The sequence below is a fragment of the Homalodisca vitripennis genome, unplaced genomic scaffold (assembly GCF_021130785.1).
Source record: "Homalodisca vitripennis isolate AUS2020 unplaced genomic scaffold, UT_GWSS_2.1 ScUCBcl_3825;HRSCAF=9595, whole genome shotgun sequence".
Classification (NCBI taxonomy): domain Eukaryota; kingdom Metazoa; phylum Arthropoda; class Insecta; order Hemiptera; family Cicadellidae; genus Homalodisca; species Homalodisca vitripennis.
Genome location: NW_025779956.1, coordinates 168 through 72,256, shown reverse-complemented (window position 1 = coordinate 72,256; position 72,089 = coordinate 168). Strand labels below are relative to the sequence as shown.

The following is a 72,089-nucleotide window of genomic DNA, read 5'->3' as shown; positions in this document are numbered from 1 at the left end:
AAATCTCAACACAAAATGATAGCCAATCTGTAATAGTATTTCTAAACATACTAATACTGTCTCAACTACATTAATTTATTCATTTATCAATGGTACAATTATTTTGCAACGATATATAACAAACAATAAACATATTAAACACAACAAGAATAATATGAAACACAATAAGCTCAAGTAGAAGGCATTACAACAATTTTAACAACAAAAAATTAGTCAAAATGAGGGAGGAGTCTTCATTTACGTATTCAAAAACTGGAGAACACTCCTCTTAAAAGTGATGAAACTCATTTCTTTAAAGAAGGCCAATTTAGGAGAAAGTTCATTGCCAATGGGGGTTACTGGTTTTAAATATATTTATTAAACCAAATTTAGAGTTTTAAAAAGTCTTCTCAAGTGTGCTTTTTGTTAATTGTGTTTCTTTTGACTTTTCTTGCAATAAAACAAATAATTTCTACCTTTAATTTTAATTTTCATCTCATACTACAAACTGTATACTTTGGATTTAAAGGAGCAAGATCATTAAGATCATTTTATCTTGTATCAATGTCATTATTCACTATGCAAATGATTTTACTTTGTTTGAATTAAAAACTTAATTTTAAACAATATTTCTATTCTGTTAAATAAAAGGAGCAGGCAATAATTAATTATGAATATCTACAAGTCAAATGTTTTGATATTCAATAGGCCTAGTTTAGATATTTCTCATCGATATTCGATTGTCATGGTGTCCGCCTAATATACTGCAGCCGATATTAAAAATATCACCTAGGCTAAATGTAGAATTTATTACTGACTGTATTTGTATATTTAGAGCCCTAATATAGTCTAGGTGTAGTAACAAATTGGACTAATATGGTCTAATCTAATTTGAAAAGGCTAGGCAAAAATCTTAAAATATTTATTTCAAAAGTAAGTAGTATGATTTTTTTATGTGTAAAATTGTTTACAACCACATAAGTTATAGGGTAATTAGGCAAAGTTTATATTCCTGACCTACCACAATAACTAAGTTTAAATTAACAGTTAGGCTAAGTTGAAAAAATGAAGTTACTAGAATATGGCCTCAGTTTAAACATGAATAAATAATCTAATTATGGAACAGACTTTAGTAAATGATCAACTAGCTAACTTATGTAATTTATATTATGATAGCACAATTATTTCAATCTATATTTATTATTATTATACCCAATCCTATGAATAATATTGTCAAATACTATAAAATAAACTCAAATAGGCTATGGTACTTATTATTAGTACAATAATTATAACAATTATAACAATTTACTAATATTTTAGGCCACATACCTTCATAACAAGTTCAAAAGGGTACTTGTAGACCCTCACAGGAGACTGATAGTTTTGCACCATTTTAAATGCAGAATACTAACACTTTGTAATCATTCGACTTAATTAGTAGTTTATAAGCATGATTTCTCCTTATCAAAAACTATAAACAAAAAGAATATTAACGAAAACGTTTTATACAAGTTTTAATACAAAGCGACGCTCTGCAGATCACTGACACGAACACCCCACACAGCCACAGGAGCGAAAGCGACAACACAAGTATGACTCGATTGAACAAGAATGACAGACGCGAATAACCGAGAAAACAGACTATACAACTGACTTTGACAGTAAAAACTCAGCTGATGCACATCTCTGCAGACTATGTTGTTCGTTAATCTACACTTTAACTAATTTTGATGCTCAGTGTCCCAAAGAGAAAAACTTTGGCTCAAATCTTGTTCATCTTCAATATGTACACCTATGTATTTATATTTTCTGCTTGTATATCAATTGTGCAACATTGTAAAAGGTTTGTCTTGCTAATAAATGCTTCATTTTGAGCTACGACAAAAATTGTACGAATGATTTTGCAACAATGTCCATCCAGTCTTTAGGATGATTCTTTCGGTGATTTAAAAGTGTTGTTTTAATAGTTTTACGAATGCCCAGACAGCAAATACTTGTGATCTTTACCAAAGAGTATGATCGTTATTACGTATAACCATAACTTTTTAGTAGGATGATATTCGTTATTTCCCCAGCATTATAACTGATCACAGTTTTAAGATCGGCAGAAACTAGTAATTTAAATGTTTTTCTTTACAGCCTCTGGTAGAGTGGTCTTCATGCATATGTGTATATACGCCGAGGACATTTTCTTAATATTGTGAAGGCAAAAGTTGTAAACCTTGAAAGCTCACATGAAAACAAAATGTATTCACTTTTCTTCAATTTGACGTTTAAATCGTTTAGTTATCTTAAATAGTTATTTTAAGTAACGGACGTTCGAAATTCTTTTTTGGAGATCCAGTATATGTTGGAGATGTTGGCTAGAAGTTTTTATTTAGAACACACTGTTTGGTTTGCAATACTTTTGTATGTATTTTTAATGTATGTATTTATTACACAAAGAAAATGCCTTTAATAGTTGGTTGTGTAGGCTACGTTTTACAGTCATTGTATATTTATTTGTTGGAGGCTGAAGAGCTCGCTTCACATTGTAAGCAAAGCATTAGATTGTGGTAGTTTTCAGTGGATAACGAGGCGAGTATTGTATGCTAGCTTTATCAAAAACATCTGTGAAGGACATGTCAATGTTTATGTTATTTTGTGCCCCATGTTCATGGTTCAGCAGCACGGATTAACATTCTGGTCATTCTTGACATTTTCAATTTATGATGCTTTCAAAAGTAGACTTACATCACTGTTGCCTCCATCTTCATTGTCTTGGCTCATCTCTTCTGTTGAAATAAATAAATGTTAATAGAAAACAAAAGCTTGAAATAAATATAAACGGAGCAAAAGTACTCTTACATAACTTTTAGCCGGTGTTAAAAAGTGCATAATTTTCCAAGCGTAGTTATCTCTCTCTTCGTTACTATAAGGAAACATTGTATATTCTATTAATGATTAATAATGAAAATGTCATTATTTCCAAATAAGAGTTGGTTGCAATTGTTTGTAACATTGCCATGGCAACTTAGTAAACAGTCATGACTCTCAGCTGGTTTTGTTATGTTGTGATAATTGGAATTGTATCAAAGTACAAATTTCTTGTAATGGGTCGTTTTTTAGCAAATTCCTTGTTTCATAAATTTTAGTATGAACATGATTTATCAGAAAGATAAAATATAAGTAATGTTTACAATATTATCACATAAATAAGAACTGTACTCTTTTTGGCTCTGATTTATTTAATTTAAAATGCCATTTCTGAAGCCTTATAAAGAGCCCAGGTCTCGAATCCTTGAAAGAACTACAAGGAAGAATGGGTTGCGACATGCTATCTTTAATATAAAAGGAGATAAATATATTGGCGAGTGGAAAAATAATGTACGACACGGTAAGCTTAGATTATCTTAAGTAATTAATTAAATAAATTAAATTTTGGACAGTTTAACCTTGGGTCCTGGAGGTTTCTATAGACAGACTCATAATGGTACTTTGGGATTATACCGACCACACCAGTATGAAGAACACAAAAATATAAATTTATAGAAACAAACATGACAGAACGAAAAACAACTGTTTAATTATAAAATTACAAACTTACAAGTGTTTCCAGGTATTGTGATCGGTATCGTTGTCGCTGTTATCTTATCTTTCTCGAGAATCCCGATTACGGCCGCGCGGCATCACATGATTTGCACGGTACATAATTGCCTTTCCATTACAATTCAATTTATATTTCTGATCAGCCCCTCTAGAATTTGATATTTTACTGATAGGTACTATCTCGAGGGATGTTTTTCTTTCGTCGACATCAGCGCGGGCTTCGGCAGCACCTTCGGCCGGAGGCACTCGCATTTTGGGTGGCGGAGTGTGATCAAGAATAAAAACAAGTTTTAAGTGTTTTTTCAATAAAGAGTTTAGTAATATTTGTTTTTGTTGAATTTTTGTGTGTTTAGAGAAATGTAGAGGTGAAACACGGAAGTACAACAAAGCGACGAACCAGCTGAACGGGCGGCGAGACTCTGCAATCACGTTATCTACTAGACCGCTCGACTTTGACCTCTGTCTGAGGATGGGGAGGGGTTTGCGATAAGACAATTCCTGTTTTATATTGACGAAATATTGTTCTACGCTAATCTAGTAATCAGTAGAAGCAAAATGTCAAATAACGATTCATGTCTGGGTGTGGTCGGTATAATCCCAAAGTACCCTCATAATAATGCAGTATTCAGTTACTTTTCAAAACTTCCCTGACCCCTGATAGAACATCATAAGCAAAGCCTGTGTTGTTGTTACTGATAAGAGACTCCTTTGACCCTATTTTTGAGCATGTAACCAGTAATTAGTCAATTTGTGTCACAAAACCCCTTTTAAAAATAATTTAGATTTGTTTTTACAATGATTGGCAGGTTTTCTCGGAGTATTAAAAACTACGTGAGTGAGGCATGACCGATGATTTATGAATTTAGCATGTTTTATATAAGGTCTCATTTTTCTGTATTAGTATTTTGCATCTTGGGCTTCAATACTGTTTTTTAACTCTTCATGGTTTGAGAGTCCTTCATTGGGGTGTCATTGTAAAACTCGTCACCGAAGTCTGCGCTGACGGCCGGAGTATTTTCCGATCGGTACTTTCCCGTCCTCAGATCACGTGCCCGATCGTCCAACGTGATCTGACGTCGGAAAATTTGGACGATTTAATTTTTTAAATTAAAAATCATTTTACTTCCAGAAGCTATAACTGATGTATGTACTGTAAAAGTTTCACATTTTTTCTTTCACTAGTTTTATTTGGTCCTGAAGGCAATATTACCTAAATTTCTTACTGTAAGTGCCTGTAATTGCACACGGAACTATCAACATTTGTTTTATTTTTTCTATATTCAGGGAATTTGTCTAGAGGGCTATAAATTTAACTTCCATTGTTGATGATTTTCTTATGTCTAATTGTATCAAAACCCCAGCAAGTTTATTCTCACAATGTTGCTGACAATTTTGCCTTATTGAAAGGATTAGAGAGTTTCAGACACTTACCATAGTTATATGTTACAAAAATTGAACATGTTTTGAGGACTAGAATCCATCCTCTTTTTCAGTTGTAAAATCACTTTACAGATCAAGTAAAGCATGTCAAAAAAATGAAACAATATCAAAATGGCAATGAACTCATCAAATTCAACAAGTATGTACATGAAAGGAGTGCTCAAAAGAAACGCAAACCATATCACTGCACAATACAGGTGAAGTGCAGAACATGCACACATCAGAGATAGTGAGGGGTGGGAGATACTCAATGACACCACATCGTCTAAAACAAAACAAAAGATAATGGTTGTGAGGGGAAAGGGCAAATTCCATTGACCTCATGGTTGTAGTTCTTGATCTCTTAGTCATAATGTGTATTTAAATTTTGTTGGCTGTGGTATAGATTATTACAATTTTGTTTATAATTCCTAATCAGTTCTTTTTTTTATTATCGGTAACAAAAGTAGACTAACTTTAGTAGAGTAACTGAGGGTGAATCACCAGTATTATGTATGAGGTACAAGTTAGTTGTTTGTAAAATTCACTTTGTGATGCATTATATGTTGGCTCCATCCTACTTTATGTGATGATTTTCTGACTGAACTAAAAACAATAGTTTTATGAGTCATGTAAACAATTTTTGAGTTTTTGGGGTTTAAGGTTATATTTTTAGACCAATGTTGGAATTTTCTTGAATGATTACAGGTATTGGGGATTGAAGTGTATGCATTATACTGAAGAATGTAAAGAAAGGCAAACAAGTTAAAATAATATTATAGTTATAGTAAATTACCACCCACATGAGTCATTACTAGTAATCTCAAATATACCATTGACTCCTTGTGTGATTATTTAAATATAAACTTTTAATCTGGGTTCTTATTAAATTAGAACAACTTACTTGTTATTCAATATATATTAACAAACATACATATTGAATACAACAAACATACATGAAAAAAATACATTATACATGTATAAAGATTCTATATAAATCAATTGTCTCCCCTAAATTAGTCAAAAGTTTTAAATTCTAATGTTCTGATTGTTTATATTTATTTTTTATATAAATTACAGATACAATTGACAAGTTAGAAATACAATAAAGTAATTAAATTGTATTACAGTGTAGTCTATGAATTAGTAGACATGGTTTTAAAACATGCAATATTTTGTATTTACAGCCTATATAATTAATAATATAATTAATATATATTAGTATATAATTAATTTTATAATATATAATAATATTATAATATATAATATTATATATAATAATATAATATGTAATAATTAATAATATTTTAGTACAGTAGATGGGTTATTTTCAATTTATGAAAAACTTATTTATTTTGTGCTAAATGTATTTATTATTAATTATATTTATTTATTATTTATTAAAATGTATTATTATTTCAAAATACAAAATGATCTATTTGTATTTCCTCTCTTTAACAAAATTCATTTTGCTTACAGCCATGTTCAATATAACATATAAAAAAGTCATTTTCCTTATTTTTTCCCACAACATTGAATATAACAACAAACTTAAATTTTGAATAAGGATGTATCCATTTTAAAATTAGAGATAATGGTAATTCTAAGCAATATATGGGTCAACCTCGATTTTTCTCATATTACAATATAATGTTCCAATAGTCAATTAGAAAAGGAAATGAGTATAATTTCTTGCCGGAAAGCAGTTATAGGGAGCAGGCAACCGCCAGACGGTCATATATTGCTTAGAGTTACCTATTAGTGATCAGGGGCACTGACGTGATCTGGGCTTCAAATTTGGAACTACTCGAGTTAATTTTTTTTTCTAAAAGAGCAAGCAGCGCGAAGCGCTGCGCAGCGGGCAGGCATCGTGCGTGATCCTTTTTTTTTATTAAAAATTTCTGATAAATTGTTATTACATATTACAATATAATGTAGGTAATGTATGTAAAACAATTTTAAACACATAATTACATGCTGGAAAGCAAAGTAAACCAATATAATCCGCCCAATACAAAATCTCCGTAAAAATCTGGTAAAGGAATCTGTGTCATTCCTTTGGTCTGAATCAATTCAGTATATACGAAGATCACGCACGATGCTTGCCCGCTGCGCAGCGCTTCGCGCTGCTTGCTCTTTTAGAAAAAAGAATTAACTAGAGTAGTTCCAAATTTGAAGCCCAGATCACGTCAGTGCCCCTGATCACTAATAGGTAATTCTCGCGGTTGCCTGCTCCCTATAACTGCTTTCCAGCAAGAAATTCTAGTCATTTCCTTTTCTAATAGACTATTGGAACATTATATTGTAATATGAGTTGCCTGCTCCCTATAACTGCTTTCCGGCAAGAAATTCTAGTCATTTCCTTTTCTAATTGACTATTGGAACATTATATTGTAATATGAGAAAAATCGAGGTTGACCCATATATTGCTTAGAATTACCGAGATAATATGCAAACTTGTATGATATCCTTAAAAAATTTACGTGTTATGTAAAGATCAATATTTGAAATTAAAATACACTTGTCTTTGTCTTAAGCAATTATAAATATTTATTTCAATCTCAAAACTCTTCAAGGCCTATTTTGAAATTCAGAATGACAATAATGTCAATGACTTTCAAGAGGAAGTAAATAACAAAAATTATTTAAAATTGAATTATATTCTGTTAATTTAAGAAATTCAAGTAATTTTCAAAACTGCACCAGGGTTTTGTTGAAAAATGTCACAGCCACACTGTTTACTTTACCAGAAAGATAATCACAAAATGCATCATACTTAAGATGTTGTTTTAGGTAAAGGGTCGTACCTGTCGAAAAAGAAGAGGCTTTATGAAGGAGATTGGGTAAATGGACTGAAGCATGGTTATGGAGTCCTCTCTCAAGTACTGGAAGACGGCAATTTTGTTTTGCTGTATGAAGGTGACTGGGTGAAAGGAAAGCCAGAGGTGGGTAAATACCCATGTTAACTGTGAAACTGAAAATGAAAGAGGTGCATACGAGAATAAAAGGGGGTTTTTATTTCATTTTCATTAAATAAGGGTGAGAACACATGAAATCAAGGCAAATACTTAAAACCTATTGTACAAGGGTCTTTCCGTTATTAAAGAGACAAATTGGTCCAGAGAAAAACTGTAATTTTAGAAAACAACACTTTTTCTACTAACCTTTCAACATAATTCTCTTTGAAAATTTATCCACTTGTTCCAACAGGCCATACACTTTTTTATTCCGGTTGCAAAAAACTCTTTATCTTGATGTTGGAACCCACACACCTTTTCATGTCCTCGTTGTCCTGGAACCTCTTACCACATAATACCTCTTTCAGTGCGCCAAACAAATGGAAATCACTAGGATCTAAATCAGGAATATAAGGGCAATGAGGTAGTACTTCCCAGCCCACTCTGTTGATTGTTTCTCGGGTTAGTTAAGCAGTATGAGGACATACACTGTTTTGCTGGACAATCACACCTCTAATCTGAGATCCAAGACGTTTCTCTCTCATTGCTGGCTTCACCATGTTTAAAAGCAAATTTAAGTACTACTGGCTGTTCATTGTACACTGCTCTTTGAGATAATCACAAAAACTAGATCTTCAGCATCCCAAACACCGTCAACATGACTTTTGTTGGTGATTCTGTCTTGTAATAGTGAACCCAAGTTTCATCACAAGTAAAAAGTTTGTTGAGGAAGTGCTCACCTTCTCTTGCATAATGTTCCTTTAGCTCTGTGCACACTCCCAACCTTGTTTCCTTGTGTAGCTGCATCACCTCCTTTGTGACCTATCCTGCAATACTTCAGCTTGTTACAGATAATGTTACGAGCTGTACCAGTTCTAACTTATCATTTTCACAGTAACATGACAGTCCTTACGAAAAATATGATCATTGGACTTTTAAGTGAGAGAATTGAAATTGCAACCGGTTGGCAGAACGGTGTTCATCAGTTACTGAGTCGCAACCAGTTTTGAACTGCTCTAACAACTTCTAACAATATGCGCAATTCATACAACCTTCACCAATAACTTTAGACATTCTACACTATATATTCACTGGTCTATTACCTTCAGCAAGTAAAAAACTAATAACAAAAAGTTGTTCAACTAATGTGGAATTTTCAAGTGGACTCACCATTTTTTTTATCTCATTCAAGCCTCAGCGTCAGCTATGCTGGCTTCGAAGTGCACTGGTTTTTATTTTTATTGTCAAAGTACATGATTGGACCTTCCCAGAATTTGAACCCACGTGATCTCTCGGTTAGAGAGCCAAGACTAACCATTAGTCTATGGAAGAGGACGGACTCACCATCTTGAAATGTAATTTGAGGTTGTAAACAGAACAATGTTGATAAATCAGCTGATCAGGGATTATTTCAGTTCAGTGATGCCAAAGTAAAGCCATAAAAGTACCAAACCCTACCAACAGTTATTCCCCCAGACCAACTTGTCTTATTGATTATTGAATGACTTGTACATACATGTAAAAATGTTTCTTTTAACCTCTGTCTCTTATATGTTAAGTGCACAGTTACATAACTAGGACTTGGCTTTGGAGCAGATGAATCTGATTGAAGAGCTCACATGGGGGGGAGGAAGTAAATTCTGGGTTGGAATAAATATGATTAAATCTAAATTTAAATAAATTAGATAGGCCTAATTCTCAGTAAAACATGAACTGCTGTATTTCAAACAATTTAATAGCTTCTTTAGCATTATTTATATTTTTAGGTTTCTTGGGGGAGAGGTTTCTTTCTCCCTCAACCCCTCCCCTAATAGTTACATCACTGTAGTGCAGCAAGACAGATAGCTTAACAATAAGAATTATAATAGGATATTAAATAAAAAATATTAATTTCAGATTAGAAGAGTAAATATTATGATTTTATTTATTTTTAATTGAAAATATTTTCTAACAATTTTATCTTTGTATTAAAATCCAACAAGAATTATACAGGGCCAAGTATTATAAAACAAAATAATACTATAACTTTTTATTTTTAAAACTAGTCTGCTTTTTATTTTAAATGTTATTAAATATACTTAAAATTAAATGAAGTTTCTCTTAAAATAACACTAATTCACTATTAATTTGAAAGAAATTAGTTTTAATATTTTAAAAAACTCAATCAAAAACACACTAAAACATGAAAGTTCAAACTAAAAATTGTACTTTTTCTTATTTTAAATTAAATAAGGTTTATAAATGCACTTCCTTTCTCTTAATACTCTATTTTTTAACTTCAAATGAATTCTATCAAACTAATTCATTTATTGATAAAGTAGTTTTGCAATGCTGCAAACTAATGATCTAAATTTAATTTTAAACCCACTGAAAAATCCAAGATGTCTGCTAGTAACATTTCCACCTGTATTCTTTGTTGATATCATCAACAGATCACTCCCTCAAGAATTCTTTCCTAACAGGGGGATGAAAAAGAAATGAAAAACTACATGGCAATCTCTGTATTACACATTTGCAGTTTGTAAAACTAGCTGAAAAAGTCATCAATGTGAAACTTATCAGTTATTACTTTGGACACTGAACTACTTTTTCATCGTGGTCTTTTCCTGTTTGACAAATGAGTTTATTACTCATAGAGTTAGTAGATACGCCTATACCAGCATGTGGGGTGCAAAAACTTTGAGTTGCAGAGGATCATATATTTTCCCAAATAGTGAAAACTTTACTTTAGCAAGGATTTACTTCAAAATATTAAACTTTTGAAAACTTCATTATGATTTCTTTGTTAGAAGTTCAAAAGGATTTAAAATAATATTGTTATCAAGAATTTTGAATTATCGAGGTTGTATTACCGTATGTACGAACATAACTTTTAACTCTTCTGTTTGAGGTTTGCATACATTAACTAAAAAGTACATTGATTTTTTTTTGTCCAGAGTTTTAGAGAACGTCATAGGTATTTGTTTGTTATTTACTTCTTGAAAAACTTAAACTCTGAAAACCCCATCCAACAATATCTTATGTAGTTGATAGTTAAAATGCAAGTAGGTTGATACAAAGTAATATTGGAAGTTAAACATATTTTTATTTGTTTTGACAGTCATTGAATATCTGCGTTGAATAAAACAGGATCAAACCTACATTTGATGACGATGAAGGAAAAGATCTACTTCCCAATAACTATACAATTTTCAAGTTGTGATCCATCATGTATAAAGCTGTTTCTTAGTTTATTATTCACAAGTCAGTGATTGAAATGTATGACTATGTACGAAAGGGTGTCGGCAGGAAGCACTATCCCAGAGAAGAATATTATGAAGGTGAAGTGAAGGCAGGAAAACGTCATGGGCACGGACGTATGTGGTATGCTGATGGATCCTTCTACGATGGCTTCTGGGTTGATGACATGAAGGATGGCCTTGGACTCTACGTCGCATGTGAGTTTTTAATCCGGAATAAATCAATAAATACTAATAAAATCTGAGCTACAATAAAATCTTGTGTACAATTAATTAATTGTAAATAATATTTAATTTGTTGAACTAATTAAAGAACCATTAATATAACCCTATAGATTCTAATCCCAATCCTGTGGCATATGAGATATAAATTACATTCTGAACATGTACAAACTATTTGTATTGTTAAATTTATGGAGTTTTAAACATTTTAGTTGTTTATACTGTGATATCTTGCAGCCAATGGGAACAGGTATGAGGGATACTGGCGAGCAGATCGAAAAACACGGCTACGGTGAATACTACCACCTAGACAGTGGGCAAATGCAGTTTGGCTTGTGGAACCAGGGAATCGCTGTTTGCACAAACATGAGGGACATCATGTTCCGGCAAGCGAGCCAGCAGCCTACACCTTACCCTATACCAGAGGTCAGTGCCTATTAGGTGTATTGTGAGATTGAGTGCGGTACAGGGCAGTGACCCAGCCTTACTTAAGCATGCATATATATCTTCTTGTTAACAGTGATTGGTAACACATTGAACCTTGTCATAGCATTTATGTGGAGATGATATAGGTTGACACAGAAAATTGATTCAGGTAATGATTTACCAGATCATTCACCACAGAGGCTCTGCTATATCAGTTGGCCCAGATAACCAAATCAAGCAACGTCAAGCGTGGCTGCTGCTTGGATGGGTAACCGCTAAACGATCCTGTCCTTGTAAGCATCCGCCTGCCCAGCCATTGGTGGTGGTTCGGAAGTCATCTTTAAGCCGTTGATCCCCAGGTTGTGTTAGAGAGGGCTTCTTAGCCTTAACTTCGCCTGGTAAAATAAGACATCTTTACTTTACTTGGCCCTTTTATAGATGAAAGAAATAACAATTTGTAAGTTCCTACGAAAGAAAGTTGGATCTCTCCATAATTCATACATTCCTAGTCTCCTTCGTACCTCCGCAGCTCTTGGGTATCCCTTCTTGTGAACTTCCACAAGAGAGATCATCAAAGTGCGCATCCAGATAAGATGAATGAATAAATTTCTACTTGTGAAGATCCAAAGTGAATATGGACTTTGGGAGATGACAAAGGTGAATCTAATGGCAGTTTCTAAATAAGTAGCTTGTTGACAATGTCCCTGGTAATTTTCTTGATGCAATCAAAATTATCCAACGTATGACATGGTGTAAAGGCAGCAGCTGCTCAAGATCAGGAAGCAGCTCAACATGTCTCTTCCTTGCCATCTGGTGGCAATTCTCAGTCCATCCCTCACACAACTTTACTGCTCCTCAGATATCCTGCACTTATAATAATCTTCACAAATCCCATCTGAGTGGAGTGTCATGTACAAGGGCCCAAGATTGAGTGAGTCATTTTTTTGGTTTCACTGATCTCTTATCTCAAAGTGGGATCTTCAAATAACTCTAGAGGAACATGTGGTGGCAGCAAAGCGGCTTGCCTTTAATTAGTCTTAACTGCAGTTTTTTTGTCCTAGCTAGCAAAGTGAAGAACACCAAGATAATCATAGTTCCTGCATTTATTTTAGGGGAAGGCGCAATTATTCTCCACATATCTTTAGGGAATAACTGTGGCATTACTTCAGGATAGACTTGAAGGTCTAGTTGGGAAAGATAGTTGCTACAGGATTTCAACGCTAGAGTGTTGTATGCTGGACTATGGGTTCCCACTCATCTCACCACTTTCAATGCTTTTCAGTCTGCAAAATTTATATAACTCGTCGTTAAAGGCTATTTAATAACTTTAAGACGTTACTATAGCCTTCTCTTTTTTCAGATGTATTACAAACAAACCCAAGACAGCTTCATTCGTCAGCTGTTCATATTAGTATGACATTTTCATATTAGTCTGAATTTTTTTAGAAGAGGATTAATCGTATTATGGTAAAAACATGGGATTTGAAGCTGAATTTCATAAAATTTGACCAATAGACATATAATTCAGGTTCCATATCAACTGTATTTTGAACAAGGAAAGACATAATATTTTGTAAAACGAATGCATTATGGAGTTATTAGTAAATATACAGGCTACTCCCAATTAAATTACAATATAGATAACAATTAATGTAAATTGCCACTATATTTAGAAAGCTGGTTAAAAAAAGTTAGCTATTTTCCAGTTGAAAAATAGTGTTTTTTTACTTTTATAAATGAATTAAAACTTAGTTTTAAGACAACATCAATGGGAAATATGATGAGTTATTATTAGTAGTGATTTTTATAATAGTTTTGAACTCTTGTTTTGTGATCTAGTTTTTTTGTAGGAAGTTAAAAACTATTATCACACTCATACCACCTACTCAAAATTTAATTAGTTTAGAATTAAATGTTAATTTTGGTAAACTTTTAATTTTTTTAAAACTATTGTTCACATGTGTTAGTATGGAGCAATAGGATGTTTGCTTATGAAGCTATGTAACAACTGCACAGGTTGAATTATTGGACCCCGAGCTTGTGTATGAGACGGAGTACAATCGTATAGCGACAGAGCAAGTTGAGCCAGAACCTGAGGTCGTTGAGGTCTTCAGTGTTTCACCTGGTCCCTCACTTTCTCCGTGGTTCTACGTCGAGTAAGTGCTTATTCGTATTAATTCATTATAACTGGTGCCACAAAAAACATTTAAATTTGGGGCTTTATTAGAATATTGGAAGACTAGTGCATTACAAAACAAAATATGAGTGCTAAAAGTTTTTGAAATGAGCAGTGGCATAACTAAGAAAGGGTATGAGGAGGATAAAGCCCGCAAAAATTTAAAAAATTAACATAACAGCAATCCATCTTGTCCAAAATATAACAGATGTTTTACTTTGAATTAGGCCCATCAAATTTGTTTGAATAAAGCTTTTTTGTAAAGATTTATTCTGTATCCCCCAGTGCTCTTCAATTAAGTTCAGCCCCCTCCCCCCAAAGCCAAGTACTAGTTACACTACTGGAAATTAGTGACTCGACTATTGAATTTCAAGGTTTATAGGTTTATCAACAATATGCAGAGACACATCAATATATCTAACCTTGTTTGTGTTGTAATTTTCATATGTATGTAAAGTTGAAATGTTAAATCTTTCAGCTAAAATAGTTACAGAAAAAATTATAAATTATAAAAAACCCAAGAGGGGCTTCTGGAAATCGTGTCGTTGCCCATCCGTTCATCTGTTTAAGAAGATTCAAGATTCTTTATTTGTCTTTAAACTTTTTTATAAACGCAATTGTCATTGTCAAAATGCAGTCAAATTAGGAGAGTTATTGTTCCTTTCACCCAAGACCATTGTATTTGCTCGGGGTAGGATATTTAAGAAACAGGTGAACAAGACATGGGTTTGCTAGATTAAAATATGGTAAGGTAGGTTCTCACAAATTAGTTATAATCAGATAAGTTTTAGTTATTTTTAACTGAAAACGTGAATGCGAGCGGCAAATCGTGTAAACAAAAAGATTTAGTTTGATTGTTAATTGGACTTTTGTCTTGATAAAAATAATTAATAAAATAAGTTTTTCTTTTTGTTCTAGTTGCTGTGACAGAGTATTTCCACCACGATATTAGGTTGTTTTCACCATATGTATATTCAGTACATTTAGATTACATTACAACACTGTTCTTTAGTATATTTGTACCTTAACTAGTTTATGAGTGATGGAAGTCTATTTTTAAAATAACTAATACAATTCGTATAAGATGTTATTGTTACTGTTGTTAAATATTTATTTTATTTGGGTAAATATAGGTGTTACTTTTTTATATAGTACCAAGTGAAAATCTAATCTTAGAATTATATTGTTGTTGTTATTAACACTTTGATGTGGTTTAACATAGTATTGAGACAATGACACGTGACGAACTTGTCAAACACCTTCACGTTTATATAACGTGTCGTCAGTTCGTTGTGTACAAGTGGCAAAAGCATAAACGATTTGGCTAAGCTATGTAGTCTGGAAAAGAAAACACACTGCTATGCTTTTTGCATTCCAGTTGTTTTGTTGCTGAAAACAGATTATTCAACAGGCAGCTATGAGCATTATTAGTAAACAGTCTTTAACATGTCATATCTGTTGATATAGCCCCCATTACAAATTCACTTCAGATGAAGCGGTTACTTCACTGTTCTCTGATTTTAATTACAGTGTCTGTTGGGCTAAAATCTGTGATGGCAGTTGAACTGACTATACCTTGAGGTACCAATATCCCATTCCAACATGAACACAAATTTAATAACCACACTATACTTATCAGCAAGAAAAAAATGAGTACGAATGTCAGATCTAAGTTGTAGAAGTCGTAGCATGTGGTCTTCAGATCCCAAAAGTCTTTGCACAAGTTCCTGGATCTTGGACAGGAACTTCTCTAAATATCATTTTGGCTACCCTGGAGAGTTCTTACAGGCTGTGGTTGAGTAGTTACTTGATGAGGAGAAGGAGCCATGGCTATAAGTTCTGGGCCAGATGAAATGGATTCCATTTGTCTGTCTGTCTATGTACATGGTGTCTAAAAAATAAACTAGTCTTAAGACTTAAAATTTTATATGAAGCTTCATTTATATACAGACAACACTGAGTTTGTGATGATGGTGCATGTTGAACTATGGAATTTTGCTGAGCATCATTGAAGCCTATCACTCAGTAAGCTGACAAAATTTTCTTTTTTTTCTGCTCGTCTATCTGTCCACAGGACATCTCGAGAATGAAACAGGCTATAGACACAAATATTCTTGTTTATCCCAGTAGAAAGAATAATGATTTTATCTTGCTCAGTTAGCAATTTTAATAAGTCAAAATGTTGAGTGATTTATTTTGAGATTCAGTGTGCACTTTAATTACGAGGGTTGTCCACAAAGTAACCTCCGTTTTGAAATAAAAAATAAACTAGTTGAGATACAAAAATTGTATTATATAAATGTAAAAACTGCAGCTTTTCTCTACTTTTCTACATATTCAGCATACAAATTCAAGCACTTATCATATCTTTTAACAGTTTTTTTAAATTCCATCTTTAAAAAAATCTGCCGCCTGAGAACGTAGCCAACATGTTACAGCGTTTTGAAGCTCTTCATCACTCGCAAACCTCTGAGATGCAAGCCACCGCTTCATGTACGGGAAAAAGAAAAGATGGAAATCACTGGGAGCCAAATCCGGGCTGGAAGGGGGTGGTGGTCAAAAACGTCCCATTTGAACTTTTTCAAAAGTTCTGTAGTTCTTTGAGCTGTATGAGGGCGGGTGTGTTGTCATGGACAAACACAACACCAGATGTCAGAAGACCACGACGCTTGTTTTGAATCGCTCGTCGTAGCCGTTTTAAGGTTTCACAGTAAGCTGCAGCTGTAATGGTCGTACCACGCTCCATAAATTCAAACGAGCAAGATGCCCTTAGCATCCCAAAAAACTGTAGCCATCAATTTTCTCGCTGAAAAAGATTGGCGAGCTTTCTTCGGCTTGCTAGGCGAAAGCGGTATGACCCCATTGCATTGACGGACTACACTTTCGCTCATAATGTTTGGGCCACACACCGCACTCAATTCACGATGAATTTCAGCTGCTGTGTAACTTTTCGACCACAGAAATCTTATTACACCACGCACTTCACACTTGGCGGGTTTTTCTATCACGGCGCTCATGTTTTTACGTTGTACCAAAAGAACGCGCGATCGCACGATGCTCTCCCTTGCACAGCTAGAAGCGTACTGAACGGCTGCGCACACCGATGTGAGAATGGCGGCGCTACCCCCACTACTTATCGCGCCAGGCCCAAACGGCGGTTACTTTATGGACGACCCTCGTATATAGCTATGAAGTTTTGACATTTCACAAAACTATTCAGTTTTTGTTTAACTTCTACATTATTTTTGCAGATTTATTAATAAAATTTTTCTACTATGCTGATTCTCAGAACCACATCAAAGGGTTAATAGAAATGTTGTAATATTTAAGCAGGTAAAAATGTGTGGTGAGCGAATTGTAAAACACTTTTGATGGCTCAAATTATTCTTTTAAAGGTGGAAGACCAGCCATTTTATACCACAGTGGGTACCAAGTTTCTCAAGTTTGGCGCATATAAATATTCGCCAAACTCGAAACTTCAACAGTACATGTAAAAAACAGTATTCAATCTTCAAAGAGTGACAATATAACATACTAATTAGTACAGATGTTGTTTTAAAAATGTTGTTACGTATAATACATTTTTCATCAATATAAAACCGTTTTTCCTTATCTTTATTAATGCTTCACTGTTAAAAATAGATCTGATAACTGTAAGGAAACGCAAGTATTTATCTATAATACAATGTTAATGTTTGCTAAGGTACATCTATTAAATATTTATTCAGTTAAATTTTGCTGTTTTATTTCTATTCCCTGTACTATTCTCGCAAATACAATTATCTTCGCCATAATTCCAATCATACAAGTCTTGTCAGTAAACATAAGTTTTTATACCCAATGTTTACTCAGATGGTAAGTTTTGCAGTTGTGAGCCATTACTCAGTCTAATTTCAATCTTATCAAGTTACTCAAAATAAAGATACGTGGTCTGATCAAAAATATGATGAATATATTTTAATTTCAAAAAGTAATAAAACTTACATTGAATTTGATTTAATCTCCTTCAAAGTACTGCCCTTGACTGGCAATGCAGTTATTCCAACGTTTAATCCATGACTGGAAACATTTCTGGAAGGCTTCTTCGAAAGGACTTTTAGCTGCTCAGTGCATGTTTTAAAGTTAAAATGTTGTTTTTCCCTCAATTTATGAATTTTTTATATTTTTGAATTCACCAATGTTTTCTTAAAAATAACATTTTTTAATGTTGAGTTGTAAGTGAAAAAAAGCATTCTTAAAAATATGGTTTTTATGTTACATTTTCTCAATTCATTATTACAACATTAGAGTTGTTTTTTAACTAAGCTTTATGGATCTGGAACATTTTGTTTTATTGTGATCCATACACATTTTAATGTGGTTTGCTAAGCAAACTAGTATTACAAGATGCACGTCTTATAAAAATGTTCTCTTGCCCGCGATGTAATAAAAAATGCAACGACCTTAGTCTCAGATGTTTGGAGTATTGGACTTCCCTATAATATTTCATCATGACTTACTTCAATAATACTAGGGATATTTTCCGTTTATGTTAAAATTTCATGTGATACGCTTTTTAGTGGTAATGTAGAATATTACCTAGAATAATGAGGCAGGATAGAGTAGATGGAGATTTCTATGACGCAATGATGACAACAACGCAAAATGTAATTATTATACAAATACTTGGTTTATATTTACTTCAGATGTACCAATAGTTTGTTGTTCACAAAAAACAACCTAGTTTAGAGTTATTTGTCCTTATAATTTTATTTTAAATATGTCATGTACTAATACCATGCCATAATACGTATTAATAATTAGTTTTAATACTCCAATAACCACTGTGGTGACTGCAGCATCGGACATTCTTTCGTTGATCTTAAGTTGAGAAGTAAGCTTCTACTTTTGAACTGTCTTGAGAAAGTAATATTCTACTGAAAATATTTTCAATCCCTTTGGTCTTGAGTGGTTGGTTAGACTTTCACCCTTTTCATATAAGTGAACTATAGAATCCTTGTTGACGATGGAGCTTGTATTGTATTGGCTATTATTAACTTAATCACTAAGAACACACCAACCAATACTTGAAACATTTTTGTGAGGCCTTTCGATAGCAAGGCTATCTTTGTCAGACACATCACAAAAATGACACATCAAAGTCAGACTTTTGTGATGTGTCTGACGAAGATAGCCTTGCTATTGAAAGGTCTCATAAAAATAAAAGTTTTAAGTATTGGTTTGTGGGTTCTTAGTGATTAAGTTATAGAATCATTTGTTTTAACTTACCAAAACAGGTAAAAATATCTTCTTTATTCAGTTATGTGTTCTTTTTGTTCAAGAAGACTGTGAGACTTTCTTAATATGGGGAGCAGAATAGGCAGTTGGCCTTATTTTTCTGAAAGCTGACAAAATAGAAAACTTGACTAAAGGCCGTTTTCACACCGCGGTCCACACTATGTCACGTTACGTCACAAGACAGATGTCACGTGACAGACGTACAGTTCACACCGCCACCGACGACGTCTGTCAGATACTGGGACATTGTTTCTGCTCTCAGTCAGTCGTTTTAGTTGAAGCAGGTAACATGGAAAGTGGTTCGTGGTGCGATAGCGCGTTTACAAAAAATGTGCCTTGGTTGGATGACGGCGATAGTAGTTCTAGTAGTGAAGAGGAACTCATGCTGTTGTATTCGGTTACAAACCGAACGCATTGGGTGCACCCTATCAACCAAAGACGGGAACAGTGCGGCGAGTATCATCATCTGATGAAGGATTTGGAGCTACATGATGACAGATTCACAAAATACTTTCGGCTATCTAAACCTGAGTATGAAGAGATATTAACATTGATATGTAACGATATTAGTAAAAAAGATACCAACTACAGGAGATGTATTTCCAGCAGAGAAAGATTGGCGATATGCCTAAGGTAAGTTTACTAATGCTCTATACAATTTACTTGTTTTGAAATCTTATTGTAGATGGTTTATAATTTTGGTGAAACTTATTTTAAATATATAAACAAATATTTATTACTTTTTGAAAATTATTTAGCACCCATTTTATTATATTTCAAATTATTAACATTTAGGAATCTCTACTTTAATTACGCATATTACAACTAATTTTAACTTAATAATCGAGAAGGAATCGGACAATGAAAACTATTTATTATATTCAACTGAAATCTCTTAAATGTAGTTAAAGAGTACAACATTTTTTCAGATTCTTGTCTACAGGAGATACATTTACAACAATCAGCTTCAGCTACAGAATTGGAGTTAGTACCGTGTCAAAAAATAGTTGAAGAGGTGTGTGTGTGATGCTTTATGGAAGAACCTGCAACCCCTATACATGCCAACTCCAGACGAGAACATGTGGCGAAACATTGAAGAGGGCTTCCGTTCCAGATGGGATTTTCCCCATTGCATAGGAACCATTGATGGCAAACACGTACAAATACAAGCTCCCCCGAACTCTGGATCAAACTTTTTTAATTACAAAAAAAATACTACTCTACTGTTTCTTTTGGGACTGGTTGATTCAGAATACAAATTCATCGCTATAGATTGTGGTGCTTATGGAAAAGAATCTGACAGTAGTATTTTTTGTTGAGAGTGAATTAGGGAAAAGACTAAGCAAACTATGCTATGGCAGTACCTCCTGATGAACCATTATTTGAGGAAAATTTTCAAATAATCCTTATGTGATTGTGGGTGACGAAGGTTTTTCCTCTTAAACGTTTCTTGCTTCGTCCATTCCATTCCCAAAGGACCGGACATCTTAACGACGAAAAGAAGAGAATTTTCAACTATAGACTTTGTAGATGTAGAAGAGTAGTTGAAAATGCTTTTTGGCATTCCTTGCACAAAGATGGCGTTATCTACTTCAGACCCTTAAACTGTAAGCTGCACTTAGTAAACAAGATAGTCAAAGCAACAGCCGTCCTCCACAATTATCTTTTGCTCCAAAGGGATCATTTTCTCCAGTAATGACGCCTGAGGAAATTTTAGTAGCTTATGACAAAGCATGGAAACCTATTCCTCGTTATGGTGCTCAGGCATCTAAAGAAGCTACCGAGATAAGAGATCACTTTGCTAAATACTTCATGTCCCGAAGAAGGAAGTGTCCCCATGGCAGTGGAACCACATTTAATGACAACCAAATCAACAATTAATTGTTCTAACAATTTGTATATATTCTGCTCTTGTGTATGATTAATATTTAAAAAAAATATGTTTGCTTACAGTTTGTGGCATGTAAGTAGAAATGATTATTCTACTGTTTGTATATGAACATTATTTAATATGTAATTTTCTGTTGAATCACTTTCGTATAAACATAATTCCAATTTTTATTTAACATGCATGTGTTTTTTCTTTTTGTAAGTCGTGTTTTTTTATCCTTACGAGATTTTGTACCAAATTTAATTTGGGATGTTCCATTAAAGAGTATAAATAATAAAAATGTATGCTAAATATTAAAACCAGTGAAATAGATATTACCACTAAAACATTTATGTTGCTCAATATTATTAAACTATACTCAATTATGAAGGGTTATTTTGAAAGTTTTTAAGCTTGAAACAAGTACAAATTAAGAACTAAGTTACTTACTATTTTGTTCCAAATTGCTCTGCTATTTCACCCCATGCTGTGTCCTTTAAATTACTGTCTCTATACTCCTCCAAATCTGTATTCCACAGCAGTGGATGCGTTCTGACGGCTTCAATTAACTGTTTCCATAGTTAAAATAACAAAAAATAGCAATCCAACTTCCTGTAATGTGGGACACTGAGCGACAGGTCTGGTCCATGAGCGCGGCGGGGCAGAGAACCAGTGCGCATGCGCGAGGCCACAGACGTCAACAGATGTTTTAAAAAGATCGCTCTCGGAGTGATTCCGCAGATTCGTCTGTCCGACGTCTGTGGTGTCTGTGAGGTTCTGCGAGGTCAGTGTGAATTACACCATTTTACAACAATGGAAACAGATCTTTTGAAAAATCTGTCACGTGGACGTAACGTGACATAGTGTGACCGCGGTGTGAAACGGCCTTAATACAGAACAAAAATGTTTGGAAAAGACACTTGTACCCTTGGATACAGATTATGCAAAATATTTTTTTATTTCTCTTTATTAGTTTCCATGGATATTCTGATTGTAGACATAATAAATACAGTTAATTCTAGGAATAAAACTTAGAGATGAATGGCTGATAGTCTTATCATAATTTTTATTAATAATAAAAAATATAATACTATTGATCAACGTAATTCTGTATGCACTTGAAGTCTATTTATATTGCTACATTTTTTATATATTTTTTAAACTTGAACATTTATTGGTTTTACTTGTCCCAGGGATAATTGACAAACATGGCTGCAGGCTAGGTAAACCATCACACCGACCTGGACGAAGCTTTAAAAGTCAGCCAGGATTAGAATGGCATTTAAGTAACATTTAATGATCGTGTGAAGATTGCGTAATTTAAATCAGCTTGGTAAATTTGATTTTTATCAGCTTCTTTGACCAAGTTTTAACTTTCCACAAGTTTAAAATATCAAACAATCCAAAACAGGACCTACATTGTAGGTGTTTTCAAATTTTAAACCAGCATAACTTTTTAAAGAGTAAACCTTTTGAGGTCAGATTTTTGGCATTGTATTCTACTAATACAGACCTTTAATTTGATGTACAACTCGCCCTATGCTCTCATTTACAATTTCCTTCTGACTCTTTGCAGACCATCCCCCTGACGTAACAACAACAAAATCCATGCAGGACTTTATTAGCACATATATAATGTCGATTTAAAATAAAAATAGTCTGTATTATATTAAAAGTTTATATAACATATTTATTATTTTACACAATTATAAACAGTAATCAATACAAATGTACAATACAAAAACAGGAATGTATAATAATATAACATACTTAATATAAAAATCCATATTATTCTAAAAGCTTTCATTATAAACATGGAACAAAAAAAAACTAGTTGATTTTATTTTTTTACAGAGGAAGACATTTTTTTTTCTTTTTCTTTTAATTGAACATTTGAAAATCAAAACATATAGCAATTATGGCTACAGTAATAAATTCAGATGTTATATTGTATATTTACAGGCATAAGTAATAAAAGTAAGACAAGATTATCAAAAATTTGCTGGAATAATAAGAATATAGTCATCATTAATTATAACATATAAAAAATATTTCCTCATATTGTTCTTTAAACTTTGGTAAACGATTGAATTTTCCAAACTTACAATAACATCTCTAACAATATGCCCAGTCTTGATACATTATTAATTATGTAATTTTGCATGACTCATCGTTGTCTAAGTATTTTACTTTGAAAGTAAAATGACAAAACCTATGGATGTCAAAAAAACATAAAATATGGCCTAAAAATGCAAAAAATTTTCCTAAACTGTTGCATTACTTGAATATAACTACTGTGAAAATAACTCCTGTTGCTTAAATTATATACTTTTAAACCTACATAGATTTAGCTAGAAAGCATTACATGTATAAAAGGCACTATAGCATATTTTTTTATTTATATTATTTTTAATCAATTCTAAGATTTTTATTATATCACTTGGTTTTTTAGTCAGTATGTTTGCTTTTGTGAAATTTGAGATCAACTCTTTTATGCCGTCTCTATTTTTTGAATCAATGTAAAAAAGGAAGCTCTTATGAAGATCAGCAAACTTTTCAGTTTTAGTTTTTAAAATCAGTTTTTGTTCTTCATCTATTATACTTAATATACTTACGGTGAGCTTGAGTTGTATGACATTTTGAGTAATAATATATCAGTAAATAATAAAACATTTTACAGAAAAGACAAAACAGCATATTTAATACAAATTTACTTTTTATAAACATACAATTTGTATTTTGTACTTTTTATAAATTACAAGTTAAGAAAAATTTTACCTGTTTAGATTTTTAAATTTTAGAGAAAGTAACTTTTTATACTGACTTTAAAACACTATTACTGACCACACCACTAGTTTTCTTGTAACATAAATTTTTCCCATTACAAATAATCTTTTCATAACAAACTCTAAAATTGATTATTTGGAATTTTTTACTCTTTACATGCAATTGATTACAACTTCAGACATATTGTGATTAGCTACCAAATTCATCTTCTGATTGGACCCCATTTCTGGGTATGAATTATGCATTAGAAGTTATGATATCACCTTGTTATTTACATCATGTAAACTGTGCAAAACTACCATGTCAACACCTTTAGTTAAAGAACACAAACTCAAATTTTTGGAAGTAGATTTTGGAATTAAATAAGGACTGAAAATGTTTGACTAACCATACTCTTCCTATTATTAAAATAAACTAAGATTGTCCTACGATATGGAGAACTACCACTTGTAATAATTGTTTCCCATGTGCCTGTAATATTTGTTAAAACTACGTTCATAAACTAAATAAAACTGTTATTGATCAGACAGAATTCATAATGTCTCTGTACTCTCTCTGGTGTTGCACCATTCGCAGGAATACTTCGTATTTCTTATTGTGGAATCTACAACAAAGAAAGCAATCACTAATGATGATGGATTTGTACCATACAATCCTAACCTTTAGGTGTTGCACCATCCACAGGAATACTTCATATTTCTTATTGTGGAATCTACAACAAAGAAAGCAATCACTAATGATGATGGATTTGTACTATACAATCCTAACCTTTAGGTGTTGCACAATCCGCAGGAATAGTCCAAATTTCTTATTGTGGAATCTACAACAAAGAAAGCAATCACTAATGATGATGGATTTGTACCATACAATCCTAACCTTTAGGTGTTGCACCATCTGCAGGAATATTTCATATTTCTTATTGTGGAATCTACAACAAAGAAAGCAATCACTAATGATGATGGATTTGTACTATACAATCCTAACCTTTAGTTGTTGCACCATCCGCAGGAATACTTCATATTTCTTATTGTGGAATCTACAACAAAGAAAGCAATTTTACTAATGATGATGGATTTGTACTATACAATCCTAACCTTTAGGTGTTGCACAATCCGCAGGAATAGTCCAAATTTCTTATTGTGGAATCTACAACAAAAGAAAGCAATCACTAATGATGATGGATTTGTACCATACAATCCTAACCTTTAGGTGTTGCACCATCCGCAGGAATATTTCATATTTCTTATTGTGGAATCTACAACAAAGAAAGCAATTTTACTAATGATGATGGATTTGTACTATACAATCCTAACCTTTAGGTGTTGTACAATCCGCAGGAATAGTCCAAATTTCTTATTGTGGAATCTACAACAAAGAAAGCAATCACTAATGATGATGGATTTGTACCATACAATCCTAACCTTTAGGTGTTGCACCATCCGCAGGAATATTTCATATTTCTTATTGTGGAATCTACAACAAAGAAAGCAATCACTAATGATGATGGATTTGTACTATACAATCCTAACCTTTAGTTGTTGCACCATCCGCAGGAATACTTCATATTTCTTATTGTGGAATCTACAACAAAGAAAGCAATTTTACTAATGATGATGGATTTGTACTATACAATCCTAACCTTTAGGTGTTGCACCATCCGTAGGAATAGTTCAAATTTCTTATTGTGGAATCTACAACAAAGAAAGCAATCACTAATGATGATGGATTTGTACTATACAATCCTAACCTTTAGGTGTTGCACCATCCGCAGGAATACTTCATATTTCTTATTGTGGAATCTACAACAAAGAAAGCAATCACTAATGATGATGGATTTGTACTATACAATCCTAACCTTTAGGTGTTGCACCATCTGCAGGAATACTTCGTATTTCTTATTGTGGAATCTACAACAAAGAAAGCAATCACTAATGATGATGGATTTGTACCATACAATCCTAACCTTTAGGTGTTGCACCATCCACAGGAATACTTCATATTTCTTATTGTGGAATCTACAACAAAGAAAGCAATCACTAATGATGATGGATTTGTACTATACAATCCTAACCTTTAGGTGTTGCACCATTCGCAGGAATACTTCGTATTTCTTATTGTGGGAATCTACAACAAAGAAAGCAATCACTAATGATGATGGATTTGTACCATACAATCCTAACCTTTAGGTGTTGCACCATCCGCAGGAATACTTCATATTTCTTATTGTGGAATCTACAACAAAAAGCAATTTTTACTAATGATGATGGATTTGTACTATACAATCCTAACCTTTAGGTGTTGCACCATCCGTAGGAATAGTTCAAATTTCTTATTGTGGAATCTACAACAAAGAAAGCAATTTTACTAATGATGATGGATTTGTACTATACATTCCTAACCTTTAGATGTTGCACCATTCGCAGGAATACTTCATATTTCTTATTGTGGAATCTACAACAAAGAAAGCAATTTTACTAATGATGATGGATTTGTACTATACAATCCTAACCTTTAGGTGTTGCAACCATCCGTAGGAATAGTTCAAATTTCTTATTGTGGAATCTACAACAAAGAAAGCAATCACTAATGATGATGGATTTGTACTATACAATTCTAACTTTTGATGTTGCACAATCCAAGTGGCATGTAACGGACATGGATGCTATGGGCTATATGTCATAATCTCTTCAGGAAGTAATCCTGAAAAAAAAAATCCACAAAAAAGCAATCCACATGGAAGTGGATTGGGAAACCTAAAACTCCATGTTTTTGTCGATGGGAAATGCTCTAAATGTGAGCTTAGCCTATTGTCACAATGTTTTGACCCTTGACCCTGTACTTTGGTCAGGTTTTTTGAAGATTACTAGTGGTGACAACTTGCAAGTGATTTTGACGCTATCAGGGATGACGGTTAGTTATCAGTCTCACCATCCTGAATCCAGTTGACCCTCTCTTGCTTGCAAGACTTAAATCAACTGCACTACTCCCATTGACTTCCACTGCTTTAACCATCTTCTTCCATCAAGTGCTGTGTTTGTAGCGGCAATATTCTATATTTTTACAATTCTTTAACTACAAAGAGGCTTTTGTTCTTTTTCCTATAAATTTCTGTAACAACGTTTTTGTTGTAAATTTTGGATAGTTGAGTGGAAAACATGGCCCGGGTCAAGTGGTGCGATTTGTGACAGTGATATTGATTTGGAAAAATTGTTGTGATGGCGAGTGGTGCAGATTCTAGAGATAGTGATATTGTTTACAACATTGTTCTGATTGAACACAGTGATGGTAGTAGTGGCGGTGAGTCTGATGTAGATGACGTTGAGGACTGTTCCTGCCTAACTAACAACTCAGGTTCGGTACAGCCGTACTCTGCACCCGTCCATCCAACCCCTCCCTGGTATTTTATAATTTATTTTGTTTAAATATAACAAACTTTTTAGAGTTGCAGGCACTGTGAGTCAAGGGTTTCTTGCCAGTGTAGCAAATTAATGGGGTTTAACAGCACCACGAGTGCCTGGAATTCTTATGAGCAGGAGAAGGTTAACCAAAATTGTCCAAATCTGACTAAGAAACCATGGGCATACTCTTATTCCCTTTAATGTGTTAGGTGGGTTCGGGGTATCCAAGGACACTCGACCTCCATGTCTAAACCAGTAGAAAACAATAGATGGTTATAAAAAACGTGAACTTGGCACATTTATCAACCTTACATGCAATTAAAATTTTTAGTATTTCAAATCTTCAGATGTAAAACGAGTAATGGTTGCCGGCTTGTTAAAAAAACAATTAAAACTGTTATTGAAAGTAACAGGTAATGGCAAAAGAAATGAAAAGGAAGAGAAAGCAAGGATGACTCTGGAGAAGGAGGTCTTGGAGAACAATTTGAGGAAAAGTAGGTTGGGAAAGTAAACAGATGACATAACCCAACGTCATTCTTGAGAGAAAATTTTTCTTTAGGGTGGGTTAAACTTTTTTGCTTAAATACAATTTAAAAAATTAACCCAAAAAATTGAAAAAAACCATGGGGGAAAACCAAAAAATTTTATTGGCTGCCAAAAAATTTTTGCCTTCCTTTCCCTCCCCCCTTTTAGCAAAAATTTTTAAAAAAAAAGGAAAGGGGAACATTTTAAAAAATAAGGGAAAATTTTTAGTATTTTCAAAACCCAGAAAAAAAATTTGGGTTTTGGGTTTGAAAAAAAAAAAAGTTTTGGGGTTTTTTAAAGGTTTAAGGGGAAAAGTGGGGGAACAAAAAAGCAAGGGACCTAAATATTCAAAGAAAAAGAAAAGTTTTTTTTAAAAGTAAAACCGGAACAAAACCCAAACGTTTTTCCCAAAGGAAAAAAATTTTTGGGGGGGTTCCAAAAATTTTTTTAAAAAAAAAAAAATTGTTAATTTTTAAAAATGTCTGAAAGTGCAAAACTCCGATGGGGGGGCTTTTTATGAAACCTTTGAAATTTGGAAAAATAAACTTTTGGAAAAAGAAAAATTAAAAATTTTAAATTATTTAAATTTTTAAAAATCTAAATTTTTTAATTGTTAATAAAAAAAAAGGGGAAAAAATTACTGCCAAAAAAGAAAAAATCTCCCCTTGGGGGTTTTTGGGGAAGGGGCCTTCCCCCGGGGGGAGGGGGGCAAGGGACCCCCCAGGGGGGTATCCCCCGGGGTGGTTTCCCCCCGGTTGTTAAAAGGGGGTTTGGAAAGTTGGGTGCCCATTTTGGTTTGCCCGGGAATGAAAACGGCCAAAATTTTAACCAGAAAAAACATATCCCACTTGGCCCCCAACCCAACGAGGGAAAAAATTTTAGGAAAAATTTTTTTAAAGCCCAAAAGAATCTGCTTCCCCTTTTTTGGGCCCGGAAAATCGCGCATTTTGGAAGGTTTGTCTTTTTCCGGGGGGGTAAGGGCCACAAGGTAAAATTGAACGCCCCTAAAGGTTTTATGGGTAAAGCATTGCCCCCCCGAAAAGTTGCCAATTTTTGGGACCCTCGGGGTTTTTCTCAGTACCACCCTGCTTTTTTTAAAAAGGGCGGATTTAAACCGACTTTTTTAAATCACGGTTTAAAAAAATTAAAAAACAATTTTTTATTTGGTTAAAATTTTTCTTTGGGGGTTAAATTTTTTGCTTTTTTTAACCGTCTTGGTTTTTTACATTAAAACCCAAAATTTAAAAAAATTTTAAATTCACTGGGGTTTAAACCCCGAAAGCCCTAAAAAAACAAAGATAATACCCCCCAAAAAAGTTTGAAACAAAAAAGCGAAAATAACTTTTTTAAATAATTGAAAAAAAAAATTCCCCCGGTAAACTTTTTTTTCCGTTTTTGGTTTTTAAAAAATCCCCCTTTTTCGATTTTATCCAATAACCCTTTTTAAACATAAAGGGAAAACCAAGGAAAAAACCTGTAATGCGCTAAAGTTATAAACCAGTGCCACCCCGGTGAAATTCTGGAAGACGGGTTTTTAAAATTTGGGGTAGTGGTTGGGGCATTCCTTTAATAATCCCAAAGTTTTAGGGCACCGGGAGTGCGGGGGGGGGCCAATTTTTCAAAAGAAACAGCCCCGGCTAAAAGAAGTGAAGAAAAATTATAAAGTTGGCCCCAAAAAAAATTTGGCTCGGAAAAAATTTGGGCTTTAAATAAATTTTTTCTAAAATAAAAAAGGAAAAAAGAGATATAAGGAAGGGTTTTAAAATTTAAAAATCTCTGGTGGGGAAAGAATTAAGGTGGGTTGTTTTAGTGAAAAAAGGGGGAGTAAATTTTGGGGAACGATTCCCAATAAAACCCAAAAAGGAAAACCACGGGGAAGGTGGGGAACAAGGGTGTTCAAATTTTTCCCAAGGAAAAATTTTTTTAAAATGGGGGGAAAAGGCAAAAAGGGGAGAGGACTTTGATTTGGGGAAAAGAAAATTTTTTTTTAAACTAAAAGGGAAAATTAAACAATTATAACTTTGTTAATATAAACAAGTTTTAATTTTTTGGTTTTTGGGCGACATACAATGGGGGGTTGGGGCCTTTACAAAAGTTTAAAAACAGGGGTCATAAGGAAAATTTACGAATTTGGGGGTCGGGATTTGGGAAGTTTTGTTTATTTTAATGAAGACAGGGTTTGGTTTTGGGGGTTTACATACATTTTTTTGGAAAAATTTTGGGACTTTTTCGGCCAAGTTGGGAAGTGAAAAACCAATTGTGAACCCAGAAAATTTGAGGTTGGTAAAGTTTTGTTTTTTTTAAAAAAGGGGGGGGGGGTTTTTAAAATAATTGGGAAACCCCAAAACTCACAATAATGAACAACGCCCAATGTAAGGGTTTTTTATGGGGGAAAAAAATAATTAAATTAAAGGGTTAAAAAAAGGGAAAATTTTAAAAAGATTTTAAATTTAACCTACAGGGGTTAAAATTTAAAATTTTTAACATCCCCGTTTTTAAAGGTTTTTTAAAATATTTTTTTTTCTTTAAAAGAAAATGGTTCAATTTTTTGGTAAGTTGTAGTGTGGAATGGATGGTTGATTTATTTTGAAAAAATTATATTTTTAAAAAATGTTTTATTTAAAAAAAAATTAAAAAATTATTATTGTAAAATTGTTTTTTAGGTATTTTACATATTGTATTGTATTTTAAATTTGGGTTTTTATGTTTTTTTTAAAATTTTTTGGGATGTTGTTGTGTTTTTGGGGTTTGTTTTTTTAAAAAAAATGTCAATCTTTATTAAATTTTGAATCTCAAAGATTGTAATAAAAGTAAAAATTTGTTTTATTAGGATTATTTATAGGTAATTATTGGGTAGAAATTCATAAAAATTAATTAAAATAATGTTAAAATTGGATATTATTGTGGTTTTAATTAATTTATACTATTATTGTACTGGATTTGTGGCTTACCCTTTTTTAAATATATTTAAGATTAATGTTTTTTAAATAAATAAAATATAAAACAAACGTAATAGCAAGCAAAACAATAACGACGCAGACGACGAACTACGGTAGCAGAACGACAACAAATAGCCGACGCCCGACGCGAAGCGGTAAACAAACCACTTTTTTTTCCGATGTTACAGAATGACTGCCAACAACATTTCATAGATTATAATACATAGAGTAAGAAACAAAAACATCGAATTAGCGAATGACTATCAATGCCGAATTTCATAGTCCGTTTAAATGAGTTTTTATTACTGTAAAAGTCGGCGCCGTCAAATGACGTTGTCGGCAGTCTATAGAACTCCTTGCGCGACGTCAAATTACGTTGTCGGCAGTGAAAGTGTTAACAATTCATAATTTTCAGTTTAGCAATACAGTACAGTACGAGTACTGGTATTTTATTTTACTGTATTTTTTTACTATCTGTAGCGTAAGATTTTTAAGTTTTGTTCAGGTCATGTTTGCTTTTCAACTTTCTTTTAATGTGTTTTCAAAGTACATAGCTACTGTATTAAGTACTTTCTGTTTTACACACTGTATTCTTAATTGAAGTAAATAATAAAAATAAAGTTTCATTGTTCCAAATTAAATGCAATTTTATTTCATTTTACATACTATTTAAATACAGCAACAGCATACGATTTTCACTACATTTTAACACGACCGAGCCGATGGCCTGTGAATCTCGATGTAGCGAAATTGTACCTAACCTAACCTCAATATAACGAACCTCATTATAACAAAATACTCTATATAACGAATTTTTGTCCGTCCCTTGAGGTTCGTTATATTAAGGTTTGATTGTATATATTTATATTTTTATACAATATATATTTATTATGTGAAATGGTACTATATTTTGTTAATGTTGATTTTTAGCTCCAGTTCACCTTCTACTTAGTGCACTATCTAGAATCTGATACTGTCCCCAGAATGGACTCCTGGGATCCACAGTCATGTTCGTCTGAAGACATCCAAAGATCAGATTTCAGATGTTGCAATAAGAGGAAGGTGAACTGGAGCTAAACTTAACATTCACATTAATTCAACCCTACCCACCAGTTTCTCAACGTGTAGAAAACTTAGTTTGCTACACCATGCTTAGAGATTGTGTCTAAAACACTCAATTGTACACCTGATGAGACATTGAGAAAACCTCTTTTACCTAGATTAGACTATTATTTTGTAGTCTAGGTGTGTCTGACGTAGAAACCATATAAGCAGTACGTTTTTGAGCGTCTTTGTCGCCGATTTTTTCTTTGGATTTCTTTAGATAAATATGAATCCAGATTCCAGGCATCTGTGACAGCTTCGTATTTAAGACACTGCATTAAGAGCAAGGTGAACTGGAGCTAAACTCAACATTCACATTGAATCAACTCTTCCCTCCATAGCTACGTTATGTGTAAACATCTTTATATTTGATGCTATTTACTTATACATACTCCTGAACTTTGATTTGAAGATCAAAATGTTACAAACCAGTTCCTTGTGAGATAATATTATGCATTTTCCCTTGTATCAACGACAGTGTTACGTTATGGTCCTTGTCAGCTTCAACACGATTATCTGATAAAACAAGTAGTTAAACTAGACATGGTAACAACTTTAAGTCAACTCACAGCTAAAGCTTGAACAGTAGCTAGATAGAGCAGTGCAAGATCCTTGTCATCACAAGACAGGCTCAGTCCTGATACCTGAAAAAGAATGGTTACAAGTAGTGAACACAAAAGAAAATTAAAATAGAGATAAAATTATGAATAAAAAGCAAAGTTTAAAATACTCAACACTCTGTTAACCTACACTATGATTGAGTGCGTACTCTTAGCCTGGTATAATTCAATTGGAGGACTGGCATTTTAAGATGTTTGAGGATAAACTGAGTATTCTGAGGTTAAGTACGGGATACCCCAGGGTTCGGTACTTGGCCCATTTCTTTTCATATTTATGGTAAACGATTTGGTTTCCTGTGAAAGCTTGCAATATATCATGTTTGCTGAAGATGTCACTTTTGCCACATCACACTTATCAATCGCTTCCTTGCAGGCAGAATCAAGTTTGACTAGGGAATCATAATCACCATAATCGGTACCACCATAACTAATCATGTGCATTCCATTTTTGCTGGTGCAGATGTGACGTGTTGTTTTTTGATCTTCTAGCTGTTGGTGTCAGGTATGATGTACTTTTTTTTTTTTAAGTGACAGTCCATTACCGTACATTGCAGGTTTTTAAGTACATGTTTCATATATTAAGTTTTTTACACCCAAGGAAGAGGGTTGTTTCAATTCTCAAAACGTAGTATTATAAAACAAACTTTAAAAAAAGTTTCTGCAACCTAAAGTGGACAGATAACTAGAATTCTCTATACTGGGTAAGAAAGATTGCAGTGCAAATGAAAAGGTCTAAATATGTGTACTTTCAAATGATATGTGTTTGATTCTAGAAGGCAGTTTTCTGATTGTTCAAGGATGTTTACTACTTTAATGTTTATAGTTGGGCCTGTGCAGTGACAGATCATGGCAACAGTTCTTAGGCATAGGTTAAGTTTTTAGGTATTAAGTCAATAGAAAACTATAAAAATATTCAAACTAAAAATCAAAGATCATTTAATAAATTTACAACTGCATTCCTTATCTGAATTTAAATGAAACCAATTGTGTTTAAAATTAAATTTAAATTTGTATTTTATCCGATTTTCTCTAAATAAGTGTACATTTATATACATATGTTGTTTCTCTGTTAGTCTAAGATCAATTGTATAATTTTAGTTTTATAAAAAAACGTAAGTAAATACATTAACAGCATTTCTTGACTGTATTTGTCCAAAACAAAATCTCAAACTAACAACAACCTACATATCAAAAGAGCTAAGCAAAGGAAATTTTGTTCCTCTAGCGATTATCCTACGCCTCACACTGCTGTCCAGACCCAAGAAATGATTGAATCTTACGAATGGGAAGTTTTGGATCATCCAACATACCTCATCCTACTGGATTTTTTTGAGACTCTACCTTAACTCATTGTCATCTTGAAACAGCTGTCATCCCAATTTTTCATCACGTAAAAATCATGGCTGTAAAAAGAATGAGGAAGCAATTTTCACTAAAAATGATCACATGTAAAATAATTACAGATTTATCTGTCTTTTCCAATATAAAATGCACAATTTTCTTTGCACTACTACTGATTTAAAAAAATTACTCAGTGCACTGTACAATGTTATATATCTAAAACTTTTATGTTTTTTCCCAAATAGGAGACAGATACAGCATGTAATTTACAATAATTAAGATTTTATTATAGCGAGTAATTTGATTTATAGTTACCATGCATTAAAAATCATTTCAATAACAAATCCTCAGCACTGGTAAACTCGTATTGAATCGGATGACGTACCTACAGATTATCTTGCTGCTTGCCCAAGCATTATCTTGGTCTCTATGTACCAGACAGTATCAGGAACATTCTAAACTGTCTTTGTAAAATGACCTAAGCACCATCAGTACTTTATTCAGTTGATTATTTTATCCTCTTAACTCTAGTTACAGTGGTGTTGTCAGTATTCGAATTAAATACGTCTGTTGACACGTGTCACACTGACTGATTCAGCTGATTTGTATTCCTCATACCTCTCAAACCTTCTGAATTATTACTATTTCTGAATAATAGTACTGTCAGTGCATAGAGGAATCTTTGCCATGCATTAATTTACAAAGAATGCAAATATTGAATAAACCATTCGTTTTTTAAACACAAGTAAACAAAAGACGTCACAGTGCGGCCTAGCATTTTGAAAGTTAAAGAAGTATAAAAATACATTCTAAATAATTACTAAAATAAAAAAAATATTCTCCCAACCAAAAATTGATAGCACCACCTTAAGCCCAGACTGTACCAACCATGCCTCGTAAAGTAGGGTCCGCTAAGGGAGACCTGTTGCCATGGTGGTCCGGCCAGACATGCAAGTCCTTGGTGAGCAGATCTACACTGTCTAGTCCTGCAGAGTTGGCCAGACTGTCCAGCAACTCGTTCAGGTAAGTTACTACATGCCTAGACAACACATTACTGTATTTTTACTTAAGAACAAAACCATGCTTATATCCAGACAACTTGAAGTTTGAGCATTAGGAAACATTTTGATCATTTTAAAATGGCTACTATTGATCTATCTTAATAACAATAATAACCTTACAAATGTATAAACATGATAGCAGATACAAGAACAAGTAAAAAAGATCTTGAAATCATGTTAGATCTCGCTTTAGTTTAGAGCCTATCTATTTGGATATGTTTTGTACTTTGACCTTCCTACTGGCCATCTACTAGAATCTAGTCAGTGTTTGATGTTACCACATATTAAACCAACAATTCAAATATTAACCCAAATAATTTTATTATGTGTGTTCTTAAGGAATAGTGCTGTCAAAACAGGTAGTTAAAATTCAACGAATTGATGGTAGTCAGTGTTAACAAATGTTTAACATGAAAGATTGTTTGGACTGCTGTGTTGAGATTGAGCTTGTAATGTGAGCCAACTTCCAATTACCGTCTCAGTAGGAATTTTCAGTTTGCGAGAATAAAAGCACGTTACTAAAGAGATCAGATTTTTTTCCATATTAAAAATATTCTGCCAAACAGCTGCAATAGAATATTTCTATACTGGCTATCAACTAATTCTGTGTCGTTTAGGTTTAACTAAAATAATTATTGTGGCATTTACTTGATTGTTTGGTGACGTATTTGTAACAATTTTGAAGGAGGGAACGTATTAGTTATTTAAACCTGTGCAGTTTATTTAAAATTTGTGCTGCTGTTTTTGGTGCAAACAAGGTCAAATTACTAATGAAACTTTATATTTTGACATTTCCGTGTTTTATTTAACTTTTTTACGCTATCCATCAGGGCATAGTAAATGGTTTTCTAAATAGAAGCATATTTTTAAATTTCACGATGGTTTAACATTTTTTTTTGTAAGAGGTGCACTAAAAATTACCATTCATCCATTACAACATACATTTTTTAATAATTATAATACAATAAATTATGACATAATAATTAGAAAATTATTTTCAAGGGCCAATGAAAAACCTTGAGTTTTTGTCAATTTGAACACATTTTTTAATATAAAAATGTTAATTTCATATTTTCATAAAATTTTAAAAAGGTCTTACTTTTAGATATATTTACTAATTGTTGGGTATCTTGATTTATTCAATAACAATTTTTTTTAGGAACTAGGCAACTCAAAAGCAATGCTAAATCTTGAATTATACCACCCCATTCAGTGTAGACATTCATAAAATCTTATCTTTACCCTACTGATTCATACAAATCTACCGAACTGTTTTTTAGTGTTTGAATATAACTTGTAATTCAACAAAACAAATCTTAAGTTTTCGAGTAAAAATGCTGATTTAAAAATACTACACATATCACAAAATCACACAAAAAACAGTTAACCATACAAGTATTTTGAACAGTTTGTTTTCAAGATAAGAACATAAAGCTGTCAGCTACAGCAAAGATCTCACATGTGAGGCGTCCGAGCTCGCAGAGAGGCAGTGGCTGGATGAGTGTCAATGATGTGATCTAGGAGGCGCCCCGTGGCACTCTGTCCCCCCTCACTCAGCCACAGCCCCCGGCACCATGGCGCTGTAGTATGGCCCCCACACCCCCGGCACAAACACCGGCCCACGACTGACAGCCATGTGACACGTAGAAGTTCCACATATCAGACCTGCCACATACTCTTATAAGATGTGAGTTACAAAGTTTCCCAATTGGGGCTGTGAAGAAAACATTTTGGACAGTAAATTTGGGTCACCCAGATAGAAAGAGATATAGAGCGTAAATCTATAGCCTAGGAGCCAAGAGTCAATAAGGTCAAGGTTTTCCTGGGAATGGTAATTTGCAAAAATATACTGCCTTAGAACACAACCTGGGTTTTCTTTTAAATCAAAAGAGAAATTTTGCCTATGAAGAAAATCGGTAATAAGGCACTATAATTTTGGTGGAGTTGAAATGGTGCCATTTAGAAAGGTTACAAATATGAAACGATCATTTACATAGTATTTCATTTTCTGCTTTGTATCCTTGGTGGAAGTAAGTTGGTTTTAATGGAAAAGACATATTTTGTATACTTCCACATAAAATTTATTAAAATAGCGCTTTCGCCGGTTAAGGCATCATCAGTTTGACATTGTTTACAGAAAAAAATTTTTAATAAATTTTTATGTGGAAGTATACAAAATATGTCTTTTCCATTAAAACATTTACATAGTAGACAATAAACTTTATTTTTACCATCGTTCACTGATACAAAAAATCAGTAACACTACGTTTTGAGATCTGCAATCTGATCTCTTCTTCGGTAAATAACTAACCTAATACATAATTACAAACTAGGTTTAAACTAAACAAATCATAAGGGATCACTACTGGCTGGTTTTATACCTACCAGTTGAACCCACCACTGGGCACAGCAAAAACCGATGTGCCACTTCAATCTGGGCAACCTTATGGATGTCCAGTAGCGGCACATCACTAACCGCAAATGTTGAGATTCTGGGGTTCATGGGCAATTCGATAGGTCTAGTCTACTGTGGAAGATGACTGTTGGAGTTGGTGGGGTTTGTTCCCTTACCTCAGAGGCTCTTGTTAACCTCAACAAGGGTGTGCCACCCCCTGCTTACTTTGACTGGAGAGGCTGGTTCAGAGCTGGCCTCGCCCTCCTTCCGGGATGACTTTGAGATGTAGTGCCCTAATTCTTCCTCATGGATCTCGATAGGAGGCGGCCCCTACCCCCTAACCTTACCCAACCTGAATATCCTATCACTCCGGAAGCAGCGCAAAGGTTCTTACAGGACTAAGTGCAATTTATAAGCTTCTTGTCCTAAAGAACAAAAAAAAAAAAAAAAAAAGCAAATCATACTTCAGCGTTGTGACATGCAAAAATCAGGAATCATAACCGCCATGTTATGTGTCAACTTCACTAACTCTAAATCATGCACTTAATAAAAAAAGTTTTTAAGTTAGTGAAGTTGACACACAACATGGTGGTTGTGATTCCCTAACTTTCGTGTGTCACAACGTTCTGGTATGATTTGTTTATTTTAACCTAGTTTTGTAATTATGTGTTGGTGTTGGTTATTCACCTGAAGAAGAGAACAGATTGCAGATCTCGAAACGTAGTGTTACTAATTTTTTTTGTATCACTGAACGATGGCAAATGTCTGGAAAAATCCTGTTTCGTTTACAATCCTTCCATAATCAAAAATAAAATTTCAAAACAAAGAATGCTAATTTTGGTGCGTACTAAGTGTGGATGTACTTAAGAATCCATCAATTGTATAAAAAGTATGATACAGCAACGGTCTCTCCTTAACTCTCTCTTCATGGCATCACAACTGTTCTGAGATTTTATGCATTAAAAAGCTTGGATTCCGTGTGTGATGGCTTCTCTGAACACATTTCCGTTCTGTGTACTGGTACAGTAAAATCTGCAGCCTGGCAGGTGTTGTTTGTAAGCAGGTCTTTACTCCTTGTTATTTTTTTTTCTCATATCATATTTTCTCCAACTTGACAAGCTTGAAATTGGACTTTTATGCATAAAACTGATAGCCATATCTTCATCAGACAGCTAGATAAAGATACTGAACGTCATCACTTTGAGGGTCTGAATTAGCTGCAACGCTGATTTAAACATTTATTTGTGTCTAAGTTAGATTTAAGTCTTTCAAGCTGAGCTGAAGTCAAGAATATGAGTTGAGAAAAATTATCATTTAATATTTATACCACGTCTGATACCTTATTTCAACCTCCACAAACATTAATGCAGCTGATGATCAATATGTTGGAGAAAATTTCTCTATCGGTTTTCTAGAACAGCAGGCTATGTGGTTATACGATGCAAACTCGCTCTCATGGCAACTACAACTCAATCCAAATTTGAAAAAACTGACTAGTGTTCAATTCAAAATTCAAATCACTCATACCGAGAACGATCTATAAATATTTTAATTTAAGAATTCATTTACCCTAACTGTAAATTTGAAGTTTTTCTCGAACTTCCAGAGGCATTGTGAATGACTTATCTATAAACAAAGGAGCAAGAAAAAGTGCTATACAAATAATGAACAATTGTGTGACAATATAACAGGAATGTTACAAACTCATTCTCACCAGAAATGCAACAAACTAACTGAAACATTTTGACACTGGTATACGGTCTCTTCATCAGGTGTAAAAATCTAAAATATGTGGTTAAATAAACACACGTTGGTTAACAGAGCAACAAATAAGGTGCTGAACATGCCAAAATCAAGCTACACAATTGAAAAGTGTACATCAAATCCACAACCAATATCAATGAAACATAAAACACCCAAAGAATCAATGACACGTAAAATCAGTCCACAAACCAGTAGCAGAGACGACACAGGTTGACTGGGAGTCTGGGTGGCATGGCAGATGTCTGCAATCAAAGTGCATGACTGCATGAAAGGTGAGAATGAGGCAACCAGTCAGTGACAGTTTCATCCTGGTTTTCTCCACAAAACAGTTCCATAAGTCCAGAACTTAACGCTAGATGTTACCTTAATACCTGTCGATTTATTTATGTTCTCTAGTTAATTTTTGTTTACGTTATTAGAAACCAAAATTATCTTATTTCAAGATTTGGCTCTCTCAAGGTTAGGTTAATCTGCTAGTTTTAATAATATTATACAGCCTTAACTAGTTACTCCTCAAAGTATTATAGTTTCATAACACATTTTTTATGATTTTCAAATTGGTTGTATTGCACAATTTTTAATATTTTGTCCTACCTACATATTTCAGAAAAAAATGAAATGCCTAAAACCGGAAGTTGATTACAATGGTCGGAAGTAGACACTTTTTTACCAAAGTAGACTTTTCAGACCACATATATATATTTTTTTGATCTGGCCGACAATCCAAATGCTATTAAGACATCTGGAATAAATTAGTCCGGAAACAGATAACATGGGCCAAAAATAGACTTTTGATTGAAGTAGGTTACTCAGACAGCCAATATATATATACCTTATCATATAACAAGGCAAACTCTACTATGGTGTATGAAAATAATTTATTAAACCAGAAATACTTCTTCACACATCAAACCTGACTGAAATAAGAGCCCATAGAAATTTTGTTTGAATTTTGAATCTTTTCATAGTTAACACTGATATAATAGATACCATCAACGAGTCCACTTGTGATTCAAAATTATTATAGGACTCCATCAAATTACATCATGTTTTTCATTTAGACTACTATGATAGACTTAGTAATCCTCCACTCTGGCCTGGAATATTTAAAGTGTTACTGACATAGTTGGAGCTTTTCTTTCAACTATTATGGAATGTTGCAGTGAAATTTGTGTATTTCATTGGTACTCATAGAAACTGTTTCACTGTCTGACTTCAGGTCCCAATTATTTTTTAAGTGGATAAGGCAACTGGAGTACCTTCCTGACCATCACTTATTTTCATAAGCGTTCCATTAAGCCACTTAACAAAAACATGTCTATGGTGTACTTTTATTCAACTGGAAATCATATGCAAAGCCTCGGATAACTGCTAGTTATAACCCTAAAGAATTCATCAAGAATAATGAAATGATACATAACATTTATGTTTCTTCAACAATAAAGAATGAGAGACTCACCTAGCCGAGAACAGTAGTCCGTGGACTTGTTAGAGTCTGCAGTGCAGCCAATCATACCCAGCCCACCAGCATGGGCATCGATGATAGAAGTAGCAACAGGTGTACCAACCCGCAGACCCAGTTGTTCGGCTGCCTGACTGTTCAAGCCAGAGCCACAGGGGGTACCAGGTGCTAGTACTATGCTACCTGTACACAAGTATTGACAAAATAAAAAAACATTTTTTTCAAGAAGAATACCGCTTCTTTTCTTTTTTTTTCAACAAATTGATTATTTATTTACATACATATTTTTTTAAGAAAAGGGACAAAATTAGTATTCAGGCTAAAAATTAAGGTCAAGCCAAACTACAATGGGAGCAGGAACAGGCACATTATAGTTACTATAAAATTACATGTTTACATGTGTGTGCCGACACTACAGCAATGTGTACCATACACTGTGGTCCAAAGCAGTAGTGCTTTAGCGTTCCGCTGGGTTTGCTGCTTGCTTCATAATTCCACTCACAGCTAGGCTGTAATTCAGCTCACCATGATGTGTTAAATCGAGAACATTGAGTTCTTACGCTTACCAAACTATTCTGTCAACTCTTTTACCACCATGAGCCGATTTAATCGGCCACCAGGTTTGATTCAAAGTCCGCCACAGGCTGTTGTGCTCGGCTTAAGTATTAAGACTGAGAAATACCACAGGCCGATTAGATCTGCTTTGTGTATATTTTGTATAACACGATTATGTTTTACTGATAAACGTAAAATTTCTACCAATTACAAAATTAATGTACCTAAAAGTGACAGAACAATGAAAGACATCAAGTACCTTGAGATGTCCCTCATAGGGAACAATGTTAAACCTCATGCACTTATACACCTTTATTTTTAATCGTAGCTTTATGGGAGATGTCTATTGTCTATTGTCTATTGATGTCTTCATTGTGAAGACCTTATTATACGCATCCAAACACTTATTTAATTTTTTACAATATTTTTATTGATTATTCAGAAAAAATCTCTAAACTGTTTAGTTTTGTACTTTTGTACTACAAAACTAAAAAGTATTTGGATGCATATTAATAAGTTATGTATCTCCCATAGCACTATGATTAAAAATAAAGGCATAAAGGTGCACAAGTTTAACACAGTTCCCTACAAAGAAAATTTCAAGGTTGTTTCTCTAGAACCAGCTCTTAAGCATGCACAAAACAAGTGACAGTAGATGACTTGCGTTATCTTATCACAACTAAGCTCCAATTTAAGATACTATTTTTATATGGTTGGAACCTCTAATGTTTTGGACACAAATGATAATTTTTGGAGATTAACTGTACAGGAGTCTTGGACTGTATAAATGATTGGCAGAGTATGGACATCATGCAAGTCAGCTTAAAAAAAAAATAATTGAAGCTGAAAACCTATCCTGCCCATTCAAAAAACATAACGACAGAAGCAGAACTACATATTCTAGAAAGAAGCTGAGTTGCTGTTTATATACTGGTATCTACGTCTCGAAATGGCATTTTCGATATAAATGTGTACTATTTTATTGGCAAAGAACTCAAAAGTAAAATTCAAATTCTTAAAATAATACAAACCACAGAAAACACAATTGTGCAAGAAAAACAAAAGTTTGAAGGTTATTTTTGACGATGGAAGGATTGTGAAGGAAACAGGATTTTTCCGGACATTTGCCATCGTTCAGTGAAACAAGAAATCAGTAACACTACGTTTCGAGATCTGCAATCTGATCTCTTCTTCAGGTAAAGAACTAACCTAATACATAATTACAAACTTAGTTTGTACAAACAAGGTATTAGGTTAGTTCTTTAACTGAAGAAGAGATCAGATTGCAGATCTCGAAACGTAGTGTTACTGATTTCTTGTTTCACTGAACGATGGCAAATGTCCGGAAAAATCCTGTTTCCTTCTCAAACAAAAGATGATTAAAACAAATTTGATTAACCCAATGAGGTAGTTCAATTCAGGTAGTAGTTCAGTCTTTGCAGGCCTGGTGGCAGGCGGCAACAATTAAATGTGGTATAGTCAAGAGCTTTACCCTTGTAACATTTTTCTAATTGTGATAAAACTATAAAATTTAAATCTCAACGCCAATGTAAACAGGATGTTTTGAAAAAAATATAATACATTATATTGTTATATGAATTTTATCCTAATTTGCATTAAACATAAATGTTCTTTTATCATATTTTAAATTAAGTGTTAATTGGATACAAATTTGTAGATATGTTGAAGGTAAAGTGTTCTTTTAGTGTGCTTGATTTTAATTGAATGTGAGTACTTATATTTTTATACCTTTTTGAGTAAATGCAGTGTTAATACACACATTTACGTACAAATCAAAACAAAATTATAAAAAATTAGCCATTAAATAACAAAGTTATGACATTTTATAATAACTTATACAAATTGCTAAAAATGGCATGGCAATTTTGAATACCGCTAATAAAAATAACATTGGCACTTGAATACCGCTAATAAAAATAACATTGGCACTTGAATACCGCTAATAAAAATAACATTGGCACTTCTGACTAATACTCAAAAAAGTCTGGTACTGAAAGGGTTAAAAATGTTGTAAGAAAATACTTCCTTATGTATAAAAGTAATTTAAAATAAAAACAAGACCAAAGAAAAATATTACTTTAATGAATTATTTATACCAGATTATTCAACACTTTATATGAATAAATATATAACACTTTGTCAACCTCAGAATCATGTTTCATTATTACATGCAATGTAAACAGACTGTTACACAATACAAAGAATTGTTCCAAAACAAATAACAAATGAAACCAAGAATAAAAAGAATAATTAGACGGCCACCCTTAACAATTTAAAATATTTTAAATAACATAATATGAATATACTTTTAAACACTTTTAAACTTTTTATTTTTCTTACACGATGTACATTTCGGAATCAATGATTCCATCTTCAGGTACAAAATAAGGTTAAGTTAATTATAAAAATAAATAATTAAAATCAATTTGTCATGTGTTTTTTACTACCTTGGTGGCTAAATTTGTTGTATTTAATTTTATGTGAGATCATTGTATATTGTTTAAAAGTCTATCGAATAATAAATTTTTTGTTAGAAAGTCTTTGTCATTTAATAATATATTATGATTAATTTTGGCACTTTTGTAAATTTCAAAATGTTCTAAAGTGGATAATAAGCGGACTTTTTTTGCTTGTGTGTAAAATTTCAAGATTGTTTTCGATGTTAGTGTATGTATGGCCGGTGTTATTTAAATGGTCTGCATATTTTGAATTTGATGATGTTTTCAATGCTTTTATGTGTTCATTAAATCTAATTTTGAATGATCGGCCGATTTGTCCAATATAGTGGGATTGACAATCGTTGCAATTTAATTTGTATACTCCACTATTGTTTGAATTTTAAATTTTGATTTTGGTTTGTTGAATTGCTTTTGTTTTTTGATTAAAAGTCCAAGGTTGTTCGATGTTTTTAAATGCCAATTGATATCCTTGTTTATAAAATGATATCAATTAAAATATTTTGTTTTTGTTGTATCTAAATACTTAGATGAGACATTTCAACATCATGTAGTAAACATTCAAAATTATACGATATATACGGTCAAACGCATCAGTCTCGGGCTGCATTGTGCAACCAGCGTGTGTATTTACCTCAATGGGTTAACCATGTGAAGGACAGCCAGTGAAGAAATAGCACATACCTCAAACACCATGCAGCTAAAGGGAACTCACAGCACAGGTAGGAATGGACTTATGAATACCTGCAAGAATGGTTCACCTATTTTTCTACAGTCATCCGCCAGTAAATCTGACAGTCCCACTTGGGTGAAGAACTGCTTGTTCCAGCCTTGTGTCCCCTCTCCGCTGGCTTCGTACGTCCACTTGCAGACCACGGAGCAGAGTGATCTGTGTCACAACAGTACAACAATTGGAGATCAGTTTACATAAGTTAGTCCACAAAGTAAGTTCCATTTGGTTATATAAAGAAACGTGTCCAAAAACAGAACAAATATTTATTGTACAAAAATCTACAATTCTTAAATTACTTTTCTACGGAATTGTGTAGTCACATCCTGTGTGTAGTCTTTTTTAATCCTGAGGGACAAAGACGGTTTGTCCCCGCACTTAGTCCTAAAAAGGACCTTTGCCCCTCCCTTACTTATATTTGTGTCCTCAGAATCTGAGACTTTTACAGAAGCCGATCAGATTTGACGGCTCCTATTCTCTGATGTCCTTGGGACTGAGGAGATATGTTCCAGGAATCTTTTCTGAATTTTTGATATGGCAGGACAATTTAACCAAATATGCTCCGCTGATTCCTCCTCTTCTCCGCTGAGTCTACATTTGTCAGTCTGGCTAAAGCCCACCCTCATAAGATGTTTCCTTAGGGGGCCATGTCCTGTCGACATACCTAATATCATTCTTATACCCTCCTTACTCTGATCTAGGAGAGATGCCCACCCTTTAGCATAAGGAGAGATAAACATTTTAGATTTGTCTTAACCCTGAGGCTCTATTCCAATTACAGTTTCTTATCCTCTTTTCCCAATGTTTTACAAGAGCTTTGCTGTTGGAGCTATCTCACAACCTGGCTCAGACCCCACCATAATGGCACATGTCATAGTGTGGCACAATTTTTTGTATGCCTTCTTCATATAAGGTTGCTGCCTGTCTTTTCAACCAGGTTGATGTTCTTTCTGCTCATCATCATCGTTGAGGTGTTGACCACCAAGGAAAGATTTCAGGTGTAAGAAGAGATGAAGGTCACTAGGAGCAAGATCCAGGCTGTACAGAGGATGGTCAAACACGTCCCAGCCTAATTCCTGTAGGAGTTTTTTTGTCACAGTGTCAAGGTGAGGTCGGGCATTATCGTAGAAAAACATCAACACTTTTTGACAGTAATCCTCAGTGCTTGTTCTGTATTGTGTGGTGCAATTTCTTAAGAGTCTTGCAGTAAACATCTGCATTGATTGTTTGGCCTCGTGGTAAGAAATCAATCAAAAAATGTCTTCTGTCTCAAAAACAGATGCACATGACTGTTCAAGGTGTCAAGATTTGCTTGGACTTGACCTTTACTGGGGAATAAGTAAGCCTCCATTCCATCAATTGTCATTCAGGGGTGTCTTAAGATACCCAAGTATCATCCCCTGTGACTATCAGAGAAAGAAAGTCATCACCGTCTCATCATAGCATGTCAAAACTGAAGTGCACTGCCCAGTGCCCATCCATTGTTTTTTTTGTGTTGTTCAGTAAGAATTTTGGGTACCCAATGTGAGCAATGTATTTGAAATTTCAGTTTTTCAGTAATTTTATAAATTAGTGATCGTGAGATTTGTACAAATTCCTCAGCAAAATTGCACTAATTGTAAACTTTCTCTTCAATTGTGTGAACCAGTCTATCAGTAACCAAAGACGGGCATCCACTTCGTTCTTCATTGAGCACTTTATTACGTCCTTCATTGAACAATTTGATCCATCTTCTAACTATTCAATCACTCATAGCATTTTGTCCATAAACTTCGCAGATTTGCAGAATTTCAATTGGTTTAGCTTTCTTTGAATTCAGAAAACAAGTCATATATCTGATTTTACAAGTAACAGCATTTTCCATTAACACTGACATAAAGAAGCATTTACAAAGATCATTACAAACATACATTACAAAGATCATTGTAAGTAGCAATCTCAAAATTGTGTACGTTTCTTCTCCTTGAATCAGGAACTGCGATCGCAGTGGTGCCGCGGATAGAACTAGAAACAAAACTTACTTTGTGGACAAACCTTCTATATAGCTTTAAACAAATATATTCACTGGTGAGGCTTTACAGAAATATTAAGTTAGTTTTTCAAATAAAGAATTTTTTCATATTTATTATAATTTTAATCCTGTTATAGATGTATGATTAGATTTCAATACATTAAAAAAATTCAAATAAAGTGGGCAAATTTCTTTATTTGTGAAGTGGTAGTGTTAGTTTATTTATTTTCAGACTTTAATCATTATTACTTAACTACCAATACATAATTTTATTTACTTTTTAATATTAATAAATTGATATCAAGAACAGAGATCATTTTATTATGACTATTTTAGTACCAAATATGTTGTTAAACACATAAAAAGGCCTATTTTTCTTAGATTTTCACAAAAATGCATAATTCATAGTTCTGCCAGGTTTTCAGCATTACAGATTAATTAAGGTATTCAACTTTATGGCTTTTAATTTTATCCAGTTCTAGAGAGTTTTTTTTTATAACTTACTAACAAATTCAAAATGTCCACAGTATAAACAGATTTGCGTACTTCCTTTATCACTTTTTAACTTTAAATTTCATACCTCGATTCAGCCCCGGTGGATTTCCACGTGAGGAAATCTGGAAGGTCGTAGAAAGCATCCACATTCCTCCATGTCTCTGGTAAATTCTTTTTCAGCCACATCAGTTTCGGCACTTGCATCTCCAGTGATATCTTGCCTCCCACAGACTGCAACACTGGATGTCTCGTAGCGTTAACAGCCTCTGCCTCTTTGTCGGCACGATGGTCCATCCACAGTATTACATTCTGTTGAGTTTCTCCTGTTACAGATTATTTCCTTTGCATGAGTGTCAAACTAACACAAAGTACAAGCATTGACTTATATATCATACTAGTGATGTAAAAATTTCCAGGAATTTATACATTGCCGGAAATATTCCCAAAATTAATAAGTTTCAGGGAATTTACGATTTCCTCTTAAAAGTATAGGTCAGTGGGCACCTATACTAGTGATTTGATATCTTCACTATTTGTTCAGATCAGGTCTTCCAAGAAAAAGAAAAACACTTTATTGGCTATTATTAAATTGTGCTCAGTAAATGAGTGTAGGCTAGTTGTTATGTGTTAATAATTGTTTTTCATCATCATCATCTTAAATCGCATCATGTCCAAACTGATTTTCAGTTTCTTCCATGATGAAATTTTTGCCATGGCATATAACAATCTTTGTTATTATTTGGCTTTATTAATGATCATTTAGAAACCTATTGAGGTTTGAAAGCTGTTTTAAGACAAAATAAAACCAATTTAAATGAGTTATTTCAGAAATTCCCTCATTTTGGGAACTTATAAAGCCTTCAGGAAGTTTCCTGGAAATATTCCCATTTATAAATTTCCTTCCCACTGAAAATAATCCCAGCTCACATCACTATACTACAGTAGTTTAACTTTAGTAGACCATGTAGCCTTGCAAGCTGTGTTCCTAACCAAGAGAAATATTTTGTGTGTTGTCTGAGAAATGCAATGTTTCAAACAAACAGTTCATATTTGACAGATTTACTAATAATAATTACTAATATCAGATTATAACCAAAATATAACAAACTGTAAATTTTACATACATGAATTTTAGGAAATTCCACGAATAGACAAAAGGCACGGACCTTAATTGCTATATGCGATACAAAGCTTCTGGCAAGAAATGCACAAGTTTTGTATACTACTTATGTCTAAATGGGCACAAGAGCTCTCATGAGCGGTGTTGTGACTCGTGCCGGACAGCCGATTATGAGAACTGGAAAGTAATGTTGGAGAGTAAAATTATCAAGTCTAAACAGATCCCTGTGCTCGCGATCAGTGTAGGACAGCTGTGTTCGCAAGAATTGTAAAGCAAACATTGAACATTAAAATTTAGACTCTAAACATTGCCGAGATATCATTTTCATGTATAAACAGATTTTGTGTTAATTTCTGCAACAACCAGCGACAGCGGCTTTTGTGAATTCTTGCCATACTCCAGTGATTAAAATTCCACATTCTTGTACACATCATGTGACAGCAGCTACACAAGTTCTCTTGCAACTTTAATTGCCAGTATAAATGTAGCTTAATAAGTGCTGCTCCAGCTATGACAGCATTCATATGCACCCTTTTATCCAGTATTATAAAATGAGACCAAACAGTTCTATATGTACCAGCATATGATCCCTGTATGCTTGACTGGGATGCACCATGTTTTACAGTGGAAAGTCTCAAGCTAAGAAAGTGTCTAACATTACATTTCAAAGAACAATAAAACTGAGTGAGCTAAAAATTAACATTTGCTCTTGCTGTAATATCCCCTGTGCCCAAGTTATCCAAGCATTTCAGATATATTTTGTAGTGTTTACCTTGCTCTGAAATGGCATGATCAAACCTCATCACCTCCATCACACAATAGCATATTATGTCAGCTCCAAAAGATTTAAATCCTAAAATTTTGTCATTCAAGCGATTCAAAATTGTTTTTCAATACATATGCAGTATGTGCGAACTAAAACCTAAAACAATAATAATAAATGGAGAAAACATATATTCTTACGCTATTTTTACAACATAAAAATACTTTACCACCAGGGCTGATAGAGATTGGAGATCCAGTCTTGTCCAATGCCACCAGAGAACAAGTAGCATCAAACCCCACGCCTTTAACAGAATCTGCTGGAACTTCAGCTACCACCTCCTAAGGGTGACATAACAATTCATTCATATTGAAAATGGAGTATTATTTATTTTAGCTGTGTAAATAAATACCAAATCATAAACAGTTTCTGACTTATAAAGTGTGATCAGATTCCCAAGAACCATCATGGTTTTTGAAAACTTTCAATATATACTAGCAGGGGTGCCCAGCCCCCCCAAGGGCAATGGCGCATGCCCCCCCCAATCCAAGTGTAATGCCCCCCCCAAAGTACCCCAATACCCAACCCTTTAGTTTTTAAACATTAGTCAGTGTATGACAATAAAATTCACATCTTACATTCTAATCTTCCAAAGGACATCATTTACCTTTGGTCTTTGTGAGGAATTCTTTCTGTTTTCATTATTGTAAAAAAATATATACCACTGTTTATTTTTTTTTTAGAATAGAAATAAAGTATCTTTTTGAATTTTGATATAATTTTTGACACTAGCAGTGCACCCGTTCTTTGTACGGGAGGACTAAAAAGTAGTAAACAATTATTATAGTTTTTAATATTTATATGTTTATCAAAGTACTAGATTACATCAGGAATAGCTACATGACAAATATTTTAATAGGATATTAAAAGGTCAGTAAGGGAGGCTTTGCCTTTTAAATGTTAAGGTTACTTATAAAAAGTTTGAATAATATATCATTGATAATTCTTTATTGCAAAAGAATATTGCATAGCAACTTTGATAAACATTCATACAATTTTGGAACGTTTATAAAAAGTTAGATTCCAGCCAAAAAACCAAAAAAAGGATTGAAAAAGAATTGAAGAACTGAAGGTTAAGGTTATCAAAGGTTAAGGCAATGAAATAATAGCACTTCAATCTTCCAATGTATATGTCATTTTTAAACACTTTTATTTATAAGTAATTATACTGTAGTTCCAATAGCAATTATAGTCACTAGTCTAGTATGTTGCTGTCATGAAAACAATGAGATACAATTTACAGCTGATCATACAATACAATCCAAATAGTACAACATATTATAATCCAAATAGTGTTGTAAATTTTATTTCATAAAACGGCATGTATTAAAAAGTTTAATAAATGTATTAATTTAATTTTGTTTCTATTATGGTGGAGGCATCATGTTTAACAATAACCAGAGTTTTCACAAGTGAATGGAATAAACATAGCTGTAAATTAATATAAATGTTGGCAAGTTTAGGTATTCTAAATTATTATAAAATTGGAACAGGTTGTTACTGATGTTGTGTTGTAGGTTGTATTTACTTTTACATTACAAGAGTAAAATACAAAAATCTAACAAAATGTATCATTAAATGGTTTGATTTTTGGAATAAAGATATCATCTGAACAAGTACATTTTGTAAATTCTATCTACTAATACCAATAACAATAACAACTTTTACAAAAAAAGAAAAAAAAGTAATAAAACATTACAATAGTTACTTGATTACTGTGTGGTAAATAGGGTGTAAAATTTGAAAGGTTGAAATTGGCTTCATTTGATACTTTTCTTAAATTTTTGACAAAAGAAGTTTTTTTCTTTGCACACTTGAAAGTGCAAACCTGTTGATGATTTCTTCATTTGAGATCTGTTTTAGAATTTCTTTCTCGCAAAGAAAGAATGAGCAAGCTTGAAAGCCAACTATCCCCCATGGTGCTTATTAGACGATTCTTAACTATCTTCAACCGACTCATAGTTCTCTCAGCAGAACAACTTGTGACTGGCAGAGACAACAGTATCCTATAAAGTTATACTGAGATGAGGGAATCCTGATAGATTCAATAGGCACCTGTATGGTCTAATAAATCCTCTTTTCACCCAGTCGTCAACAGTTTTCTTTTTCTTGAACTTGTCAGTCACTGTAACGTCCTCCTGTTCTTCATCTTCATCATGGTCAGAACATAAACTATCCTCGGGGTTAGCAGTATTGGTTCTCTCTGATTTCTTCTTCTCAGACATGACATCAGAAATATCTATGTCCAAGTGAGTAGCTTTGTAAACATCAATGAAGATGTCTAGTTCATCTACAATTAATTCCTTGTCTAGATTGTAGTATTCACAAAGATTCTCAATTGAAGATGGATTACATTTTAGGGCCTTTTTTCTTATCATCTACCATCTTCAAAATTCCATCATGAGAAAAATATCCCATCTGCGACACCATAGCCAGAGAACTTTCTGGAAAATCTGTCATTTAGCTGGTTGTAGAGAGAGTCTAGAACGTTGAAATAAATATCAACCTTTACTTTCTTAATAGGGTCTTCTATGCATTCCTCAATTGCCAACTCGTCCATGAATCTTTTCCTTTTTCTGATTCGTTGTCTGGTGGGTAAAGAAATGTTGTGTTTCTTCAGCAAAGGAAGTAATGCCACTTTCAATCTTTTTCCCACGCCGAATCTTGGCGCATGAACGCCAGTTTTTCCCTGTGTTTTCTTTAATAACTTTTGGGACTATACTGTAATCAATGGTAGGTGACTGAAAACAAATTGTTATGGGAGACAATATTTTGAACAAAGAAGATGCTATGTATATTGTGCTTATATTTTCAAAATCTTGTCATTTGCTTTAGGATGCCTATTGCTTTGGCTTTGGTGTTGTTGTCAGAATTCTTGTCAGTCGACAAATCTTGCAATGTATCTCTTATTGTTTCAAAACAACTCACAATGGTTTGAAGGGCGTCAGTTTTACTCGACCAACGAGTAGTCTGTACTCTTTTTAAGTGTCTCTTGCTTCTTTTTTCCCCCTTTTCTAGATTTTCGAGCAAAAGGTGGTGTCTCCTGTGGCCTGACATGAAAAACATACAAATCTTCCAAGAATGAAAACAAATTCCTCATTTGACAGCATATATCAAGGGACTGCTCTACAACAAGGGCGAACCTGTGAGAGCAGCACCATACATAAAAAGCTTTAGGGTTTTCTTTTGTGACTTAGTGATTTGAGACCTTTGAACTGCCCTCTCATGTTCCCTGCACCGTCCATACTCTGGCCCACTATACCTTTGGGATCAAGGTTTAGGGCTGTTAAGCATTTCTTTAGCTCTCTAAACAACATTTCCCCGGATGTATCCCCACTTGTAAAAACCTTGACCAAGCGCTCTTTTTGGTTTTACGTTTGATATTGTAGTTTGTTGTGTATCAACCATGTGCTCAATGTAGCGAACTATGATAGTGGTACATTCTTTTTTACTCACATCCTGGGTAGAGTCTAGTATAATCGAATAAATGTTTGGTTAAATTCACACTTGTTACAATTTTATTAACTACCACGTCACTCCATTGTATTGATAAGATCAAAAATATTCCTGTAACTCAAGAAATTAGATCCCAGTCTTACATTCTCAGCCTTTGCTCTATCAATTTTTTCAAGGTAAAACTCTCGCATCTGGGCTATATTTTCCTATAAGTCTAAATAACCTAACAGCTTTCCTTCTAAAACATCGTTTTTGCGAAAGGCAATCATTTCCTCACTCAAGTAACTACAACAATCAATGACAACTGACAGGACTTCTCGGTTTTGGTCAACTACTCTGTTACATTGTTGAGCAAGGCTCGAATCTATTCTCTTTTGTGAGAATCCATTGAATTCTGGCAACCTCTTCAGATATAGGATTTTGTGGAAGTCTCGTGGAGTAAAAAAATCTCTTTCTCCTCTATGCTCTGTCCACCCTCTGTAGCCGGTTGTTCCCCATACAGACCGTTCAGTTGGAAAGTGCAAATAGTGTGCAAGGCAAACAAAATACAGCGTCCTTTTTTTACTGTACACTAGCCACTTCCTAGGTTTCACACTGTTATTGGGCAATATACAATTTTTCCACAGAGGATTAAATTTTCTTCCACCCGTTGAAGGAAATTCCATTGATGATAAGTCTTGATTTTCCAAATTTAGAGCCACATTTATGTCTTCAGGAGAGAGCTTGAGGTTAGCATATGAAGCTGGATCACTGTGATCTTCATTAGATGAAAATATCCGAGTCTGGTTCATCTACATCACTTGTTTCCAAAATTGTCAGGTTCCTGTTCTTCCAGTTCTTGGTTTGATCTACAAATATATACAAAATTTGTTTAGTCTGTGAGAAGTTATTAAGCCCTAAGCTAATAGGTTTTAAAAATTCTCAAAAAATAGTAGGCCTATTTGCCTATAACTTCCAACATATGCCTGAAGAAAATTAACCCTTCTATGCACGCCAATTCTATGCTCTTACCCGTCGATAGATAAACAACCAAGAAGCTTCTGAACTTTAACGGGACTTTGGCGAACTACAACAATATTCAGACAGTGAAGAACGTCAAGAATGTTGTACACGGTTATATTTGTATTCAGTATTTGGGTCAAACTATTTGGGTACATAACTATTAGGGCCTATGTTATAAACCTAACCTAACTCCACAGAGTGCTGAACAGTACCAAAATACCTATAACAGTGAATACGGCAGAACCAAATCAGACTTTGGTTTGACTCCTCAGAATACAAGCTTGGGTAAGTTAGGCTATACCATACATTTTACAAGATATTATGTTTTTAGGTAGGTTGGATACATAAAGGCTTAGTATTCGTGTTAATCGTGTTTGCCTCTATAAAACAATATAACAGCCTGCGCCCTGCGCCTAGGCCTAGACATATTAAGATTTTGACTAAGTAAAAACCGTTTTTGCCCCTTAGGTTTACATTAGTTAGTTTACAATTAGTTAGGCCTACCTTTGTGTTTCTAGTTCAGAGTCTGTGACTTCTAGTAGTGGTAGAGTAATTGCATCAGGTCTCGATCTCGATGGTAGATTTATCTTGGAAACTTTCTGATGTTGGCTCAAAAACATCTTCATCTTGGTCTTGGGTAGGCCTACTCGTCAAAGTATGAGGGATGTCATCCAGGGATCTAGATTGGCTTGGGCTTGGGTCTGGAACGTATTTTTGCCATGGGCCGTTGTCGACTTTTATTACAACCACTTTATAATTATTAAATTGTTCTTAAACTTGTAACTATGTTTCTTCTTACAGTGATCCAACCATTTGTCTTTGCGATGGATCGCGTTGCACATCACTTCTAGGCATTTAAATTTGTACAACGTTTTTGCTCTCTTAGGCATCTTTAGTTTTAGTTATGAACAAATCACAAATCTACAACATAACATAAGACATAACCATACGCATAACAAATACACGCACATTCAACCTTCATTAACGTCCGTATCCGAGCTTCTTCAAACGAGACAGTTTTGTTCTGTTGCAATAGGTACTCAAACTCAAAACTCACGACTCACATTTCACATCAGTACATCACTAACGGCTGTGATGTGACTGTGACAGACGGCAGACAAGACAGTGTTGCCAGTTGAGCCACTGCCAACCTAATCGCCCTAAACAAATAAAATATATTTCTCTTAAGGATTTACACGGAGATCCTGGAGTTAGTTTAAACGGCGGAATAATATTTAGCTATGGCAATTTCGATCTTGAATCTTGATGGTATGGTTAAAATGATTAATCAGTACTTTTAACTTAACTGGTCGAGTATAATTCTCATTTCTCTGGTTATCGTCATGGTTTAAAATGTTAACATAAAAAAAATCATGCCCCCCCAAAAAATTTTGATGGCGCAAATTGCGCCATGCCCCCCCCTTCTGGGCACCCCTGTATACTAGTTATTTGCATGTAAAAAAGGGGGAGGGGTATGCATGGAAAATATAGTTTCGGTATAAAAATTTTAAATTCCAAGATAGCCTAAATGTGACAAATTTAGTCTAGTTTCAGAATATGTATGTATGACTCTTTGCACAAAAATTGAAAGTGCTACAAGAAGCGTGAGTTTCGTGATCAAAAACACATACATTTTTTTAATGTTTCTAAATTGTTATAAACTGTAAACCTAACTATATTTGGTACAATTTTATACAAACTAGAGAACACTATAATAATAAATATTGTGATCAAGCCTAGAAGGTTTTTTTATTTTTTTATGGTTAATAGAAATATAAATTTTGTAATTAAAAAATTAATCCAGATTTGAAAATTTGCACTTCAACCTCAGTGAAGTCCGTTACGTGTAAAGTGGTGTGGCGTACTTCTACGTTCTTGTAATTCAAGAAAAGGGATGAACGTTTGTACAAGATCTTTGTCCTTTGCTAGAGAAAATACCAATAGCTTTTCTTGTGTTACCAGCTATTTTATATTTACTATAAAGTATACTTGTTGGACTGAGATTCATATAGGATTCCGATCATTCTCTCAGACAACTAAGGCTTTAAATATTAATAAACATGTTCCGATATTTAAAAAGTTAATCTCATTTTTTTTATTTATACTCACCAAATTACTTATTTTATTTCAATAAATAGGATGAAGAGAACACAAAGTAATAAATAGCCACGTAAATTCCTGTTTGGAAAAAACTAATTTTTCTAATTGTGTAGAAATACTCTCTTGATACTAAACACAGATATCGTAAGATTCAGAAGAGTTTAAAGTATGTAAGTATGTGTTTTAAAGTATGTAAAATTCCTTATCATAACACGATAATGGTTTATTACGCATTAAAGGATTTACTACCTACTGTAACTATGATATGTTTTATAAGTGACAATTTCATTTATAATATAAAATATTACAGGTATAGATAAAATGAATTATAAATGATCTAAGTAAGGGTGAGAGCAGGCTGTTATAAGTAGATCCGGTATTTAATACATAAATATTAAAAGATGAGGGAACTTTTGCAATACATTACCCTGATGACTTTGCAGCAGCTATTCCAGATGTTGTCAGATGATTGGTGGTAAAACCCCGGTTTGAAGTTCCACGTCTGAATGGGATGAATGGCCATTTTGATAAGCTCTCCGTCAATAGTCACCAGAGCTGCTCGCACACTGCCTGTTCCGACATCCACACCAACCACATATCTAGGTTCTGTGCAATCAGTCATTGATAGACTTGCCATCGCTCTGAAACAATTAAAAAACTGAGGCAGTGGAAGTGAAAATAAGGTAGTCAAAGTAAAGACCTAGATTTCTGTTCCTGGCTCCACTCAAGAGTAAATATAAACCAATTTGGGTTACAATCCAATTTATCAACATCAGACTCACTCAGATTAACTGATTTTGTACTAGCTTTTTGTACAAGGGATGCAGCCTGTGGCCTGTTATGTGACCCTCCGAAAGCCTTCTGCGTACTTATTAATAAAATTATAAAGATGTATGGTTTTTACCGGGGAACATGACAATGTAGCATAAGTTTTGATTATTGTTTGGTATCTGCATTGTTGTACGGTCAAGCAGTACTAGTCAAGGTCGCTGTTAGATGTAGGCAGATAACGCCAAGCCAGTTTAGATTAAAAAAAAACACAGATGATACTCATAGTTGCCAGCAGTAGGCTGATTATCGCTTCCGCTGCAGTTGTGTCGCTTGCAGCAATTTATTTATGTGTCCCCATTTCTCGTGTTTCAGTAATTTTATATTTCATAATTTTAACATCTATGAGTGCTTAAGTGATCTGATTTTGAATTGAGGTAATATCTCGAGGAATTTTTTTCTTTTTTCTCCCCCGGTAGTGCAGAGTAACGCAAAAGGCACCATTGAAACCCATATTTTTGGCAGTGGGATTTATGATCGGTATTTCCGTTACAAGTCATCTAACGTGATCTGATCATGGAAAATTGCCGATCATAAATGCCCTGGCCAGAAGTACTACCTTCGATAGCCCCCACGGTGCCATCCCACCCTTCTGGAAAAACATTCCTCGAGATAGTACCCAAAATAAAATTCAGGTCATGTGAGTGCTTGTCAAGGTTATCTTCAACTTTTTATATTTATAATACGTACGCATGTGGCCTAATAACAAATAGTAGATAAGGACTTCGTAGTACACAATAATTGTGTTGTATAGTGAAATTTGAATTAACCTGTTTATAAATTTATTAGTTTATCAGTCTATATTACATTGTAGCAAGTTAGTTAAATTTTTGTATACTAACATTCAACCATGGTAACAGGTTACAGGTATGTAATAACTCAACACACATGCTACTATGGTAACAGGTCACAGATACGTAATAAATCAACACACATGCTACTATAGTAACAGGTCACAGATACGTAATAAGTCAACACATACATGCTATGGTAACAGATCACAGGTACGTAATAACACATTATTTTGTAACAGATATTAACAAATAACAGTATCTTCTGTCTCTACTGGCTATTACTCAAATACCACACACATTGTTGAACTTTGTTTCAATTACTTTCGAACAAATTGTATTATAGTGACACTATAATAGTTTTATATGTCAAAGAAATGCGGGGTGGTGCCACCGAAACCCGCACTGATGGCCAGTGACATTTCTGATCAGTATTTGCCCAACCTCCAAGCATGTTGTAAGATTTAGGCCGTGATTTAAGATGGGGAAAGTAGCGATCGGAAATGCCACAGTGGCACCTTCGGCACCATCCCGCACTGCTGAAAAAAAAGGAAAAACATCCCTCCAGCCAAAAAAAAACCCCTTGAAAACCAAAATTCAAGCTCAGATCACGTAAGTTTGTGAAGGTCATGTTTAACTCTGGTACTACTAGAAACATATTTACAATAACCTAATCCAAACCCATTCATATCACACTACAACAATGCATAGTGTAGTAATATTTCTATTGCTAATATATGCCACATTGCTTGCACAAAATGGCTTGGGCTGTTACTGGTTACCGAGTAACCCAAAACCAAAAAATCTTTATGAGAAAAAATCATTCAGCTCAGCAGTTAATGAAACAGAAATATCTCGGTATAGGTTAGGGTAGGGTAGGGTACGATAAGCGGACCCGGTGTTTTATATAAAAATTGGCAAACGATATTACTTAATCATAACCATTGATATTATCAATCTATACTGATTAATTATTTTTAACAATTAACTTAAATAATCTATATTAACAATATTGTAAACAGTTTCAAATAACACACGTAATATTTCAATTTTACAAAAGTAACATTGAATTATTAAAAATTACAGTCAAAGATGATAACATGTTTTTCGTGGCTTCAACATATTGGACTAGAACCAAAAAAACCCATTATGTGAAATTTGTGGGAAAGAAACAAATGTAACTGTGAGAGGAGCAAATATCCGATGCAAAAAAGAAGGTAATGGTGGACATAATTTTAGTAAAAATGTACTGAAGAATAGTTTCTTTGAAGGATCAAAGTTTGGACTGCGCAACATTGTGAGTTTGGTGTACTTTTTTCCCAGAAATCAGACAAACTATGAGTTTTTAATTCTTTAATGTAGTTTGGATTTACACAGCCCATTAAGTAGTATGATATATGACTGGCTGTTGTTTTGCAAAGACGTTTATTTTGTGTGGTTTGATGAACAGTTTAATGAGACTGCTGAGCACCTGCTCTCTGATTGCCCTGCAATAGCAAGAGAGCGGTATGCCACCTTTGGTAGCTTGAACAGGGGTGGTGAGTTTTAAGCCTTGAGGCTTAAGTGCATGGCAGTAGGAAAAAAAAAAAAAAAAAAAAAAAAAAAAAAAAAAAGAAGAAAAGCTTGGGGATCTTGGAGTGGTGGTGAAAATTTCAAAATTAAAACAAAAATATAACAAAGGGAGGTTAGTAGAAGGAACCTGGATTTTAGGTTTAATTGAAACCATACCAGAAGGACAAAAAGATGGAATTGAGATTTGTCCTGAAAAAAAAAAACGAGATGCTAAAACCCTCATTCCTCTATATTAAGAAATGTAAAGCCTGAAACAACCATAGTCAAAGACATCTAGAAAGCGTATTTTGGATTAAGTGAATGTGGTTTTGTCTATTTTACTGTCCATAATAGTGAAAACTTTTTTAGACCCAGCAACGGGTGCCAACACTCAGACAGTTGAATGTTCGTGGAAAGCCGTAAAATGCAGTTTGAAAAGTGGTATACCAGCCGACCTTCTCGCAGATCATCTCTGTGAATATTTATATAGAAGAGAGGTACGATTTTCTGAAGACGCATTCAACCACTTCCTAAAAACAGTTAAAAATTGCTACCCAGGAGAAAACATATAGATAATTCTCCAAGTTTCCATTTTCTATTCTAATTATTGTTATCAATTATTTTTCCATTCCATATGTTTGTTATCAATCATTTCTTAATTATTTATGTGTTTTCATATTTTTGTTTAGAACTTGTTTGATCGTTCTTGTTCTTTTATTATTTATGCCATTTTGGGTAGGGTACGATAAGCGGACCCGGTTTTTTATATCGAAATTGGCAAACGATATTACTTAATCATAACCATCGATATAATCAATCGATACTGATTAATTATTTTGAACTATTAACTTAAATAATCTATATCAACAGCTGTAAACACTCAAAAATAATACATGTAGAATAATATTTTAATTTTACATAAGTAATTCTGATTATTAAAAATGACAGTCAATTTTAGAAAACTACACGACGTTGCTTTTTCGTGGCTTCAACATGTTGGATTCGTACCAAAAAACCCATTATGTGAAATTTGTGGGAAAGCAACAACTGTAACTGTGAGAGGAGTAAATATGGTAGTCTTCAGTTATTTCCTAATTTTGGTTATAATAATTTGTTTGATCACTGTAAATATTAAATTCATATTTTAATTTAAAACATATGATTGTTATTGAGGGCTATAGGTACTTTTATATCGATTGATAGTCTAGGATTTGAGATGTGAATATTAGGTATCGATGACTATATTCTTCGATATAAAAAACCGGGTCCGCTTATCGAACCCTACCCGGCATTTTTTAATTACTTATGAGTTTTCCTATTTTTGATAGTTCTGGTTCATTTATTATTTATGACATCATCACTGTAAATATTAAATACATATTTTAATTTAAAACATATGATTGTTATTGAGGACTATAGATACTTTTATATCAATTGATAGTCTAGAATTCCAGATTCGTTTATCGCACTCCACCCATGAGTTACAACTGAATTACCTTTTACTAACACTAATACTGCAGATCTGTCTGTAATGGCAGCAAGTGCAGTGGTTATGCACGTTTTATTTGTATCAGACATATTTATCCTTCAAAATAGTAAAAAAGGTAGGGTCCAATAAGCGGACCCGGTTTTTATATCGAAGAATATAATCATCGATACCTAATATTCGCATATCGAATCATAGACTATCAATAGATATAAAAGTAATAACAATCATATGTTCAAATTAAAATGTGAATTTAATGATAACAAATAATAAATGAACATAACCAAAATCAGGGAAACTCATAACTTTAACTAAATGAAACAGAACGAAAACGTTTTTACTAAAGTTGTGTCTACCATTACCTTCTTTTTTGCATCTGAAGACGACCATGTTAGCTCCTCTGACAGTTACATTTGTTATCTTTCCACAAATATCACATAATGGATTCTTAGGTACTAACCCAACATCCTGAAGCCATAAAAAAACATATTTTATCGTCTTTTAAAGCAATTTCATGAAGCTTCCTAAGATTTACGGCCATTTTAATACACAATGTTACTTATGTGAAATTTAAAATATTACCTTAATTGTATTATTTGAAAGTGTTTACAGCTGTTCATATAGATTATTTAAGTTGTTAAAAATAATTCATCAGTATCAATTGATTATATCGATGGTTATGATTAAGTAATATTGTTTGCCAATTTCGATATAAAAAACCGGGTCCGCTTATTGGACCCTACCCAATGTTATACTGGTTTGTTTGTTATATGTTATAAATGCATATCCTAGATTGCTTTTTATTGACCATAACATTATTACGTTTTACACTATAATTTGAAATACATCATTAAAATATGGCATAATTTGATATTAATAGTTGTATCGAGGACTCTTTACTTATGAATATTGATGAATCAGTATTATTGATCACTTGAGTGTTTGAACAATTACTGACAGCAATAATTTATTTTTAAGGTTTAAAACCAACAGAACTATAGTGTTATTTCAAATATCTATTACGTAATCTAGTCTGACATTTTGATTTCTGTATTTTTAGATGGTCATGAATATCATGATATCAATGTATGGTTCAATTGTGTTGGTGGCCTCTTATTATACTGCAGCCAAGTACACAAACAAAAACTGAAAATGAGGGAATCCCGCTTTCAGAAAGATACATTAAGATAGTACGATTTTTCTTTTAAATTGTCGAATAGTAATAAACTAAATCTTTGAGGGGCGTTTTTTTATCAAAACTAGATAATGTCCAGATAGAACCTTGTCAATCTGAGCTAAGGACATGTTAGGGTTTTAGAATTTTAAAGGTAACATTTAGTTCAGAGCTAATATTTAGCAGTTGCACTTGCCAGATTACAAATAAATATACTTTAAGTGCTGAAATTCGAACAGTTTTACTCACGAAATAATACGCTATTCAGAAAGAGGTTAATTTATTTTGTGTTATCAACAGGTAGTGATTACAAACATATGCTCCGCATTTATATCAATCTGACACTGACACTAAATTCGGAGTCGGAAGACCTACTACACAAAACACAACACAGTGGTGATACGAGCTCCTCACGTGTGGAATTTAATGGGGTGATCAACCGAGGCGGAGGAGAAAGAGTGGGGATGGAGGGGCCCCTCCTGCCAACTACAGATAGCCCGTGTATTAGAATAGTGGAATTGGCAGTCCGCGCGTTCTCGCTCTGTACTCATCTGAATTTAATTTAGTTCAGCACCTGGCAACCTATTAAACTGTATCACTGTATTTTCAAACCCCTTTCCGTAGTTTAGTACAGCATACATATATTTAAATTACATTTTCAAAGCTGGATGTTGCAGGATGCAGCACAATTTAATTATTGCAGGCAATCAATGTGACAAGCCTCTTAAAATGTACCACTGTGTTTTTAGCTTCTACTCTGAATTAAACACATTTCAGTAATTTGGTACAACAACATATATATATATATATATATTATATATATATATATATATATATATATTACATTTTTAAAGCTGGATGCTGCAGGACTCAGCGCAATTAAATTTATTTCATTAAACTTTGATTTTACAACGTAATTAATGGCAGGCAATTACTCTTGTCTACATACAAATAAACCAATACAACGGAGTATCGAAAGACCCAAAAAGACGTAAGGAAGTCTAATGTAACAAAGTAACCTCGTTACATTCAGTGGCGTAGCTATAAAACAGACAGAGAAATATATTGCTATTGCTATAAGTTAAAATTTGATCGTAATAATTTGAGGTTACTAAAATATGAATACTTAACAAAAGTGTTTCAAATACTAAAGTTCTCAAAAGAAAATACGATAAGATATCAAAGGGACATGCCACAGAAAGGAGATATGAGTCAACCAACACTGCAACCCTGCACCTGGCGTAGAAACGCTGGCTTGACTTATCAACTATCCACCCACTTCCGTTTCATCCCAAATTGACTGGTCTTCCCTCCAAAATTATAAATAGCTCAGAACTAACAATCAATAATTTTCAGAACGTCTCATCGGACAGTAGCAGTGGTGTGGTGTGTGTACTACACACACACACACACACACACACACACACACACACACACACACACACACACACACACCACACACACACACACAAGTTTCTTTTTTTAATCTTTTTTAATACCCTTAGTTTATTACAGCTATTACATAAGTAACTCTTATTACAGATTTTGTAGTGTAATTATTAATTTATTTACTACCAATTTAAGGACTCCACATTATAATATGTTGCTTTTGCCCTATTAATTTGAATATATTCCAATAGCACAAAAAGATTATGACATTTTATTCGTTGTGCACCATCTCACATTTTGTAAAGTGTCTTTGGAGTTATAAAGAAAGTTCAATATTAATATAATTAATTCGATATAATTTCTATGTTTTGCAGATATGTTCGGATATAAAACGACTCATTAATTCGTATATAAAACGACTCATTAATTCGTAAGATAATAGAAATCAGAAACCGTTCCGAACTGAGGTCGCTATCAGCCGCATGTACAGAGTTTGTCAGGGAATTTTCGGGATTTATCGGTACTGCTCGGCTCTGCTCGGCTCTGTCCCCCACTCTTTCTCTCCGCCTCGGTTGATCACCCCATTAAATTCCACACGTGAGGAGCTCGTCAGTGGTGATTGTGGTGATTAAACCATAACCTACAAATGTACAAACATAGAGAACAGAGAGTATAAAGAAGTATATGTATATACTCGAAGTCTCGGACTGCAATGGTGTTACAATCAATAATCGGTTTGGTGTTCTTTTTACATTACATATCCAAAATTCTTCACGATAGCTTTCCTAAAGGGAAAAAAGAACAACCAAAATATTTGTCCCTTCGCAAGGAATAAGATAAATTTAAAGTGATAATTTTTGCCATTTTTAAATCATGCCCAGTGAAAAACAGCTGGGTATTAGTATTTGAAGTGTGTACAGTAGGACATAAGAATATCTATGCTGACGATAAAGGGGATTACAACTACTGGGAGATCTGAGAATATTCAGTATACCCCATTCTAGCTGGTATATAGGTGGATCGGATGACCTTTCTCCCAAAATTAAAAAAATTTCAAAATGGTAAGTTTTACGGCCCTGTTACTTTTACTTAAGCTCCATTAAAAGCTATAATTTCATTGAAATTTCAATTTTTTGGAGAACGGCAAATAAAAAAAACATTAATAGAAGAATAAGACGCAATTTTTAATGAGTTTGCAGAAGTCATTAATCTCACGATTAATCTGTAATGATCTGTAAATCAGTCATTAATTTGTAAATGGTCATATATCTCGAGATCTGAAGGTCGTATCCCCTCCTTCTACATTACAATTGGGAGTACCGATAGCCGAGTGGTCTAAGACGTTGGACTTTGAGTCTGAGTTACAGATAGCGCAGGTTCGAATCCTGTCTGTGACCGTTTGCACTTTTTATCAGTACCATCGGCCTTGTACTGTATCGACTCTCTCCCTTATTCTGTTTGATGAGATCCTCTCACAGGCCAGTGGCCCATGAGGACGGGCAAAGTAAGGTATAAAAGGGGATCGGCTTCTCCTTAAAAAAAAAGAAATAAAAAATGAGCTCAACTCAAAATGTTTCAGGGTCACGCTAAATTCTTCAGCCAAAAAGCATCTGCAGAAAACATCTGAAGTTGCTTTATTGTGCTGCAGATTGACCTGAAAAACCTTGATCCCTATGACCATTTACCACACCTCGCGTCCTCAACTGGACCTGCTCAACCCCTACTTTAACACCGCCAACTGCCGAGTTTTCGTAGATGGTAGTTGAGCGTGATAAACAGGCAGAGACATCTAAAGCCAAAATGTCGGATGCAACTGCTTGCTGTGACCTTTCCAGATCAATATCTATTTAGCTTTGTTTGTTTTGATTTTAGGAACCATAAAAAGCTCCCACGAATACCAAGGAAATAACCAGTTCACCCGGACAGAGTTCTGCGAGCTATATCATCAGCAAAAGCGCTGATACTCCCATGAAAATGAAGAACAAGTAAATAATTTATGAAGATTAGAAATAATATGGCAAATGTTATCGAGCTTTGAAGTATCTAGATTTAACTATTCTTAGTAAAACTATAACATATGCCTACCTTTACTTGTTGTTTTCTATCCACAAGGAAACTCTTAAACCATTTCAATGCAACTTCTCTTATTCCAACAGCTCATCATTTATTGAAGCAAATGTCGTGGTCAACAAAATCAAAAGCCTTCTTAAAATGAACAAAGAGTCCTGCTGTTTTAAATTTACAATTTATGCTGTTATACATTTTTTCCGTCACTGAAGTTAAAGCGTCCTCGGTTGATTTATCTATTATAACCCCATATTGGTAAGCACTATAAAAGTTCCATTTTTCGTGTGGTTTTGTAATCTAATTATCAATATTTTTTCAATGCCTTAGATAACTTTTGCAAGAGGCTAATTGGTCTAAGAAAATCCAATTTAATAGAATTACTGTTTTTCAAGATTTGCACTAACGAACTTAGCTTTAGGCGCACAGGAAAATTGCATTACTAAAACCGTTATTAACGATGTGTACTAGTCCTGGTGCAATGTAGTTTATAATTAATTTCAACAATCTACATTGATATTATGAAAGACAGTAGATTTTTTAAACCTTTAACACTATACTCCACTTCATCCTCAGTCGTCAGTGTTATAACGACTGAGGATAGGTACAGGGTGGCGCAAACGAACGCATGTATTTTTAAATGCCATAATTAAGTTTATTTTAATCACAAATATGTTATTGTCACCGAAACAATAAGAAAATAACCTAGTTTGAGAATTGAGCATTTAGAATTCCAAAGTACTTTTTGTGTTTAATAACATTGCGTTAACACGTATTAAAAATTTCTCCTCAAAGGTTTCCACAACTGTTGTCAAAAGTGTCCTGTGATACAGCAGCAATTTCTTTGCATACTGCAACCTTTAAATATTAGAGTGAAAGAATTTTGAATAACTTTTGAATTTCATGAGACCCCATAAGAAGAAAATCACACGGCGATAGATCTGCCGTACGTGCAAGCCAATGGAGATCGCCGAAACGTGAAATCACGTTATCAGGAAGCATTTCTCTAATCCATAGATGCAAAACTCGTATGGACTGTAGTTCCTTCCTGTTAAACCCATATTGATGACGTATTGATCTCCAAAGATTCATGTCGTGGCTGCAAAGATGTGCGTAACATTTCCACATAATGTTGATAATTATTAACTGTGACAGTTGCACCACCCTCTTAAAAAAAAGGATCCAATAATACCAATTGTCGAGACCCCAAACAAAACCGTAAGTTTAAGACTGCTGTAGAGTTTTATGCATTTCCTGCGGGTTGTTAGCTGCACAATAGCGACCATTCTGTTTGTTTATAGATCCATTCAAATGGAGCGAGCTTCATTGCTCATCATTAAAACAGTATTGTCATTTGCAACAACATCGAGCATTCTCTCAAAATAAATTCTTCGTTGATCAAAAGCGATCTTGCACGGTCTTCTAAAACTGGACGCTCTAACCTACAAAATGGCATCGCTCAGCGATCACTGACAGTTCCTTTCCAATGATGCTACGCTACTCAAATCCATTGTTCTTTTTGCGCCACTCTGTACAAAACGTAGTCAAGGTCCAGTAGGTAATGCACACGACCAATCAGATTGTACAGAGAAGGTATGATAGCCTGCCCTTTAAGTATTATTACAATGAGCAAAGAGATCATATCCAGATTATATACACATAACTCTTCCGTGGCAATCCAAATTTCACTAATATAAAACTAAATCTTCGTTTTATGTGATTCAATTCTAGAATAAAATTATCTTAATTATAATTATTATCATAGCACATTAGAGTAAGGTTGTCAATAAGAAAGTTTTATTTTCTGAGAATGTTTTGTAATATTAGTCTCTTAACACCACTTTACTTTGAACTAATAAACTCTAGGCTGAAGCTGGCTTGTTGGGAGGGCTGTAAAACATATAGTTCACAGAAAAATTGAGAACCAGACAAAACTATTATTTACAAATCATTTTAAATAAACCGTAAAAAGAAAGCTCCTTCCCCCTTTTCAAGAAACGTGTATTTGACCAATTCAGCATCTTTTTATCTTTAAGGTACTTAGGCTCTTTTTTAACAGAAGTAGAACAGAGGAAACTATAACAAGTTGTACTCTACTGTAAATGTTTACCATAATTTGAAATAAAAATAAGTAATTGGTATATTAATATTAATTCCTAACACTTAAAAAACTCCATAATTTAAACATCGTTGTGAATAACCTGAGAATTCTAAAGCAATTTTCCCTCTGCCTTATAGTGCTAATAATTGAGATATAACTATGACTTTCCTAAACTTTGAACAGATGCCATTTTGAAGCCCTGAGGGATCCCAATTATGTTTGTGATTATGTACAGATGTGGGCTTCATACCCACGGTGATAACAGTGGACATTTATATACTGCCCCCAGATCAACAAATATCTACAATAATCTACCCACCCAAGATCAACAACTATTCCAGGACACTCCACTAGCCAGTTTTGATATTACACTTAATTTGTAATTAAATTTAAACCCTTATTTAATAAGCTTTCACAATTTAAACAGAAATGCTCCAAAGTTAAACAAAATGCTGCTTGAATTCCATTTGTTTACTTATCCCGTCCTCACCCAATTATTCTGTCATAATTCATTTCGTATAATTGTTATAGAAAATATTTTACTTGAATATAACAATTTTATGAGTCACGGTATATACCACCAAGCCTTAAGAGCGTACACATCCACCCACTGATTGACGACTTCCTGTCTTTGCTGGAAAACTCAGTCCACTAGCAAATGGGACTAATAACAACCAGTCTTATTGCTACGCCAAAGCTCAGCTGTCTATAAGCTACACACTGACTGACCCGATCAGTGGCAGTCCACCTGTTTTATAAACAGAAATCGTATTTTTCATTAAAACTACTGTTCATAAAATGGTTACAATGAACATTTCTGAACAGTTCACAACCAAACATTATTGGCCAGCTACAGGTGTGCACACCGACTTTACTAAAACTACATTATGAGGAAAGTCATACCTCTGCCATGCTGTCGGAAGCATTTGTCGTAACGTTCTATGAGCTTTTGAATGCTGATGTTGTAGAAGTCTGCCATCTGTGGAGCATAACCAATCTTTAACTGCTTCTTTCACCTCGTCATCAGTGTTGAAGCGCTTACCGCCAAGAAACTCCTGTAGGTAGCAAAACAAGTGAAATTAACTCAGCCTTAAGTTCAGGCTGTACGGCGGCAGTTAGTCAATCTGTTCCCAACCACATAATCTGTACCCAACTCCAGATGTCAATAGGCCACATCGCTTATTCTGTATTGCACATCAAAGTTAAGTCAGAGTATCACAATGAGCGACTACATTTATTATTCTTCCTCATTTCATAAACTCGACTAACAATATTCCATGTCTATTCCAAAAATATGGTTATCATAACCTTGCTTGTTAAGATTGTTTTTTTGGCCTTGACTTTGATTTGACTGCGATTTTGTGTGACACCATTTCATTAACTGGAGTTTTGTCTCTGGGGTTAATTGAGAAACCCATGTCTCGTCACCTGTGACAATGTTCTCTAGAAGTATATCACCTTCCTCATATCAGACAAAAAACTCAAGAGAAGAACCCATTCTTCTATTTTGAGTTCCTCGGTAAGCTGCCTAGGAACCCAACTTGAGTACAATTAGCAAAATTTCAAACGTTCAGAGACAATTTTTTGCAATGTAATTTTTTAGGGTCATAAATTCCAATGCTAATGCCGAAATGGTAAATCGCTGATCTTCACGAATCTTTTCATGAACGACATTGACCAAATCTTCTATGATCACTGATGGCCTGACAGATTGCAGTTCATCATAGACATTTCCTCCTTCCATCTTTGAAAGCACTCACCCACTTCCGCTCTTTGCTATCACTCATCGGATTAGGGTTGTACACTTCACTTATCTGCCTGTGCAAGAAATACCCGCACTCAATCGTCTATGCTGCAGATTCCATGTCATAGAATAGCAATATTTGACAAATCCTTCATTGTTACCGCATGCGGAGATCTTGTAATTCCTTTCCAGAGCGCATTAAAGAATTGTAAAACCGGGAATGATTCAATTCAGCTTTGAAAAAAACTCTTGATTCAGACCGTTGACATGGGTATAAGGGGGCAAAATTAATGACCGAGTGAATGGGTTTGAAAATATATTTTCTTACTAATGTAAATATATGTTATTATGCAGAATAATATTAGTTTTAGTTTTTTATTTTTAAATGCTTTTAAAATAATTATGAACAGATTTATGTTGATACATTTTTTTTACTAGTTATATACTTGTTTAGTGTTGGATTTTGTTGAGGTTTAAATGTAAGAAAGAACCATGTGGCCCTGATTTCACCTCTGTACTCATATACTAATAAAGACATTATGACGATAACTATAAATAGCCACAGCTGGAACTTCCTTGCTGTCAAAAACCAGATAAATGATCGTATTTCGAAGTCGGCGGGTTGATAGATTGTTTTGAACATCTTAAATTTGCACAGTAAACAGCACTCTATAATGATTTCACTGCAAATGGTTTTATTTCGTACGCAAAGTAATGTCAAGACTGTGAACCCCAGCTGTGCTGTTTCAGTGTTGTGTCCTTTATTTTAATATAAAATGTAGTTTTTTTACCCAATTAGTGGTTAAAACTATATAAAACAGTTCTTCTTAAAACATTTTTGTTCATAATTTACATAAAAATGTTTAGATTTTGTTCGTAATCTTTTTTTTCCAGTACTTTTCCTACAACTAACCTTACCCGTAAACTTTAATTGTTTTCAGTGTTTGTTTATTATTAGTAGTTTTTCAAGTGAGAAGGTAATCACAACAAGGACAACTTACAATTTGCCCCTTCCAACAACTCAAACTGTTTGGATTTTGATACCATAACTAATGATCACAATTATTGTTCTAATAAGCAAACAATGAACATCATTTCAGGAAAAACTATTTCTAATGGACGATGTCAATAATCAAAACGAGTGGCAAATCGAAACAACTAGAAACAAAAGACATTTAAGATTTATCATCAAATTTACTTATTGTTTGTTGTATATAAACAGATTGTAAATAAATTAAAGTCAAAAAAAAATTCGTACGCAAAGCATGCTGGGAGTTTGTGTGCATGTGCTGTTTGCCAGCTGCTCGAACAGTTACCACAAAACAGACTTTACTTTTTTTGTTGTAAATCAATGAAAAGTATGTAATATGATTTTAAAAATAGTGTTTTTTGCTACGTAAATACTTGTATTATGAATAATTAATATATACAAACATTATTATTACTTATTTATTAAGTATTTTAATAACTTATACTTACCATTTATGCTTTATACTTACATTTATGAAATTGTATTATTTATTATGTATGAAGATAGGTGGAAGAGAGAAATTCTTGGCAACTTTTGGTAAAGATGTTTATATGTTGGATTAATAATATTGCCTCCAGACTATACCACTTAGGTGTATATTTGACTTTGCTGATGCATTTTTGTAAGATGGCAATAAACATATATTATTATTATAGTAATAACTCTCTTTAAGAGACTAGCAGTAGTTCAATGTTCGGTTAGTTCAAATGTTTTATTAGTTCCTTGACGTTCAAAACTATGCAGATTCCACAAATTGTTCATAGCTAAAATTCATTTTTACAAAAAAAAAATTTTCTATTAGAGAATTTTATTATTTTAAAACAATTATTTGTTGCTTTTATTACTTAATTTTAACCTTTTTTAGTTTTAATATAGAATTTTAATCAGCTTGTCCACTTTAATCTGTCAATACGAAAGGAATATTACTGTAGTAATCATTTTAAATTGATAAGTTTGGTGTAGAATACAGAAAAAACAACTAAACATGTTTTGTTTTTTTTATTTTTTAATGATATTAAAATTCACAAAACTATTTTACATAGTAATTAAACGAATACACTAAAAAACTCTTTGGGAACCATCTAACACCATATTTTTATACAAAACTAACTCTATAAATAAATAAATTACTATGGAAAAACTTAACCTTGACACATTTTGATCTTTAAGATCGTTCTCTACATGGTAATTAATTAACTGAACACTTTGAATAGACATTTGTATTCGTAGAAATTCAATAGATCATTTAAAAACTGTCACTGTTAAGAGCAATAAATTAGCAGAGTATCATATTTACAAATAACATTGTTCATTTATCAAAAGCTAGAGCAACTATTTTGTTTACATTAACTATTGTAATTGTCATTTATTACACTGGTAAAATATAAAGTACCACATTTACTGCCAAGCAGGTTAGGGCCTGTCTTTGGAGCCGAAAGTGCATGAGTACACCATTGTACCGCATACTGTGGAGGTACGTTATCTTGACTGTCTGTAAGAGCTTTATTAAATTTCTTATTGTACTGTAATTGCAAATAAATTGTTTTAAATGGGAACAGGGAGGAAGTTCAAGCAAAATTGTAAAAAGTTAACAGCAGTTACACAATATGTAAAAATACCAATGCTCTGGAAATGCCCAGTCTGCCAAAAAAGTAAGAAATCATAAAAATAAGAAATAAATGTAATTATTTAACTATTACCCAAAATAAGAGACTCCTTTATGTTTTAATCATTAACGTATGAAAAACGCCTTAAAACACAACAGAAGAGCATACAGCAACAGAAAAAATTACACTATCGTCCAGTTTGCAACGATCATAACACTTTGGAAACAACACATTGAGTGCTTATCGACTGAAGGCAGCATACCAAGCCTATTTCTAGAACATTTTACTCCAGACTTGAATAGTCACAGATGCAGCCGTTCTTGCGTCGCTAGACTAGAACCCACAGCTCACACTTAGCAGTAAATGTGTTAATGGGTTATAATAGTAGATTAAAACCTGTGATATTTAAAGTCAAAATGAATGTAAAACACTCTATGTATGTAGTAAGAAGCAGATAGTTACAAAACTGAGTAAGAATATGTACGAGGCGTATTCAGGAAGTAACTACAGTTTTATCACAGCATTGTGATCGGCATTGCACACTAGTCTTCCTTATTCACTAGCTCTCAAATGATGCCATTTTGGTTGTTCTCATTTGTTGTGAACATTAAAATGTTTGAATAGACTTACTGATCCCGTGTCCGGAGACTCGTGCTTCAATTTGATTTTTGAACGCAAGGAATGTGAAACAGGCTGAAATGTATCATCACATTAAAAATGTATATTATGGTGAAGACGTGATGAGTAATAATGGAATGGTGAGAAAGTAAGTATTTAGATTGAACAAATGTTCACGATGAGGCTGATTGAGGATTCCTTCTTTCTTTTCCCTTCTTGTCCTTACCAGATGACAATCGGGTAAGGAAAGCTGATGAAAACAGACTTTATACAATTTACTATGCTTTCAGATGAATTTCCGTACATACTACATACATGAAATTTTCACAGACCGCTTAGGTTATCATAAACTGTGCTCCTGAGGGGTTCATTGCTCACTGATGTA

At 33.7% G+C, this 72,089-nt stretch overlaps 2 protein-coding genes across 4 annotated transcripts; one reads left to right on the top strand and one right to left on the bottom strand.

Moving 5' to 3' along the window:
* Nucleotides 1-3,089: 3,089 nt before the first annotated feature.
* LOC124372700 (MORN repeat-containing protein 3-like) lies at nt 3,090-15,163 on the top strand. Of its 3 annotated transcripts, XM_046831110.1 has the most exons (6): nt 3,223-3,348; nt 7,783-7,934; nt 11,235-11,383; nt 11,645-11,833; nt 13,850-13,989; nt 14,928-15,163. In XM_046831110.1, the coding sequence occupies exons 3-6, from the start codon at nt 11,360-11,362 to the stop codon at nt 14,959-14,961; spliced, it is 387 nt and encodes a 128-aa protein (XP_046687066.1). In that variant the 5' UTR covers nt 3,223-3,348; nt 7,783-7,934; nt 11,235-11,359; the 3' UTR covers nt 14,962-15,163. The 3 variants fall into 3 exon arrangements, with proteins under 3 accessions (XP_046687065.1, XP_046687068.1, XP_046687066.1); XM_046831109.1 differs by lacking the exons at nt 13,850-13,989; nt 14,928-15,163 and having other exon boundaries at nt 3,090-3,358; nt 11,224-11,383; nt 11,645-11,829; XM_046831112.1 differs by lacking the exons at nt 11,235-11,383; nt 11,645-11,833; nt 13,850-13,989; nt 14,928-15,163 and adding an exon at nt 11,047-11,205 and having other exon boundaries at nt 3,090-3,358.
* Nucleotides 15,164-32,454: 17,291 nt separating this feature from the next.
* On the bottom strand, nt 32,455-61,530 carry LOC124372701 (FGGY carbohydrate kinase domain-containing protein-like). Its single transcript, XM_046831113.1, is given in 10 exon segments — nt 32,455-32,553; nt 34,759-34,909; nt 36,391-36,497; nt 36,499-36,596; nt 40,550-40,735; nt 44,346-44,473; nt 46,906-47,143; nt 48,933-49,044; nt 55,749-55,962; nt 61,401-61,530. Coding segments are annotated over 9 exon segments (1,314 nt in total). The 5' UTR covers nt 55,959-55,962; nt 61,401-61,530; the 3' UTR covers nt 32,455-32,469.
* Nucleotides 61,531-72,089: the final 10,559 nt, after the last annotated feature.

Excerpts from the sequence above, each read along its gene's own strand:
- LOC124372700 (XM_046831109.1), top strand. The coding sequence starts at position 3,220 with ATGCCATTTCTGAAGCCTTATAAAGAGCCCAGGTCTCGAATCCTTGAA. Across the intron at positions 3,359-7,782 it reads GAAAAATAATGTACGACACG|GTAAAGGGTCGTACCTGTCG; the intron begins GTAAGCTTAGAT and ends ATGTTGTTTTAG. Across the intron at positions 11,384-11,644 it reads CCTTGGACTCTACGTCGCAT|CCAATGGGAACAGGTATGAG; the intron begins GTGAGTTTTTAA and ends GATATCTTGCAG.